A 72,089-nucleotide genomic window follows, 5' to 3' on the forward strand; every position below is an offset into this window, starting at 1 on the left:
ATAGGAGGAGCTTTGCTGTGTAGAGCTGTCACAGGAGTGTGGGCCATACAACTTGAGGCATCCCTCTGCCTGGTCTGTGGCTGGAGAGCAGCAGTTGATCTGGGGATGGGGCATGGTGGTGCTTCTCTCCCCGCTCCCCACAGGAGCTGTGGCTCCTCTTGAGCTTGTTCTGAAGGAGCAACGACAATTTTCTCTGCTTTTTACTGCAGAAACCTGACCCTGACAGACACTGAATCCAGGCGAGACTCTCCAGGGTCTTATTTCAACCCTCCTTCTCCACCCTCTGCCACCTCCATTATCTGACGCTATGCAAATGTTCCCAGGCTCCCATGAATCCTTTGCCTTTCTCAGTCCAATCTCTCATTCCATGGTGCATCAGAAAAGAAGAGGCCGCCTTTCCTGACTTCCCTGCTGTGCATTCATTTCGACCTGTGAAGGCGAAGTGCAAAATGTGTAGAGAACACAGGTAGATTAAAAATTTCCACAAGTTCAAGGGCAGATGGGATAGAAGAGAAGCCCACAGAGGGTTACAAACAACATAGGAATGATGCTTGGCCCAGGAAGTCTGTGATTAGAGGGGAACATCGTGTGCGCTTGCCCGGACTCTTTTCTTTTTTCCTGGCATCTACTCTGGGCTGTGTCAGAGAGGCACTGTGCTGCCCAGCCTGCCCTGTGTCCCACGGAAGGGAAATGCCAAAAATGTGTTGTGCTGGGAAGCAGAAGTGTGAGGACATGCATCATCTCCAAACCATGTCTGCTGAGAAACCACTGCTGCCCAGCTGCCAGCTAGTAGTGCCAGCACAATTGCAAGGAACAGTCACTAAAATACCTGGGTTTTTTGAATAACTATTTACCCCAGAAGCAAGAGAAGGTGATCAGTCCATCTGGAGATGGCCAAGGGCATGTGTTGTTGCCCACGCTGCACTCAAAGCACTGAAGCCCTGATAGGACATCCTGGTGCTGCCACTTCCCTCAACCAAATTTTGTTTGAACTAAACCGCATTTTTTTCTGGAGAAAAAAAGTTATGACGCCAGGAAATGGAAATGGCCACAGCCCTGGGGCGTGGTGCTGAATTGCCCTCTAGACCCCTATGTTTATTCTGAATTTGCCGATGTACTATTTCTGGCTTTGTATCTCTTTCTGCTTCCATTCCTAGACCAATAATCATTTTTATTCCTCAGCAAGCTCTTACAGGCTGAACAAGTTGCACTCTCACCTCCTTTTTTTTTTCAAGCTGATCATCCAAATTCAGCATTTGCCTGATTCAGCCACACACACTTTGTCAGACAAAGCTGTGCTGAGCAGCAAGAGGTTGGATGGGGGAGCTTGACAGCCCTGCAGATGCGGTGGGAGAGGGGCCGTGGCCATTTCGGCAGCAGTGCGGGCTGGATGCAGGCAGCACAGCTGGCTGAGGCAGCACAGCTGGCTGAGGTGCCAGACACGTGCAGGGCAGGCAGAGGCAGCTCTTCTGCAGGCATTCTGGCTGAATGAGTCCGGGGGTCCATGCAGTGCACACCAAAGGTAAGGGTCTTGCAGGGATGCAGTTTGACCCAGACCTGCATTTTGCCTTTACAAAGTGCAGAATTTGGCAGCAGCATGCATGGGCTCCATTCCCAGAGCATTTTGTAAGGGCAGATGGCTCAGAGGCAGGAGGCACAAGTGTCAGCGCACGCTCGATGGAGGGATGGCTGGGGGGAGGCAAAGCTGGAGGAGGTTTCAGGGCAGAGATGAGTTCCTGTTGCATCTGCCACTGGAATCCCCTCCTGCCCTCCTACACACCCTGCAGTGCTGACCTTTTCTTGCTCTTAGACTTGTCAACATGACCCGTTAAGTGAACTAGGAATGATTTCCCGCTGATACACGAAAGGTTCTGGGAATGTCAATATCTTTCTCTTGTTTGTTTTTTATTTTTCGACCAGCAATTAACTGAATTTCAGTAAGTTCTTCCATTTAGCGGGAGCTGTGTGCTGCTGCTTCACCTGCCAGTGCCAATTTGACCTGGATTATGTTTGAATACATGATCATATTCCTGTCAAATTTGCAACAGCAAACAACATGCTATTTATTCCAGCTTCACCCTGGCTACACACTGGCTGTAAAAGGGCAGGCAAGATGGGATATGGCAGGAAGTTTGCTGGGCAAAAGCAAATTCCACTGAATGCTTTGAACAGCTGAACCATCAGAGCCAGTTTGTACTGGATCAGGGCTCTGCAAGAGCAGTGCTCTTGGCCTACGGTCAGGCACTGACATCAGATGTGCCATCTTACAAAGCTGTCCTACGTCAACAGCAAAATCTGAACGGTGCAGCTTCCTAGATGCTGTTATACTGCAACATATGTACCACCAAAAGGTCTTCTCCATGCACCAGGTGCGATGAAATTACAGTTTGTTGGCTTTATTGTAGAGCCTAGGCATGAACAAAATTATCAAACAGATGTCAATTGGGAAAAAGTCCGTAGACTAAAAGCATCCAACCCTCCTTTCCCACAGAGAAGACTCCAAACTGACCTGCAAGGAGGATGTCCACCTTCCCAATAGCTCTGCTTTGGCAGAGCTGCAGGACAGCAAATGTTTCTTGGAGAATCTTCCCTCATTACCTGAGAGATCCTACATGACTTTCTAAAAGCTCTGGCTTTCTGCACACATCCCAGAATTGCATAAAGCTTTTGAAGCGCCCTGTGTGTATCTCACTTCCCCACACACCTTCACACATTGCACCACTCTACTTGGTTTGTCACCCCTGAAAGCAGATGCTGGGCCAGCTCTGGAGGGATAAGAATGGCCAAGTCCTCCCTCTCCACCCTCCCAACAGCTGCACACCTTGTGCTGCTCCAGCCCCCCAGTATCCTGCCTTTCCAACAGGATCCCCAGTGTGTGTCTCTCACCTTCCACTGCTTTGGGGAACGGGCAACCAGCCCTGATGGAAGGTGGTTGGAGCTGGATGGAGTTGCCCCTGAGAAGGGAGGAATGCTGTAACTCCACCAGCAGTTGCTGAGAGGTGGTAATTTAGGAGAGGGGGCTGTTAAGGGCCCACTGGTGCTTTGGAAAACCTGGCAGCCTGGGAAGTGTTGGGGCTGGGAGCCCAGACAAACACTTTTAGCAGAGGCCGAACCAAAGAAGCCAACCCCCTTGGGTGGAGAAGGACCAAGCTCACCCTCCAGCTGCAGGGATGGCACCAGGACTGTCAGGGTTTCCAGGGTTTACCAAATGGCAGTGCCAGGCCAAGGGTAGCAAGCCAGCAGGCGAGGGACCCAACATGCAGCCTAACTGCTGAGAAGAGCAGTTAGCAGATGCCTAGCTGGGCTGGAGACAGGGACAAGAGACCCAGGGGACACTGTGGAGGATTGCTGGAAACCACTGAAAGTTGCTAGACTGAGAACAAGCCTAGAAGAAAGCATGAAGCCCCTGGACAGTGGGCAGGGCAAGGCTTCTTTACGATCGCTTTTATTTTTATTCTCACTCCAGCAAAACAGAATTCTCACCATTTTTTATAGATCTCTTGTGTTCTGCTAAAAGCTGGCTTTTAAATGCTTCAGGCACTTCCCCCTCGCAGCAATGGCCAGCTTGGGGCCCTGCCTGCGCTGCCCACCGTGTGCAAGCACAGGGTGTCTGGGCAGACACCCCAGCCTAGGACATACCATGGCATGGGTCAGGCCCCAGGGATTTTGTTTCCAGACAGGTCTGTTAGCTGGCAATGATACATCATTCCGCCTTACTTTCTAATTCCCCCTCTGATGGATGCAGCCAGCCCTTCTCCAAACCTGACATTTATAGCACCAGTTTTCTCTGGGTATAAATATAACCTGAATGCGTTGGAGTAGCAGGAAAATCGTTTAAATGTTCCCTTTGACAGCAAGTTTGAAGATTGCTGACACTAAAACCACTTACTTATATTGTTCTGTATCATCCTGCACTCAGCCTTCAATCATCCTCATTACAGGTGTGTCAGGCACTTTGCACAGGGATGCATGCATGAGTTCACTCTCTCCTGTCCGCTGCCCAGCCCATGACACCTCCTGCAAGCCCAGAGACCCTCATATTCCCACTAAAATGAAGAGCAGAAGTAAGTCACGTGAATGGATGAGCAGGCATGCACATGCCTAAGTTACTGTACATGCCTGAGCCTGAGGGTGAGCAGGGACACATACGTGTAGGCCTAAGGTAGGTGTGAGATGTATGGGCAAGAGGAGCACACAGACACACGCTCCAGTGTGCGCACTTGGGCACCTTTGGCCTCTCTCAGTGCGAAGTGGGGAGGCCAGCAGCCCTGGCTGGTTTTGGTACCTAAAGTCCTCAGCTATGTCCAGCCTCCGTCATTTGGATATACGATAGAAAGGTTCAGATTTGGATTTAACGTCCTTAACATGCAGGTACAGGATTTACAAATCCTGATGTGGTTCAGCATCCCTTGCCCTGTCTCTAACATCTGACTGGATACCCACTTGGGATCTTGTAGGAGTGCAGGAAAGGTGGAAGACCCACCATACAAGCATGAGAATACTGGGGAATGGCCAAAAACCAGACACAGGCTCATTTCTCCCCCGTATTGGCGCTGCAGGTGATTACTGGCACATGATGAGAGGCATTGCTTGCGGCAGGGAGGGTGCTGCTCTTCTGAGGAGCTGGCCACCCTGCCTGCTCCTGACAAAGGAAAAGGCCATGTTCACATGGACACATGCTGATCCATCACAGGATGCAAGCACATCTCTGTCAACAAGATGCCAGAGACTGTCCCCTGCAAGACGCATTACCCTTCTCATGACAGAAATTAAAGTAGCTCACTCCACGGAGATACTTAAAAGAGCCCTCAGGTGACTGGTCTGTAGGAGGAGGTTCCTCCGCTACTCCTTCTCCCAGAGCTTGTCACTGCGTGAAGTGGGGGGACTGCAGACACTGAAGAAGGAACAGATAACTAACGGGCACCGTGGCAGGTAGTAACACATTATGCTGACGTGCCAGCTCCTGCAGACATGAGCCGGTGATGAGACAAGTACAGTGCTTTAAAAGCTGGCTAGAGATGAGCCCACAGGTACTGTGTATTCTTGCGACTGAGACAAAAGCCAGCCAGGGTACGCTGTGCAAAGGGAATCTGAAGATCTTGAAAAAGATGAGGATAAATGCATTTCCCTGCCCATCCACAATGGCTTTCTGGGCCAAATGAATGGGACCGTGGCTCTCCCAGGGCTCACAAGGGAGCAATGCTGAAAGATCTCAACCAGAGCTGTCCAGAGGCGTGAAATACAAGAGCAAAAACACTGCAGGAGAAGCAGTTCCAAAAGATACAGACATTAAAGAAAGAGATTGTGATGAAAAGGAGTGCCAAACGCGTGGTGACACAGCAAAGGAGATGAGCATTTCGTGGAAAGTTTGCAGCAAACTGCTCTGCAATTAAGTCTCCTTAGGACCAGATGAATCAGGCTGGGCTTTGCTTTCAGGTGTTTTCATGCTAGTGATGCCCTGATGAAATGTATTTCCACCTTCTGAGTCCCAGGATGACAGAATGGATGTAGTTCTGCCCTGACACAAGGCTCGGGTGAGCTCCCGACAGCAGATGCAGCTGCTGCATGGGCTCCACTGGCAGCAACCAGCGTGCAGGGCTGCTGCAGCAATGTCCTTGGGCTGCCGGAGCTGCAGCACCATCGGGCACTGGTTCCCAAGGAGGAGATCACTCAAAGCGTGCCCTTGTCTCTGGTGATGCCAGGTGATGTTCTCTCCTGTAAACATAAGGAGAGATGACATATGCTTTGCTTTCTGCTTGGCTGGTTCTAAAGCTCTCTGTGGTTAATCCTCTGCTGAGGTGACACACTGCACAGTATGGGCCAGAATCAGAGGTGACATGAATGGTGGTGTAAGTGACATGTTGGTGAGTCGGGGTAAGTGAGTGGAAGGTGGTGTAAAACTCAGTGTTGCTGAGATGCCAGCAGGCAGGGAGAGGCAGGGAGCAGGACACCTGACTGCCTGGAGAACTGGAGAAGAAAAGGCAGCGCATACAGAGCCTCTTGCTCAGCAAATGCCTGCCAAGACCCAGCATGGGTTCCCTGCTGGGGTGTGAAATAAGTGGGACACCAAGGTGCACTGCGGATCGCATTCCTGGGGAGGAAGGTTAGAGGAACCTCTTGACCCCCAACATTTAAAATGGCAAGCTGAGATCCCACGGAGAGCTCTCATGCTGCAGCCTCCACCAGGGAGGAGTGAGGAAGGCTGGTGCCATGATCCCCCAAGTGCCGGCACCCCTCTGCCCTGCCTCTCATGCACCAGGTGCTGCCACAGCACGTGTCTGTTCAGCCAGGTTGCGGCAGCCTGGGTCAGCCACCCACCGAGCGCTCTCGGTTATTGACCCTGGCTTCAGCGGTTTCTCCTTACACACAGTCTTTCAGACAAACCTGTCACATTGGTTTAAAAACAAGCAGACTTTGTGCTGTGGTTTTCTCGGTAGGTTTTTCTTGTAGGCTACATAGTCTTATGGAGGAGACTTCGCACAGCTCCTCGTTAGCATTCCTGGGCTATTCTGCATAGAAGTAGTATTCTCTCTAATAACATTTGTGTACTAATGTCTAGCCGTGCTGCTGCTGGGCATTACCTTTTAACAGTATTTTCCTTCCTTTATGGCAGCTCATGCTAAACAGTGCTGTAACCCGTGTTCTGGTCTCACCATGCCCCATCTACAACCAGAAAAATTTCCATCTTCTTTCACCACAAAGATGTTTTCTCCACTCAAACCTCATGCATGTTGTCACGGTACCCCTTTTGAGCCCTCCTCCACAGAGCAGTGGCACCACGCAGGGAAAATCCAGATATGATTTTGCTCTGCTTTCTTCCAACAGATTTGCAGGGCAGGTCCTGGCAAAACCACCTCATTTTGCCAGGCTTGAGGGGAGCTCTACCACCTCCAGGGAGGCAGCGCTGTCTTCTGGGTCTTCTGTGGGGCTGCTGCTGCTTCTGCATTCAGGCTGGACCAGCAGTGCTCAGAGAGGGGGACATCACAAGTGCATCTTTTTGGTAACTAGAGTAGGATGCAAGCATGCAAGGAGAACCTGGGAACAGCTTGGGTGACCTGGATGCTTCAAAGTATCTGTCTAGGCTTTCAGGGTAGTTTCTTCCCCATATAACTCTTAAAATGAGATCACACTCCTGCCAGAAAGAGGAGCCTCAGGACAGAGGGCTCCTCACAAAGCCCACCAGTGGTCCACCAAGACAGGAGCTGGGTAGGGATGTCAGAGAGATCAACTAAACACACATTTGCTAGCAGGGATGAAGCTCATCATCATGGGGCTCTGCAGCTGCTGGAGAAGAAGAGCTAATTATTCCCAGGGCATTTGGGAAGCTGCACAACACTGCCCTTGCGTTTCCCAAGGAGACCTGCTCCACTTAATCCTGGGATAACATTGGAAAGTCCCAGGCTGGGTGGGTCACTCTGTAGTCCTGCTGGCTACAGATGTCTCCCTGCGCTCTTCCTCTGTCTCAGCTTGTTCCCATTCAAATCACAATGTATAGGTCCCTCGCCTGCCACAGCAGAGCTCCAAGGGACATGCTGAAGGCAGGTGGAGGATCCGAGCTGGCTTTAAATGCACCCTGCCAAAGAATCATTGCTTTCTTAGAGGCAGTGAAGTTTCTTGACCCCATTCTGAGGTGCAGGACTGAGCACCAGATCCCCCAAGCTGATGTTACCGTCAGGCACTTTGTAGCACAAACTCCCATCCTCCAATGCCTTCGGGGTACCAGCTGCACCCAAGGCTCAGCTGCCATATGGTGGTGACTGCTGAGTGGCAGCATGCAGGAGCCTCCAGCACCAAGGCACAGCTGCATCCTGGGACGTTCTAGGACTGAGCTGTGCTTGGGCCTCTGCACGTTTTCCTGGGGTGCAAGAAGCCACCAGCTCAGGGACACGAGTGTATCCAGCTTCCCTTTGCCTCCCCCGGGGACCATCCCATCACCTCTGTTCCCTGTTTGCACTCAGGCTCCTTCGTGGTGTAGTAGGAGATAAAAGCCACATGAGACTCTGACTGGGGCTTTGAGGCATGGTGAAGGGGGGTGTAATTTTATTGCTAGATTAATAATTTAACAGGACAAAATGAAATTCACGGCACTGAGAATTTGCTTCATACAGAGCTGAGGTTGCCCACTTTTCGCCCAACAAGTGGCTGCTCCCATTGCACAGCAGCTGCCAGACATTTTTGTTCTTCCCACCTCATTCCTCCAAGACCCCCTATTTCCAATTTGCACCCGTCCTCTCGCAGGCAGACTCTCACACCGCAATGGGCATTTCCTGCAGCTGACCAAGCCACGTGCATTTCCCAGCCTCCAGCTTTGGGAGGAGCTGGATGATGCTGCTCCCAAGGTGTGATATCCTGGACAAGCAGATTTGGCACTGAGGAAGGGACAATTCACAGCCAAGATGACTTACCTGGACTGAATTAATCAAATCCAGCAGCAGTAACTTCCTCAGCTCGCTGACAGTGTGTGCACGTAAGGCTGTGCGCAGCTGTGGCTGAGTGCGTGTATGCGAACACAGGCCACACGCAGGAGATTGGCACAACTCTGATAATAAATTGTGCAGAGAACAGCAAGAAAGGGAAAAAATCCTGACTTTGATGTGCAGGCGTACACACTATCTTCCATCTCCAGCGCAGCACGCATCCCAGAGTGGCCCTTGCCAGCCTACTCCGTGCTCTGCACAGATGAGGATAGATATTGCAAATGCAGAGAAAATTGATTGCACTGGAAATGCGTGCATGGTGCATATTGGGTGGAAAACTGGGGGGACTTGCTCTCATTAGGAACTCTTTGGTTCATCGTCATGACTCCTGAGTGAAAGTCCAGGTGCCACTGCTGACATGGGCTGAGAATTTGGCTTAAGGAGAGGCAGATAATATAGCAAGGGGTCCCAACTTCTTATTATGGTAGAGCAAGGAAACTCATTTAGAATGAGAAATGGGAATACTGGTTGCTAGTTAATGGTTTACTCCTTAGTTAGCAGTGTTAGGGCATGGACCCTGATGCCACAGGAGCTACCTGGGGCAGTTCTGACTCAGAAAGGCAGGCCAGAGGGCTACCAAGGTTGCAAAACCCAGCTTCCAGGAGCATGTCAGCTCATTTCTTTCCTGGATGAATGATGGTTTATCATATGAGAAATTTGGTTTCTTAATCCCACTTCTCTTAGGAAGAGGCAGTTTGGGAGCTCAATGCTCCAGTGCTAGAAAGACGCAACCAATTTCCAGCTGGGATTTCACAGTCCCTTCACCCTGTTCGGTGCCATATCAATATTCTCCTTAAATGGCACTGGGGTTTATTTTCCTTCTGTTATAAACAGCAGTTGAATTCCTGCTTAGCCACTCTGAAATATTGCTGTGAAAATCAAGGATATGAGCTGACTTATCAGGAGAGAAAAATACCAGAAAGACTAATGCCTGGCTCAGGCGCTGCACAGCCACTGAATAACAGAATTTGTCCTGCAAGGCAGGGGTCTGAGGCAGCGGCAGACCCTGGGAGGCTGTGGGCATTACCAGGAAAGCACAGATTCCAGCCAAGCAAAAGAAACCACTCAAGCACCTTCCAAGAGCAACCTTCAGGTTTTTCCAGCTCCGGGCAAGCTGTCCAGTCTTATGAAGAGGCTCTGTAGACATGCTGGGTCCTCTGTGCTGCTGTGTTCTCCAGTGCACCCGAGCTGTACCCATCGGGTTTTGCTTTTGGGAACCTGTATACTCAGTTCCTTTGGACTGAGAACAATTCATACTGCCTCATCCAACACAGCCAAAGAAAGTTTGAGGAGTGATAATGGTAAAACCCCTTTTCAGGGTGCACACCCACCAGGATGCTCCTGACACATCGCTCCTCTCAGTGGCAGTTTGTTTCAGCTGGAGGAGGTCACAGCGGAAAGTTTTATAGTAGACTTGTGTGCTTGCATGTGCAGACACATAATGCAACGGAGATTTAAGTATACAGTATCACACAGAGCAGGAGCAGTATACATTATTCATCATCAAGGTACCACTAACAAGATGAGAACATTTTGTTGTTAATGTTGGAAAACAGAAAAAAGAAAAAAAGAAAAAAAGAAAAAAAAAAAGGCAATTCCCCTGTAAAGAACTTGGTAACCATACCCTGCAAAGCCCTTTTACACTCAGTGCAAGTTGCCACACAGTTGTGTGTCACTATTAAGACGAAGCCAAAGCAGAATTTGAGGAAGGCTGTTTGGTGGGGGTGGCCCCCCTGTGTCCCCACGGGAAGAAGCAGCTCACGCTCTCCTTGCAGGTTGCAGGAGGGGGGAATCCTCTGATCTGTGGTTATGGTGGGATATGCGCATCCTCAGAACCCAGCCCTGCCCAAGAGGAGCTCCTCCCAGCCCAGGGGATATCAGGGCTGTGACCCTCCCCAGGGACTGCTCTCACTCCAGCAGCTGGAACCCTGGCTATTCCTCTATCAGTTGCCCAAAGGCAGGTGAATCACAGTCCATGTGCCTAACACACCAACCCTTACCTCTGTGCCTTCTGCTTCCCCACTGCATGACTACAGACAAAGACCGAAGCATCTTGCATTTCCTAATTTGGCAAAATTGCAGCATGCCGCTGATTCAATTGCTGGAATCAAACCACTTTTGACCTAGCTGCCAGGTCAATGCTTTGCTTCTTCTGAACTTGGGGTTTCCAGCTCGGGGGTCTCCAGGGACCTCTGTGTTAGTGGGGCCAGACCAGCATGACAGGCACAACACTGCAGGGACATCTATCCCAGGACTGTCAAGGTCTATGGCAACACAACAGTCAACAAGATATATGCCCTCAGGCAGACCTCAAATATTAAATTCCCCAGTGCAGCGGAGTTCCCAGCTTTAATAATTATACTTATCCAGTTCAGAAAAGGCCCTTGAAATCTTCTGATGGAAAGTGCATAATTTAAGTGCAAGGTACTTGTATTGTTGTTAGTGGTTAGTGGTTAGATCTGTGCCAGGTCTGCTCTCCTTTAACATCTTCATTTGATCTGAAAGAGGGAGGGTAAAGAGCATGTTAATTAAATTTGCAGAGGATATGAAATGGGAAGGTGCTGCAAATCCTGGTGAGGACAAAGAGCTAAAAGATAATGCACTGGGAAAGAAGGGTCAGGCATAGGAAGGAAATAGCCAAATGAAATTCATTCTGAACAAATGCAAAGTAATCCAGCTGGGGAAATATAATTTAACACCATGGAGACTGGGAGAGAGACATTTGGAAAGCAGTAATACCGAGCGGCCTGAGGGACAGCAAATTACATTGGGATTTGCGATACATTATGGTGGGCTGCAGAACAGGAGGCTGTATACAGACAAGTTTTCAGGCTTTTCTGACTAGGTAGAAAGGTAGGCTTTCTGTTTCCGTGCTGGGGTGTCATTCCGTGTTACACTGCCTTTGTAGGCTGAGTGGCTAGGGGTCCAAAAGGACCCATCACTTCAGTAAAGCCAGGGATGATTGGATTCAAGGCAGCTCAGGGCCAGTTTGGGGCCACAGTGGAGCAGGGGATCTGCAAGAGCACCCTGAGTCCCCAGTGTCCCCTATCCCCACTGCACACCCACATCCACAGACCCACACTTGGATCAGGCTACGGAACTGTGGGAACACCAGAGACAAGCGTCAGCTCTGTGCTGGGGAAGTCTCTCAACACCCTGTATGAGTAGGTGGACCAAGCTCTAGGCTTGTATTGAAACCTCCTGAGCACAGTGCAGAAGGCAGCTCCCCAGCTGTGTAGCAGCGCCCTGGAAGTCCACACTGCCACTGTCTCTCAACCTGCAGCCACCACATCAACACCTCTGACATCACCTGCCAGGGAAGTCTGCCACAAACACCTCCACATTACCTGCCACCTCCCTCTCCATCATGTCCCACCCTGTCACTGTGGCTCCTAGGTCCTTGGCACTGCCTGCCCATCATCACAGCACCAACACCAAAATTCGTCATCTCAGAAACTCTGGGCATATCTTAACTTGGGGCCAGCTGCTCCTAGGCCATCACCTCTGATGGGATCATGGCACTGCACTGTCCCCGTGGCAGTGTGGCCACCCCAAGGGCTGTTCCCCTGTCCCTCTGGGACTTTGTCTGCATGAGCCATGCGCCACATCCTTCTGGAGGGTGTGACTGTCACACACCAAAAGCAGTCACTCCTGCTTCCCGGCATCTCATCAGCCCTGCAGGACCCCGCTTGCTCCCATCATGCCCAGGCAGCCGTGCAGAGCAGACAGCTCCATTTAAGACGCACAGCAAGTTTCCAAGAAATCATGCTGTCTTCAAAGCGAGGTTGGCATGAATATTTCAGTTCGGCTGCTTGGCCCCAGGTACCACACCACATCTCTGGAAACAGTCATTATGGGGGCATCTGTGCACAGGGTCGCCAGTCCCGTGGGCGATGCCAGCATCGCGGGACCACACACCATGCTCCATGCGCTACGCGAGCCAGGCTTTCCCTTCCCCAGCGCTGTACCCTACCCCAGCCCGTGATGGGGTCACACGAGGGTCCTTGCTCCTTCCCTCCCCTGCGCATGGCGGGACTCAGGACCTCCTGCTCCCACCTGGACCGAGCCCCAGGGAGATGGCCGGCTCCCACCTTCGCTCCCCTGCACCGGAGAGGGCCCAGGGCTGCGCACGACCTGTCACTCTTATTCTGTAGACATGTCCCCTTGCCCAAGTCGCAGCTTGGCAACTCGGCTGCAGCCCATCCCCATCCCCCTGCCCGCAGCTCCCAGCTCCCATTCATCACCCTTCGCTTCACGCGCTCGCCCCCCGCCCCCCCTCCGTGGCCTTGGGGGGCCGCTGCCAGTCCCCGCCGGGGGGGGGGGGGGGGGGGGCAGCTCCTGCGCGGGGGGCGGGGGCCGGGCAGCAGGACTGGGGGGAACCAATGCACCGTTCATTAGCCTCACTCCGCCTGTCCTAATTGCCTGTTCAGGCTGAAACAATTGTGTTAGAGGCTGCTCTGCCTAATTATTATTGTTCTTCTAAAAATAATGGGGGAGGGAGAGTAGGGGGAGAGAGATGAGGGACAGGGAAGAGGGAGGCGGAGGGAGGGATGGAGCAGGAGGGCAGGGGAAAGGGAAGGCAGGAGGAGGGGGGGGGGGAGAGGGGGAGGGGATACGGCAGCTCGCAGACTAAGTGACTTGTTTAATGACTGGGAGCTCCGAGATTGGTAGGGAATAAACAGGTCTGAAATTGGTTACCCCCCCCCTCCTGCCTCCCCCCCTCCCGCTCGCTCGCGCTGTGTTTATTTCCGAGTGATCAGAGGGAGAATAAAAGCCCATCTAGTGTAATAGAGGGAGAGGATTTAATCTGTGTGCCTGGGACTTCAGTAAACTGCAAACATCGATCCAAGCCGGTAGGGAAAGAAAAGAAATTTACAGACCAATAAAAGTATATTAAAAAACTTCCCCTGCCCTTTCGCCTGGGTGGGGGTGATGCCACGGGGCTGCTGGGGGCTGCAGCCGGGGAAAGGAGCCCACAGACGTGGCATGTACCGACCCGGGCGCTGCGGGGGTCCCGGGGGGACTGGCCGCAGGGCCAGGGGCAGCAAGCGGCCCCCGGAGCTCCCTGTTAGCCTGGGGGTGCTGCGGGACCATGGGACTGAGAAGCAGAGGGTCTGGCCGCCAGTCTGACACTTAAGGAATTAGCTCTGCATCATTTGGAGTTTTCTGCTCTACTAATTTTCAGCCGGCTCCTCATTTGCGTCTTTTTTCCCCATGTTTTAAAGGGGCAGCATCCCAGATTCCCAGGACCCCGGGAGCTGAGCGGCAGAGCTTGGCCCCGCCGCTTGCCGGCTCACATCCTCTGCGAGAGAAAAATCACGGATTTTGCCCTCTTCCCCAGCAATCTCTTCCCTTCTATGGGCTGTGCGTCCTGCTGCCTTCCCTTGCTGGCATTTACACAGCACCGGGACCCTCCTGTGGGGCAGCACCTCACCTGCTGCAGCATCCCTGTGCCCAAAATATCCCGGGGAGACTTCAGTCGTCAGCCTCTGCAAACAAATCCACCCAGCTCTGACTTTGCCCTTTGGTGTTTGCTTTTGACTAACATTTGAGGTCTCATCTGCGTTGGCCTGTTGGTTGATGAAAAAGAAATTTCAGTCATCTGTTGACTGACAGTGCACTTTAGACTTTCAGAGGGAGGAGGAGGGAGTATTTGTAAGAGGTTTGCATTCACCATGCACAGTGGGCAGTGCCAGGGAGGGGGTGGGTTAAAATACTGTCCTGGCCTGGGAGACAGGTGGGGGTGGGGGGGTTGGGGGGGGGTGGGGTGTATTTACACCTACTGTTCAGCCCGATGTGGATGGCCTTTACCATTGCCTGGAGCTGTCTGCCTGCTTGTGGGGGGATTCAGAGACAGGAGCATCCAAAATCCCTCCTGCCCATCCCCCCAGGATGTCTCTGCTCCCAGGACATGGCTGGTGGGGCGGCATCCAGTCATCTCTAGTACCAGCTACAGCTGCCACAAGCACATCAGTCCTGGCTTCAACCCCCTGTGCTGGCTCCAGCCCTTACTCTGATTTAATGCTCAGTGAAGCAAAGGGACCATTCCCAGCTCTGCTGAAGACAATGTCTCAGCCTGAAGGGACCATTCCCAGCTCCACTGAAGACAATGTCTCAGCCCATTGTGGGGACAGTGGCATGCTTGGGACAGTGCAGATGACAGAGCCCAGGGGGTGGCAGGAGCCTGCCTGGCAGCGGGAAGAGGCTCCACGCAAGGCACATGGACCCAGAGGCAGCCTGACCTTTACAGTTTTGCTTTTCCACCACGAACATGCTGAGGACACAATGTTCGAACAAGCCCTATCATTTTCCTTCTCTTACCCAACAGAGCCCAACACTGATCATCCCATTAACAGCTACCAGCCAAGCTAACAAAGGAAATCAATTAAATTGGAAAAAAAAAAAAAATCCAAGCTAAAACCCAGTCCTAGACACAGTTGTTACCCTGCATGAGGAGAAGTACCAGAAATTTGCCACAGTCAGCTTGAGGCTTTGCAACACACTATTGATTCTGCATGGATAGCCTCCAGCCACTGCTTCTATGGGCAGGCAGATAAATTATCCTGGCTCAGCCCATCTCCTGGATATCCCATGATTCTCAAAATTGCGGTTCAGGGCCCCTGACCATTGCCAAAAAATCCCACCACCAGCACTGAGCCCTTCTGCTGGGATACTCCTCTGGCTACAAGTGCAGGGTTGCACAGGAGCTATACCAATACGCCACCCCTCAGCTGTGCCCACAGGCCCCCTTTGCCCCAGCTCTGATGTCCCCTTTAAAGCCAGACCTTAATGCTGGGCATCCCCAGGCCTTAACCCTTGAAGTACCCCTCTTGTCTGAGTCCTGAGGGCAGCCCCCTGCTGAACCTCTCCTTCTTGCAGGAGTGCCTGTGGGCTTGTATGGGTGCCATGTACTCCTGTTCAGACTTGACCCCACCAGCCTATGTCCTGGGCATCACGCTCATGCCCACTCACACATCCCTTCACCCCCAAAGGTACCTTCCCCCCACAGGACTGCCAACCCCTCCTGCCCCATCACTGGTCCTCCTGTGCCTCTGACCCGCTTAGACCTTGCCAGGTCCCCAGACAAGCCCCTGCTCTGGCTGGGTTAAAGCCTCCCCTGCACCCAAGCAGGGGACATGAGCTGTTCCTCCTCCCACACGGGCAACATGAGCACTTCCCTCCCACCCACACACTTCTCTGCGTCCAAAAAACACCTCTCTCCTGCACAAGTGCCTCTGTCCCCCTGGCACACACAATACCACTTTTCCCTCAGCATCCCCTCCAGCCCTGCTCCTCCGCTGAGCCCCATGAAGTTGCTCTGCAAAACCCCATGGCCCAGGCAATACAAGAGGAGCCACTATGAATATTCTCAGCAAACTTTCCTCGGTGTGAAAGCTATGATTCTGCAGTCCTCTCCATGCACAGACCCATTCCCTTGCATGGGCTGGACTGCCCACAGGCTCCAGCGTTGTCCCTGCTGGGCCATCCCTCCACAAGGAATGTCACCAGAGCAAATGTCTGCCCTACAGGAGAGAGAAAGGAAATTCCTCCAAGGGGAGATACTGTGCTCCCTTCCAGTGGTGCAAATGCTCTTTTATTAACCACTTCGGGCACGTTTCCAAGCCACTGTCCTTTCTGTCTGAATGCACTGGTCACAGCCAGGGGGCTGCAGCAGCAGCTGGCTCCAGGCTGCCCCACTGCCCTCTGTGTGGGACTAACGGGACCCACAGCCCTCTGCATGGAAGTGCTGCTGGTCTTCCCCCCTTCCTGACACTTGTTCCCGCAGTGCCCTGCAGAGCTGGACCAGGAATCACCCTCCCTCTGCTGTGTTTAGAGATTCAGGGATGACCGGAGAGATGCCCTCCCCGTGCCTCCATGTCTGCCCGTGGGAGCTGGCAGTGGCTGGGTGAAGGGCTGCCAAACTCTCCCATCAGAAGTGGCTGTGAAGGCAATGCTGTTGCGTATGTCATTGCAGATGGTGCCTGGGGACACACCATGCCTTGCTCTGTCTTCATGTTCCTCCTGAGACATGGCTTCTGGATCAAGCTCTGTATCTCTGCCTGGGCACAGGTCCCTCCCAGCAGCCAGGAGCGATCACCCTGGGCCCTGCTCTGGTTCTGCTGACAGCAGAACCCAGGGGTTCCCCCCAGAGCAGGGCCCAGCTGGACCCAGGACACCTCTAGGGTGGCTGGGGTGGCCAGGCCTGGGGGAAAGGGGAGAAGCACTGTGGGCAGGTGCATGCCAAGGGTGCAGTGGCAGTGGGAACATCAGGGAACAAGGCGGGTATCATCCCCAGATGGAATAATGGATGTTTTCTTGTAAGGAGACTAAACAATAAGAGTTCTGGCCTTGAACAGAGATGACTAAAGAGGGATGTGATTAGAGTTTTGTGAAGCCATGACTAGCACAGAGAAAGTGATTACTGAGTGATTATTCACGACTTCTCATTATGTATGAACAAAATGAAATTATCCCGCAACTCATTTAAGACAAACAAAAGGAAGTACCTTCTCCCATGACACGTTATCACATTGAGGAACTCATTGCCATCAGGTGTGTTCAGAAACCCACAACGAGCAGCTCTGCCCACAGCTATCAAACACAGTTCTTGGGATAGCCTTCGGTGTGGGAAGCCTGGGACAGCTGGGCTAAGAGGGCCAGAGGAAGGATCAGCCCAAATTCTTACTTGATCACCCACTCCTGGCTGTTGCTTGACCAGAGAAGCTTCTGCTCTGAGTCTGTAGGGCCATCCCCGTGCTCACTGATGTGAATATCTCTGCATGTGCAGGTCATGAAGCATGCAACAGAAACCAGAGTGGGACATGTCTAGGAGCAGCTCTCAAGATCACAGAAGTGACAGTAATCAAGATGTTGAGTGACAAGCGCCTGACTGTGCAACTCGGCAGCTTGTGCGTAGAGGGTCAGCATGGGTGGGAGCAGCTGCTTGGCAGAGGGCAGGGGGCTGACGCTCACACCTACATTGGGAGCCAGAGCTGCAGGAGCTTCCAGCAGGTGAAAGGGAGAGGGTTGCTGAGAGGGGGATGCATGTGGAACAGAAAGTGCCCCTCTTCCAGGTGCATGCTCTGCTGACACTCAAAAAAACCTGGGGCTAGGTAGCTGGAGCAGGCTGTACAACCAGGCACCAAGGAGCAGCAGATTTAAAGGAGGAGCAGTAAGGGGTACCCAGCCACACAGCCTTAGAGGTCAAAATTAAGTGATGTAGGTGATGAACACGTGTTTAAAAAGAGGGGGTTGAGAAGACAGCTAGGAAGGAACAAGTAAGACTCCAAGGAGGCAGGAGAAGGTGGAAGCAGAGGTGCCATCATTAGCATCAGCTAAAGAGCTAAGAGTAAAATAGGAGCTGCAGACAAAGAGGGTCTCTTAACCCTGTGTCCCAACCGTATGTGCTAAGGAATATAAGCAGTCTAGTTTCCAGGAATATGAGCATCACCTCAGCTTTGCAGCAAGCTGTGGAAACTGTTCCGCAGGCTGAGGATAGAACCACAAGTACGTCTTTGCAGTGTGAAAAATGAGATCTGTGTTTTGCAGGAAAAAAGCAGAATCTTGATGTCCTTCTCCCACCCACGACACTTGTGTTGTGGCAGCATAAGTGAGAGATGGACTGACCCAAAAGGATGTGAAAATGGGTCAGAAGATTGCTTTTGGTTTGAAGCCAGCCTGGAGTATGTTGCAGAGCTTTGTGCCCTCCAGGGCAGAAGTGACAAGGGGATACCCACAATAGGTATTGATGGCTTTGACAGCAACCCCCCCACCCCACCCCCTTTCTGTTCTGAGGGTTTAGTTATGGGCTACAGACAACTGTAGTGCTCTGGCTCCAGAAACAGAAGAGATAGATCTTTGAATTTCTTTAGTTTAATATACAGGTTTAGCACATTTAATATTACTTTGCCTTCCCAAGTTTACAAAAAATAAATCCATATTTTTAGCATTATGAGTTGCACAGGAAATCTACTGCTGACCAGCTTCACAAGTTCCTTTAGCCCCGGTGGTTTTCCACAGATTCAATCCATCTTATTTCACTTAGGATTTGAGGAGACAGTTGGCCTTTTACTGTGTGTTTGCAACCTTTGTATTGATTGATTTGGGTAAATCTTTCAACAAGCTGGGTGCCTTAATTGATGCTCACCTGGCCAGGGTGCACAGTGTCCGTGGGAGCCGGCGAGTCCCTGACCTCCCGAAGGCCATTTGGGACAGCTCAGCCCATTGGGGCTCATGGACTGCACAAGGCTGTTGGCATTTCACTGGAGGAATCACACATGAGGGTCGTGGGTTCAACAGGCCACAGGGAATGACCAAAAAGAAGCATCAACCATCTCTAAGAAATGAGGTCATAAAAGAAGCCACACAGAATTTGTCCTCCAAGAGCTGACATCGCAGAGATTTAGTTCACTTCAGAAAGTGACACTTTAGCAAAGTGACATTACAGATATTTAGATGCTTTCACAAAGTGATATGCTTCCCAGCTCATTTAACTGCCCAGCTTCATGTCCTTAGCAGTATCAGAAAAACTGCTCTGGTGGGGTTACAAATTGAAAAATTTCTGTTGTGGACTGGTTTTCCTAAGTGAGGTTAGCTGATTAATTTGTAATGGGAAACCAGTGAGATGGTAGTGCAGGATAAAGGTAGCAGAGGGAGCTGCAGATGCCGTGATACTGATGGCAGTCTTATCTGACATTATATCGGGTACCTGGCCATCACACTGCAGTCCAGCAGGCGCTTCCTTAGATACGCCTGGCTTTGCACAGCTTCTGAGGTACCACAGGGGCTTTCAAGAGCTAAATCTCCAGCAATATTGAGATTGTGGAGTACACAAATGAGAAGGACACTTGATACAATAATAGGTAATAGGGAAAGGATATTGTAAAATAAATATGTAGCATCTTCAGGTAAGTGGAGCATATTCAGCTCAGCAGAAATCCATGCAATTAACCCACCATGGAGGTGGTGGCCGAGGTGGATCCATTAGCAATTACACAAGGAGACAGGCAGGACACAGGGTTTCAAGGACTCGCAAAGACAAACGCCAGTGCTTCACCTTGTCACAGACCCAGCGGCTGAACACACACACCAGCACATCTTAGTCCAGCTCCCAACAGCGCAGAAATCACTGAAACAATTAATAGACCTTGTGCTTGGCAGCACCCACTGGAGATGATAAACATCGCTCAACGGGAGGACTTCAGCAATCAATATCCAAACTAACCTCATTCGTTTCTTATTTGAAAATAAGCTTACTAGGTGACAGAAATAATCCAAATAATGAGTAATAACATAAGGTTTCTTTCATCTTGGAGGAGCCTTTAGTAGACTGGCACAGAGGCAGTGGGGCAGGGCATGTCAGCTCTTTCTGCAGAGGCCCTGCAACAGCCTGAGGGAGCAAAAGGGTGCTACAGCCAGCTAGCACCATAGGGGAATTTCAAGCAGCAGGAGGGAATCTGCCAGCCCGATCTCTGGCCACCACACTGTGGCTAATAACCCTGCTCCGGTAAGGCATACCCTTGTCTAAAAATAGCACCATCAAAGATGTAGCAACTCTGAGGCTGGATGTGTCCTCACTGCAGACCACTGCCTGCTCCAGGATCCACATCCTCCTGGGGATGTTCTCTTGTCATTCAAAACCTGTCCAAACCCTGCTGCTTAGCTTGCAAAATTTGACAACAGTAGTATGGATGCAAATAAATTTGGCAGGGTATATAGGTTTTAGTGTCCGTATGTGCTTGAAGGGAATTCGTGTTTGAACACAGCTCCTGCAGTTGTAGGACAGGGAGGGGCCAAGGAAAATTTATAACACATTTCCCTACCACATGTGCTCAGTAAACAAGAGGAGAAGGTGGCACAAACTGAGCTCTCCTGAAGCAAGAGCAGCATGGCTGCAGAAGCCCCAGCACTGGCCATGGCTCAGAAGGAGCATCCTCAGCAGCATGCAAGGGGTGACAGAAGAGTTTGCTAAGACAGCTGCTTAATAATCAGGCAAAGTAATACAGATTAAATCCTTGCTTCCCTCCATGATGGAGAATCACCTGTGGCATGCAGTGTACCAGCATTCCCACCTGCTCTGCCCTGGGCTCTCCAAAGAGCAGATGCAACACCCCACACACAGACTGGTTAGGCTCTGGAAGGCTTGCATCAGCCCTTTCCCTTACTGGCCACCTCCATCCTCATCAGACCCTTCAGCATCATGGAGTGGCCCCTGTGTTCCCGAGGGGAACAGCCAGCTCCTGCATGGAGTATCAAAGGCCCTGAATGTGCCTGAGGCTGTAGGACAGAGGCTGAGAGAGATTTGGAAGTCTGCTTCCCAGAAATCAGAGACATCCAGCAACTGTAAGGCCCAAAGGGCTAAAAGACTGCTAGGAAAAGCAGAGTGATTGGGATAGCCCAAAAGGCTTTTCCATTTTAGCTGTACGAAGGTCCATTTCCACCCTGGCATTCCCACATCTCCTAAAAAATCTCTTAGGAAGAGTCACATGTGTGGTTTGTAAGAGTTTTTTGGGGATGAGAACTGGGGATGTCTGCTCCTCCAAGTGGCCCTCAGTGAACCTCTCCAAGGAGCTGGGAGGCAACTGTTGCTCAGGAGCCCAGCTCCTACCTGGGAAGTGCTGGCAGTGCATACTTAGCTCAGGGATGCTCCACGGTTCAGTGCTTTTGGACACATCCCTAACAGTATTGCTGCAATTATCCTGTTGTTTAGGTGTCCCTGAGGAATGGAGAGACTCTCATTATCTGGCAGACTGAGAATCTGGATGTGCGAGGGATGTCAAAGAGGCTTTTGAATGCGAAACCCCATGACTAGAGAGCTACCCATCTATCCACCTCCCCACCCAGCTCCCCACTGCCCCCAGCAAAGGCAGCAGTAACAAACCAGCCCAGGCCAATGGAAAGGAGAGGCAAACATGCTAAGCTCTTGAGGGGTTAACCTGCTCTCAAGCATGGTTCAGTGAAATTGTCAAAAAATCCCTTCTGACAAATTGCCTGGGAAGAGAGAAAAAATATAAAGAGCCAAGCGCATGGTAATGATTTCTGAAAAGTTCCCCAGCACCAAAACGGCAAAAAAACCATTAGCAAAGCAAATTGTATTTTGTGCGCATAATTCACACCAGAACACAGAACCCAGGCAGCCCCGCTTTATATTATTAACGGGACAGCATGCCAAGTCATCTAGAAAGCTCTCCTCACGCTGCCAGTGACACAGAGCAGAGGATCGACTCTGCTCCAGGGAAGGGATGGTGGTCCCAGCCCCACACCCCTGTGCTGCTCCCCTCTGCTGCCCCTCGGAGCCCCGGGATGCACGAGGTGGGAAACGCAGTGGGATCCACCATGCACAGCTGGATCGTGAGTGCAAACCTCATCTCCGATCAAAAGCATCCTCCTTCCCCGAGTCTTGGTTCCTGCAGTGGTGACTGCTGCTGGGCTTCCCCACGCAGACTGGCTTTCATCACTCCTCTCCTAGGTCTGGGAGTGGCCCTTCAAAGCAGGGTGCTTGCAGGACTCCAGCTTTACAAATCTCATTTTCCTTCTCTTTTTGATCCCCCATGCTGCCTGGGAGCCTGTGGCTGGCTCTTTGCAAGTCCCAAGCCTCGCCGGTGCCTCCCCAGCCAGCCAAGCCCGATGGAGCCACACTCCACCCCAGCTCCCAAAGCTCCTTCCCAAGCGCGCTCCGGGTGACTCAGTGCCCTGCTGGGCAGCTACTAGACAGATTGACTCCAGATGCTTACGGACAAACATCACCCGTGCTGCTCGGAGGCCTGGCTCTGACACATTCCTGGCATGCTCAGCACCCCAGGAAAAACAATATTCAGATGATGCCAGTGCAAGCCGCTCACAGAGAGATGGCTTTTAGGACACCAATTAAAAATATTACCTGGGCTTGTGCAAGCTCTCTGGGGATGCTCGGAATGATGCTGCTGGGTGCATATGTGCTTTCACGTGCAGGGCATGGCAGAGCATCCACGCGGCAGCAGTGGCTGTTACAGGGAAACCAAGCAGCTCATGCCAGTCAACGCGCAGGGCTGCAATGCAGTCACCAGTGCTGCTCTGACCAGTTTCCCAAGCCATACGACGTGCAAATCCTGCTTTTGCGATGAAGCAAAAAGATACAACCGTGGCACCACAGCTCCTGGTGCTCACGGCAGGACTGTTGGCTTGAAGGAGGCACAGCCTGGTGACAGTCCCCAGGCTGCGGGTCGGGGCAAGCTCCCACTCCTCCCGGACCCCGTCTTTCAGCTGGTTCTGCTTCTGCTCTCCCAGGCCTCTCGCCCAGGACACGTTGGGGCAGCGAGCTGTGGCGCCTGGCGGGGAGGCATGGTGCCAGCCCTGCAGCCCGGGACGCCAGCCCAAAGGGCCAGGAGGAGCAAGGGCAGCAGGAGGAGCCAGGCTGGGCTTCAGTCAGGGAAAGGCTTCTGTAATTCATTACCTGTGCCCCAGGACAGGCAGGATTGTAATAAACAACTTCTTTGAGTCCTGTAGATAGATGTTACATGAAAATTACCTACTTTACAAGAGCATTAGCATTTCAAAGTCAAACATTAGGAGACAGTGGTCACAATGACTACGCACCAGCAGGATTGTGCTTTGCCTTCACAGACGTGATACTTTTCATCTCACTGTTTCGTGTTGTTCCAATGGGCCACAGGGCTGGGCACAGGACCTCCCAAACCACTCCCCAGGCTTCCACTGCTGGATCAAGAAGAAGAAATGACTAACAGCAGGTCGCTGTGCTCCTGACTATTTGGTGTCAAAAGAATAGTGGAGCAAGCTCCTTCAGCAGGTTAGGCAGCAGCAGAGGCTGAGCCAAGGTTGTATTCCTGGGTCTGGGTGACTAAAAAAGCATTCCTCTGCCCCAGTGTAAATTGGTGGAGCACTCACATCCTAAGCAGTCCCTGCAGTCTGGATGCTCTGATGTCCAAAGCCCTTGTCAGCAGCAGAAGTGGTGCAGAGAAGAAAGATGGCAGCTATCAGGAACGTGAACAAGCCTTTGCAGGGAAGAGGCTGAGCAAATGAGATGTGCCTAAAAATGAGGTGGAAGATGACTTAGGGATGGGTTTTACCTGTGAAGTACTGAAGAGAACTAGGGACATCAAATGAAATGATGGAGCAGTAAGACTAATGTATGCAAAAACTTTTTCTACAGCCCCCAGAATACCACTGGCGTGTGGCACTGGGGATTACAGGGCTTCACCATCCTGCACAGGTGAGCCCAGGAAGTGGTTACATAAATTAACAGCACACAGATCCATCAGGGAATTGAAAACAAAGAAACAGATGCAATCTCTGGCTTGGGAAGCCTTTAAACAGAAGCTTGCTTGTCACTGCTGGAGGGTATAATCAGGGAAGCCATAACTGTTGGCTTACCCTGTTGACAAACCCTCCTTCAGCACTTTCTGGTATCAGCCTGTGTCAAATCCAAGACACAGGATACACCCCTGTGCATATTCAGCACTCACATTCCCACGAGCAGGCTTCCTAATGAGAGATGGAGTGCAGATAGGATAGTACTCTAACCCTAACTTGTTTAGGGCGCGGTATATTACATAGCAGAAAACAATGCTAAAATATCTTTGATCAATACAGCTAGAAGCTCAGAAAAAAAACAGGACTCAAAGGGAATGTAGAGCCTTCTTGGCTTTAGTCCTGTTAATGGGGAAGAAGATGACCAGCAATCAGTGGTGGTGATAAGACCCAGTAATGCCAGCTAGACCAAGTTAAGGAAGCCAGTTTGTCTGCAGACTGTCAATAGAGGTATGTTTGCCTTCCTCAGTGTTAAATAGTTTGTGCAAATAATACCACCTTGCCTCATACAGGTTAAGTCAATCTTAGATTAGTAATTGAAGAGAAAACAGCACAACGGCATTCATAATGCACCAAACTTCCATTTGTGTGGAGATGCCATGTGCAGGTGACCCAAACTTCCTTTGCAACCGAGTGTCTAAACTGAGGCAAGGAAAGCGAGAGTTATCTCCTGACAGGCTAATTAGTTCTTGTTTTTCAAGATAATATTCTGAGTGTTTGAATACGGCTATTTTTCCTGCTCTTCTACTGCAGCTATGAAGATTGTGTTGCTGTCATATAGGAGTTCTTATCTCTTATCTGCATTCTGTTATCTTTGCCACTCATTTAAATGTGTTTAAGGTTCTGAGCAGAGTCTTGTCTCTGCTCCAGAGAACCTGGTTCCTCTGCACAACTCCTGTGAGCACTCTTGGCTCTGGGCCTATGGCAGGGTCTCAGCAGCCTCTCCAAGGTGCCCCATCTCTGGGACACACCTGGGGTGGGCTCTGAGACCATCAGCAACTTACTTCATGAAACAGGCAACAGTGTCAGTCCTTCTCTCCAGGATTCTTCCTCAGCCATTTGCTCTCTGGGCTCTGGCAAGTTGGGGTTTGCACCAAGGTGGGCACCTGGCGCTCCTGGACCTAGGCATGGAGTGTGGTGCTTGAGCGCTGGTGCTCCTGGTGCCTGGGAAATGAGTATTTTGAGGAGGAGGGGGGCTCAGCTCAAGGTATTTGCAGGGCCAAGGTGCCAGGGTAGTGTTCACAATAGCAGGCGAGCGAAGTTCAGTGCTGGGTGCAGGCGGACAGGGGTTGGTGGGGGGAAGGAGGGGGCCAAACCCGCCTGCAGCCCCTCAGGCAGGCTGCAGCTCAAAAGCTGGATCCAGCTCCTCTTCTTGCCCAGCCACACAACATCCATCTCCGGCCTCAGTCCGTATCCACGCGCATCAAAGCCTCTGGTTGTTAACAGCTCCTTTAGCCTTCACAATTTGTCTGCTCCTGCTCTCTTCTTCTGAGGACTGGGATCGGTGCTGCCCAGGGGTCCGAAGGGGAGGTACAAGCCAGCAGTGCTGTGGGGCTAAGCCCCCTGTCCCATCAGGGCACGCACAGCCCATGCACCATGACAGGCTGCCGCTGCCCCGAGGAGAGAGAGGGGACACGTCTCCCACCGCCCGGCTCTCTGGGGGGCTCCCCGCTGCGGCAGCCTGGCTTCCCGTGTCACGTCAGATTTCTCCGTGGGGAGCCAGCAGGCAGTTCTTGTTGCAGGGGATCATTACCCACACTGTAACACTAACACAGAAACCCTGCCTCGGCAGGCAGGTTTCCCAGTGCTCGCTGCTGCCTGCGCTCCAGCAGAGCTGGGGGCTAAAGATCGCACAGGGAAAAGATTTGAGGACACTTTGGGTTAAAAACAGGATGTTTTTTCCTTCTTCAAATTAAAAAAATATCCTGTGCATCCATCTAGTCAGCCAAGGGAGGCATTTTACAGCCGCCATAACAGATTTAGTGCTGGGAACCAGAAGATAAAATAATTTACTAATTGGAAGTGGCACCAAACATTTTGCCTCTTGCCCCTTCTGTGATCTTGGTGGCAAGTGTCTGGCATCTTGCCAGGAGACGGAGCAAAGGGACAGCCAAGACCAGAGAGGTGGCTGGGGTGCGACTCCAGGAGACCCACCCTATTGTTTTCCCGGCACCCTGTCAACCTTAATTAATACGAGAGATACCCATCAAAGGCAGAGCTGGGTGCAAGGCTGAGGAGGAGTGACAGCGCTGGTGCAGAGGAATTTCACACAACAGTCCAGGCATTTTCTAGCTCACTGAGTCGTTTTCCCTTTTTTTTTTTTTTTCAGATGGCTTTGCACTTGGCAGACCTCAGCAGCCTGGCGCATGGGGAGAGTGCGGCTTTCTCCACAGCCAGAAGAAGCCAAAAGTCTTCATTCACTCATTTACTCATTCATTCGCTCCACAACATACATTTATTTACTAGGGCCGGCACTCCGCAGCAGAGGATGCTAAGACACATGCTCAGCCAGAGAAAGCAGAGAAGGAGCAGCCATCCAGCACCAGCAGCTGCGGATCTCAACAGCTGATAGCAAAGCCACTGAGTGCCCTGCACCAAGGTGGCCTCTCCAAGCCAGCGTGGCAAGTACTGGGCACCTGGGAGCAAGATCTTTAGCTGGGACTAACTTTCTGCATCTGTACAACATCTGGGGACAGCACCATAGCACTGTCCGCAGGGCAATGCCTGCGCATCCCCACTCAGGTGGCTGCCCAGCATCTGTCACCCTCTCCTGCTGCTCAGCAGGTACACAGATCCCTCTGGCCTCTGGCTCTCCTGTGAGGACCTACACAAACCTCACCATTTTAGGCATTTAACCAGAGCTTGCTGCCTCGAGTCCGTTGCTCAAAAAGTCCAGGGTCTACCTAGAAAAACTGGCTGCACCCTTTTCCCAAAGACCATTCAGGGTATCTATCTATCCAAAGTTGGAGCCCCACAACTCACCCACGCACTCCCCTGTGGGATGCTCAGCAGCTCAGGGAAGGGCAGGCAACAGCAGGACAAGGATGAGCGGGAGATGAAGGAAATGGTGGGTAGAGCAAGGGGAGGTTTTGCCAGCAGAGATGAAGCTAGAAAGCCTGATGGGGCATGCTGTGGGACCCCGTCCTCTGCCCCCCATGTGGGACATCCTTGCTGCTGGTCCAAACATCTCTCATTGCCTGGAGGAGCCAAGGCTGGGGTGCCTGGGCATCTCTCAGAGATGCAGAGCAGGAGCGCAGCCCAGGTCTGTACCTCAGAAGCATTTCCCAGCCCCTGTTTAGACACAGCAAAGAAACTAATTGGGCTTGTGGCTCCATGACATTTCCAGTGAGGCAAAATGGGCAGAGACTTAACCTTCCCATTTGAGAGGGAAATGATGAGAAATCCCTGCAGAAGGCTCACCCACAGCATGGCCCAACCTGGCATTTGTCTGCTTTGCAACAATATCATATTGCGTTAATCAAAATTCAGCCCATCATCTGCTCCGACTCCCACGCCTTTCTGCCCAGATAGTGTTCCCTGAGACATGCCACTCTCAGATGGATAAATACTTGTCTTAAGTTGCCATCTAGGGGAGCAGAAAAAGTCAGTTGCTTCGAGGTAGGTTATGAAACGGAGTACACTGAGCGCCTGGAGGTGCCTTACATTTAGAGGAAAACTGCTACCACATAAACAGCAACAAAGAATGATTAAAGTGCCTAAAATACAACACAGCAACGTAATTACAAACACATGCCTTTGTTTTGAAAATCTGAGAAAGCACAGAGAAAAGCAAGCTTTAGGAACTCCTACAGAGCTTGTTTGAGGGCGAGAAGAGGATGCTCCATGCAGGGTTTTCCCCCAGGAGAGAACTGAATTTAGGGTCCAGCACTGGGAAATACTTGGGTGTAGGAATAGAAAACCCTCTGACTCTTTCCTGAGATCTCCTCCTTGCCTTCCAGACTGAGACTCGTGCTGCTGCCAGGGAGGCGGAGGGGCTCAGAGCAGGGAGGTGCAAGGAGAGCCAGTGCAGTAGGACACGCTTTCACTGCTGTATTTACCAGGACAGCTTTCCCCAGAATTGCCCACAGGGTGCTCAGCTCTGCCGTGATCAGATGGGGGGTGTTAGTACAGATTTTTATACCAAGTCATTTTGTTTTGTTAGAAGAAAAAGATAAAAAAAAGAGATTAGCTCAATGTGAGATCTCCAGTGAGGTTAAATCCAGGTTAAATCCAGATAGGCACAGGATGGAAACAAATTCTGGGGGCCTCACAAGAGCAGAGGGGAAAAAAAAACCACAGGGATGGAGAAGAAGTAGACAATAGCATGGAGAAAACTGGGTGAGGGTGGGTGGGTTGCACTGCTGGTTGGTGAAGCCCTCGTGCCACAGCTGCTTCCAGGAGCCAAGGTCCTTCCCCAGGTCCCAGCCTCCCCCAGCAGGCTGCAGCTCTTCAGTGGAAACTGCTCCGAGCTCCTCAGACAAAAGGTTCCCTCTATCTGCATTTATAAAGTGCTTATCACAGTGGTGTCTCACTGCTCCAAGCCCTTTCCTAGAGAAGGGCAGAGTGTTTCTATTGTTGTTATACAAATAGCTTCCCCTGCCAGTTCCTTTCCTTCCAGGCTACTGAGTGGAGCTTGGCTGGGCTCCCTCTGGACTAATTTGATGAGAGATAATTATCTTGTTAATATCATCTTATTTTCATAAGTCCCAGCCTCTCTTTTATTAATTCTGTCAGTTGCTGGTTGTGTTGCTCTTAGGTCCGTGTCTTTTCAAAACAGTATAACAGGCACTTATGGGAGAAAGTCACAAAAAGAACAACTTAACTTAGAGAATGTAAATATTGACATTTTTCACAATGGAGACTTTTAATCTGTTCCTCCTCACAGAACTGGCCCCCGTGGGAACTGCTTTGGACACTGTATATGGGTAGGATGCAGCTGCAGTGGGAGACGCTCAGGATCTTGTACTCCCTCATGAAGGGCAGCAGAGGACCAAGGGTGGGTGTGCTGGGTGCTCTATAGCAGTACCGGACAGGGAGATGCCTCAAGACACTCAAAACAAAGTGCACCCCGGCAAGGGTCCCTTCTGCGCCCCATCTTTGGGCTGAACCAGCTGAATGCAACAGGCAAGGGACAGAAAATGGGAAAGGAGCATGGATGTGGGTTGATTTAAATGAAAAGGCCCAGCTTCAGCTATCCAAACAGCTGTCTGTGAGCACGAGGATGCAGCTAATGTGCCTGTCTTGCCACACTGTAGCTGACCCCCAGGCAGGGGAAGCCTATGCAGGGAGACAGTACCAGCACTGAGCACCCGTCCCCAGGGTGCCCACAAAATACTTCAACCTCTTTCAGACCTCATTATCCTTTGCAAGAACAGTTATGGTTATTCTTAACGTTAACAGTGCAATTGTATTATCTCATATAATCATACGACATGACTCATTATGAAGCCATAGCCTGTAACTGCAGTGGATGCCCCAGAGCACTGTCCCTCTGCCCTTGTCCTGCACTCACCAGCAGGCACACCAAGGAGGAACCCATCTCCCCTGGCAGCACATCCCACTGTCCTCCAGATGCGACACCCACCTGCATCCCTCACCATCAAGGGAACATTTTGTGGGTCTGCTGATACCCTGGGCAGGCCCTGCAGAGGACCCAAAGGATGCCCTGCTGCCTGCATCCCCTCAGTGCTGGTCCAGGGCAGCGTCAGGGTGCTCAGCTCCACAGGGTTAAGGAGCTTTGGGCTTTGTTAGGGCAAAGAGAGACATTTTTGCATCAGCTGAAGTGGATAGAGGTACCCTCCTGGCTAGGGCAACGTGAACAGGATTTTGAGGAAGACCTTATTTTGTGTTAGACGTGCAAGCTTTCTCCCAGTACCACTTCAGGTACCTAAGACCTTTTATTTTTCTCTTTTTTTTTCTTGGATCTGGGCCTCAAACCCTGTAAAACAAAGCACTTGTGCAAATGCTCAACTCTAACAATAGGTTTAAAGTTAAGTATGTTCTCAAGCGATTTTCTGAATCAGGACATAAATGCAAACCTCTTCTCTCTGACTTGACTTTTCTTCAATAACATAGATATCAAACTCATTCAGTAGAGAGGGAGAGAAAATGAGTGGGTCGGGCAGACTTCCTCTCTGCTAGAAACCGAATTACATTAAGCCTGCTCATGACTGCTTGCAGGAAGAAGCTTTTTTGTTCTAGTTTGTACAAGTGCTCACACTGTGCTTGTCACTGTAGCATCCAAGAGCTTTCAGTATTGCATTAAACAATGTGACTAATATCTGCAGCATGCTCATAAGCTGTGGTTTTCAAGTCCAGAGCTTAGGCTCATTTATTCAAGGGACCAAACTCATTCACTGACAGAGTAAGGAAGTGTGTTTTCAGTAGCAGCAGATGTACTTAGAGCATTTAATCATACAGGCAAGAAGAATCCCATTCTTTAGCTGGTATGTCATACCCCAAGGTAGAGCGTCCTTTAACTGAGTCCTTTGCTGTTCCACATGGTCTGAGGTCACCCCACAGGCTCCACTGTGCAGAGGGAAACTGATTAATAAGCCATTAGAAATAAACTCATAAAAATGATTCAATACATCAAGTCATATTGTGAGAAGACTTGGGGAGTTGAAACATTCAGATAAACAGCCTTGAGTCAATAATTTGGCCATCTCCATAGCAAAAGAAGGCAAAGAGAAAAAGAAAGATGAAAGCAGATACAGTAAGATGATGGGCAGGGCAAAATAGCAGAGTAAAAAGAGTAAGAAACAAAATAAGATGGATGGTTTCTCCCATTTCCCTATGGATGCAGACATCGAGGGAACTGCAGCTTGGCTATTTCTTGCTCTCTAGGCAGGTCGGTGAGGCTTCGTGGGAAGGCTTGCTCCGTTTGCATGCTAACTGCTGCCCTCCCGGGGTGCAAGGGCTGCTGCTTAGCTCCAGCAGTTCGAGAGGCTTACAGTCAAAGAAAAACATATTGCACCTTGACATTGATCAGGCCTATTAAAAGATCTGAAAGGGTCTATCTATATATGAGATAGAAAGGATACATCTATATATTATTTTAGCATAACATACATTTCTTGTATATATCAAGGCATTTAAAATAGTCTATGAGACATTAGATAATAAAGTGGATTTTGGACTCCTGGCTAAACCCCTGTAGTTCACTGAAGCAGCGCAGTGCATGTACTTCGATCCTACACCCCTGGAGACAGCATTTATGTGACATGGGCACAGTACTGCAGCCATTGTCACCGTGCTTCAGCGGCAGCAGAGATGACATAACAGTCTCAGCTGCTCAATTTTTGTGCCAGGAGCTTACGCTTCTCCAGGCAGAGAAGCCCTGGCAGCACCTCATGCCTAGGAGGGGGAATCACTGGCTGGATTGCAACGGACCAGGTGAGATGCAGAAGACCTGCAATGCTCCGTATCAGCAAGCTGAAATCATTAGAGCTCAAATTTCTTTTTTCCCCGGCAACTTCCACCCAGAACTGGGAAGTGGTTTCATGAGTTTCAAACTGGCCCAACATTTCTTGAGAAGTCACAGCCCCTCTGTCCTCCTCTGAGACACCTCAAAACTCACCTTTTCTGCAAAGTGAACAGGAGCCTGAGAGCACCAAGGCAGGTGACGGTCCTCCAGACCAGCCAAGCATCCATCAGCTGATGATCCTCAGTTACCCTACCCACAAGATCCCAGCCTCTGCTCCCACTGATGCCTCACAGGGATATGAGGCTTGTCCCTGTGCCAGGGATGCAGCATAGGACCGACCAGGATCTGGCTGCTGGCCACCAAGGGAAATACACATGCTATGGAGCACAACTGACATGTAAACAGCAATAAGTTTACCAAACCAACAGCTCACAGTAACGCTGCCTGCGCATGAGTGGCAATTCCTGAGTGAGCACCTGCCTCATACTTTGTTTTCTCGTAATTTTTCAGTATGCAGCTTGCTACTTTATTTACTGCCCTCTGTCCTAGTCCTGCAACAAACACAGAAATATTAATGTCCTCATCTGCTTTCCTATGAAACTCATCATTCTGGTATCTGAGTGCTTCACAGACATTCAAGAATTCATTTGCACGAGATTCTGTACTGTGAAGGGGTTTATGAAGATTAAATAGATCCATTAGTTTTAGATACCCAGTCTGAAACACCTGGTCCCTGGTTGGTTTGGGGCTTTTTTCTTGTTGGTTTTTTTTTTTCTTTCCTTTTTTTTTCAGCAAAGTTATTACAAGGATGGCTTGTATGTTCAGAGCAAAGTTCCCACTGACTTCAGTTGTAGTGCAACCACTCAGCCTTAAACAATTCAAGTAGCAGGGTCTCTAGCCAGATGCCAGGAAATGAGAAACACATTAGAAATCGCCAGTAAAATATCTGGTGTACAGGACTTGCTAGCTATCAGGTGGGAGTGCTGTAGCAGAGACAGGAATAATATGTGGTTCTCCAGGGTGGCATCCACTCAAGTCTTTCCTTTCCCATAATGACTTGCCTTCTTTCCTAATGCTTTCCCAGTTTTGCAACGAGCAAAGGGTCCCAACACCCCTCAGGATAAGCCCTGACTCACCTCCCCACCACAGCAGCTGTGTTCTCAATGTGTTGGATCTAGAGAAGAATGAAACTTGTGACTGCACAACAAAAACTTTGTCACCGTGCCCATCCAGATGATACATGAATTCAAGTGGTGTGGATCACCTTCACTGCTGCATCGAAAATAAGGCACTGAAAGTGAAATCTTCATCTTTGTTACTGACAACTTCTGGGTCTTAAAAAATGAAACTAACAAAGGATAATTCAATCATACATCACCAGATCAGTTCCCCCCAGCTCATCTGGGGACTTCTAGATGTGCCACACAGTGCTGGCCACTTCTCTTCTCAGGCATCCCCTCTCTCTGGAAAGCAGTTGCCCCGCAGGGCTCTGCCACATGCTTGGTCATTTCAAAGCCAGCCAATGTGGATACCACACGTTTTCCAGAGTCTGCTTCTTGCAAACAGGGGGGTTGAATTAATTCCAGGCAATTTATCACACAGGCAGCACAGCAGGTGGCAAGTACAACACTGTAGGCCAGTGATCAAAGAGCACCCAGTGGGTCTACACATGCTGGTATCTGAAGAGCCCAGGCATCTCTCCTAATAACATACATTGAATGTTCCAGCTCCCTGTACAGGGCATCAATCATTTTCCTGTTGGTTATCATTTTCTATCATGTGTCTCTTGTGCATTTTTAATTGGTTAATTACTTTATTCATACACTAAGCACACCCTCAAGCTCCAATTATTATCAGCATTAAGTGCTCAGTTCATCCTATACATCTTTTAAATGCTATATTTGGCTGTTTCCTGGTCCACACTTCCTTCTTGTACAATACCATAGGGGTCCTGCAGATACCTTAGCTAGTCCTTTGACAGACTATAGCCATCCTGCTCATTAGTCTATTATCTAGCTGCTTATCAGCCCCACTCCCAAGCTCCTCATTACTGCAGTTGCAATTACAATAGCTAACATTCCTCCTTCCAGCCCCGCATAGTACCACTCCACTTATAACAGGCCACTGCTATTCAAGTTAACAGCTCCCCACAGCAATAGTGGGTTGACTTTGCTATATAAGCCAACACCTACACCGCATTAATGAACCACAGAGCTGTTCATTTTGTTTGTTCACACTCCACTATGGGTATTGTGCGTTACATCTTCAGTTAAAGGCTCTGGCTGGGCCACAGGGAGGAAACAGCTCTTTCCGCATCCTTGCCGCTGCTCTCTGCTTAGTCTGGAACAGAAATGAAACTGTTGCTTTCTCCAGAGCAACTGAGCACCTGCATCTGGAGGAAACATCTAGAGGTCAGGATGGCAGAAAGGAGCAAGGACAAGCAACAGGAACTGAAAAACATAAGGGCAAACTGGGAGGCCATCGGGACAGCAGAGGCTGCCTGCACAGACACTGTAGCCCAGGGTCAGTTTAGTTTTGGCTCTTTTATGCAACCTGCCCCCTCCACAACCTTTCCCTGCTGGAAGAGTTGCCTTGTTCCCGGGGAGGGTGGAGGAGTTGCACTGAACATCCACTGCCTTTTGACACTTTCAGTGCTGGCACACCAATACCTCGCTGTGTGTTTATTCCAGCCTAGCACCTTAGGGTCGAGCGAGATCTGACTGAAGATGCCTTTTTACTTCTACAGGGTTAGTTTCACTGAGTTCATGGCTGCACAGGTGGGATATCCAGTGCAAGTGCCATGGCATAAATGTGCAGTCAGAGGTAGGGGAAAAGGTGCAAGGATCTTTTTGGTGCTAGATCAGAAAACAGATTGTAAAATGTACCGTCTGAACAAGAGACCTGCTACAGGAGCACAGTTCAGTGCTGAGGTCAGCCCCAGTGCTCCTAATGCTAACAGTACTGGTCAAATTTCACAGGCAGTAGCACACCAAGTGTCAAGCCAGCCCACAGAAAGCATCCAAACCCTGTATCCAAGGTTGTCCAGGTGAGAGCCAAGGGCAGAAAAGGGGACTTTTACCTGTCAGAGGTGCCAGCACAGGAGGGAGGACCAGTCTGACAGTCAAGCAGCTCCCCTTGGACCAGTGGCCAGTACCCCTCTGCAGGTCCAGGAGGATCTGGGCACTCAGACCACATCTTGGCACAGGACCGCACTGCAGAGAGAACAAGTTGAGCCTGGAAGATGAACATGCTGCCAAGGGTGGCTTAAGTCACCTGGGCTCTGCCCGCACCAGGACGGTGGGCAGGCAGCCCTCTGCTGCTGGGAGCAGCACCAGCAGCGTGCTGACCTTGTGCACGACCTGCATGCAGACCCATACTCAGCTGGCTCCTCTCTCCTGCTGTGTCCGGCCTGGGAAAGACCCAGAGCAGAAGGAAGTGGGGTGCTTGTCCCCAGCTTTGCAAGACTGCCTCCCACACCGTGATGTGCTCCTTTAGTGCCTGGCCCAGCCACGCTGAGTCTGCAGACTCTAAAATGCTGCTGTGAGGTGCAGAAGTTGTGAACCTGCCCTTGCTCGCGGATTTTCTCTGCAAGAACGGAGCAGGACTCCCACATAGGCCCCTGGGGGAATGAACAGTTGTTGGAGGAGCTCTTCAGTATGTTCCCATCCTGCCACCCACCAGAGTTTCCCCCCTCTCCTAGAGATCTACTGTCAGCCTGCAGGCAAGGCAAAAACCCCATTGTCAGGCTTGCTACCATCATCTGTTATATGTCCCCTCACCTGCAGCCCCTGCTTTGCAGGACACATCCCAGAGAGCTTGTTTGCTTTGACTTCCCGCTCTTTTTCCTGCTGGATGGGAACTCAGGACCCATTGCACAGAGCAGCGCCATGCTCCTTTCCAACAGGCTTCATGGCTGTGTCCACAAAGCCAAACCTTGTGCTAGAAATTGGGTCAGCCAGGGCACTGGATATAGGTCCTCTGACTTTTCCCATGGTTCTGCTGATGCTGAAATGTAGCAGTCCCCACCCACCTGGGAAAGCAGACTCATGCAGAGGGGCTGTTTTATGTTTTTAAAGCACTGTCTTCTATGCCTGCACTATAATCCTGTGTGCAATATTAATTATCCAGCTAACACTGTTGCCATGACACTCCTTAAAGCCATCAAAGCCAACATAAGCATATCAGACCTCCACCCCACCCTTTCTATTTGCTCCTGGACTCCAGACAAAGTCCCAGTGCCAAGTGTTTGTGGCAGGGGAGGGACGGGCACGACCACCTCAAGGGTTACCTAGCCCTCTGCACAGCACAAGAAAAGTCCAGATTTGGACTTTTGGAAGTTGTATCTAATTCTGAAGCTGCATTCCAAGAACTGACTGAATCCAAACATGCCCATTTTTAGGTCGAGTTGCAAAATTACTTTTTCCTTATCACAACATTGTCCTATCTTTAGAAGCTAAAAGGGATGATTAGAGTTATAAGGAGAAAGGAAGAAAGAAATGAAGGGGGTGGGGTGCATAAACAGATCCAGAGCCCTGAAAAAGACACAAATATGAGATCAAAAGAGGATGAGCCAAATTCTGAATAACCTGATGTGTGCAGCATTTACATCCCTGAGTGGCTGACACTTAAGAAGCCCTACAGGCAGCAACAGAACAGATCTGGGTCCTTCCCCCTCCCACCCAGAGCACAGCCCAAATACGGAAGGCAACTCTCTTAATAGCTCCAAAAATCGGGAGGAGGTCAATCATACTTAACCTGAAATGAGGGCAAGTGCAAGATAAATGCTTATGGGTTAAGAGTTTGTGCTAAGAAACCTTTTTTTACCAGAAAGCCAGAATGATTTTCCCCTCCACGTGAAAGCACTGGTGAGAGTCCCTGCAGTGTGAGGACCTCTCACTTGGAGCATCTGTGATCAGCACAGGCAGGATCCCCACAAGCTTGGCCAGATGCACAGCAGATACCTGTGGGGCTGGTTTTAGCCACATCATGCTTCCAGGGTTCAGCCCCCCCATGCACACAGCTTGAGGTTACAGCTTTTGTCTGAGGGACAGGGCAAGCTTAGCCTGGAGGACCTAGGCTCTGATCTACAGATTACTTCTATGCAGCAAGGTGGTTTTTCCTACATTACATTGAACTCCCACTGACAGCTACAGCAATGCCTGCAGATACTGCTAGAAAGCTGCAGAGAGCCCTGAAACTGGATGATAAAGCAAGCCCAGGAGTTCCCCTCACCCACCATGGTCACCCAGTGCCACATTCCCAGCAATCACGCTATGGACTTACATTCAAAGCAAGAAAAACCCTATCAAACAAATGGAGGTCACAGGCAGGGGCAGGAAGGGTATATTCCAGGTGATGGGCTGCTTCTCTTGGGAAGTCATGGATGTTTATATGTGGGTAGTGTTTTCTCGGGGGGTTCAGCAGTCAGAGAAACCAGTGCACCCATAAGCTATAGATATCCTTGCAGGGTTTCTTTGTTTGATTGATTTTTTTTTTTTTCATAAGACACACACATTAGTCCTGCATGCTAGCAGATATTCCACGTGGCTAAACCAGCAACTAAAAGCAAGAAGGTTGGGTAGAATACTTGTCCTGGAGGCACAGTTGTGCTTGCTTCCTCTGCCTCATTGCCCCTTCAGGGTATCCTCTGGCTTCTTCCTGAAGGAGCTGGAAGACACTCAGCAGTGCTCTGCTCAGGCTCACCATGTGACACAGGAGCTTCCCTGATGACATTGGAGAGGGCAGCAAGAACAGTGCTGCTCCTGAGCCAGCGCAGAGCAGCATCCAGGGAATGGCACATCCCACAGTAACTGGATGGGACTAGGCTAGTGACAAAGACAGGTCCATCAGCAGTCCTAGAGAAGATAACAAGACAAGTCAGGTCCAGCGTTCAGCCAGGAAGACTACTCAGAGCTAGAAACAGAAACCTCCACAACATAGCTGAGACCAAGATGAAAGACTGAGGCCTGGGTTTAAATGGAGTTCCTGATGCACTGTGAGTGGGGAGCCCAAGTGGGGTCAACTGGGAAATTAAAACCTATTAGTGCCCCCAGAGCCCTGACATAGCCTCTGGGTCTGGGAAAGGAGCACTGCCTGCAGGTAGGTGGAAGGGTACTGCTGATGGGTTGCACCAAATCCCTCAGCAGCCCATCTGGGTGCTGGCTCCAGCTTTTGGCTCCGTCCCCAGCTGTGGGCAGTGCCCCTCAAATGTGCCCAGCCAGGCTGGAGCTGTGCCCTCCTTTCTCTGGGTTACGGCACTGTCAGCCCCGTGGGCCACAGCTGGGGGCTGTCCCGTAGGGCTGTCCTGTCCCTTAGGGCTGTCCCGTGCCATAGGGCTGTCCCATCCCGTAGGGCTGTCCTGTCCCGTAGGGCTGTCCTGTCCCGTAGGGCTGTCCCGTGCCGTAGGGCTGTCCCGTGCTGTAGGGCTGTCCTGTGCTGGTTGGGCATGGCTGCACTGGGCCAGCCCATGGAACATGTTCTGCAAAACACCTGGCTGGAGGTAAGACCAGGCACCCGCTGTCTGGGGTGGTGGGGGGCACTGATGGTCTTCCTACATTTGCTGTAAGCCTTTCCTTGCATAGATTCCTTCCAGCCATGCTAGGCAGGGAGGATAACGTGTCTGAGAGAGCAGTAATACCATACTTTGCCCCCATACTTTATTTTAAGGGTGTTTTTAGGTTCTTTCCCTGACTTAGTCCCCAGTGCCTTATATTCTTTATTGTGCCAAGATGAGACACACATTGTCCCGCTGCAGGAGGATAACAGGTCAATACAAAAGCAAAATGCTTGCTCTCCGAGAACTAGTAAGAGACATTGTCCCTGAGGGGTAAGCCTTTCCTTTGTCTCCCTGAAGGTTTGCCTTGCCTTCGCTGTCCGCACCTGGGTACGCGCTCCTAGATAGGGAAGGGGAGCAAGGAGCTGTGAAGCAAGGAGCTGCTTCATTTACTGTAGAAGGAGATATGACTGGATCTTTTACTTCTGCTTATGAAATCCCATTTATGACAATATTCACACCTACAAGCAGCTGGCACCCTTCTTCGTATGCCAGAGGCTCTACTGGTGATGAGTTTCTGGCTAGGAGCATTACCACTCACAACTGATATGTTAATGCAATTAGAGACAGTGCCAAGTGCAAAGCCGTATTTGTCCTGATATTATTGGTGATAAAGGAGCCTCCTGTGTGAGAAGCAAGTCCATTTCCAATCCATCTGTATCTATATCTAAAAAAGCTTTCATTTTCCCAAGCACTGCAGCAGATTCTTGTGATAAATTGCTGCCATATCTTAGCTCCCAACTACATTACATCCTATTCAAATCCCCTTCATTATAACAAGAAGCAATATGACACCAAAAGCTTGTCTCAGGAATTTATGACACAGTGGAGACTCTTAGATCCACTAAACCCCATTAAAACCGTCTCCCTTATAAAACATACACCTTATTATGCACTTCAGTAGCGGGCAGCAGGTTGCCTTCTGCCAGGGCTCTTATTACCTGTGCAAGGGAGGTACGAGGAGCGCGTGCAAACAATCGAGCCCCTGCTGAAAGCGTGGGGCTGGCGCAGCATCTGCGCCTCCTGCCTGGCACATGTCAGGAGCTTCAGTTGCGGGGAGGGCTTTGTGCAGTCATCTTTTATTTTAAGTTTGCTTACTAAGCCAAGACAAAAGGAAATGCAGCCCATTGGCTAAAGCCAGGCGCTCTTTTTCAGGTCTCTTTCTGACACAAAACCTTGAAAAATGGATTTGGGGTCGAACGAAATGTTACATTAAATCCGAAATGAAAGATTGTGTTTTGTTTTGTTTAAAGCCATTTAATTAAAATAAATTTACTCTCAAAATCTCTTTAAAAAATGTAACCTGGGATTTCAACAATGGAGCAGCAACGTGCACTGATTTCCTGATCTCTTCTTTCAAACATGCTCTCCGCTTGCAAGCGTACATTGTTTCAGTCTTCATTTCAGAGTGTAATTACTGTCCCCAGCACTGTCACCTGGATGTGCTTGTAGCATCTCCTTGAGCTGGGGAAGCAGGAGAAGAGGGGAGAGATGTGGAGGTGCTGGTGAAGTACCAGCCCAGGCTGCTTTGCAGGTTCAAGCCCCTCTGGCCACCTCCATCCCCATCCACCCACCCTCCCTGCAGCCCACACCATCAGGGCTCAGCTTCTGCTGCAGACGTGAATGCCACCAGGCAGCATCAAGGAGCAGTGAAGCAGCTCTTCTGCAAGTGCACAGCGGTCGGGTATTCCTCGTTCCACAGCGACCTGACGTGTGAGCAGCCCAGGAGACATGACTTGAACAGATGATACTTCTGAGCCAGGAAGATATGGCATGCCTTGTCCCTGAGGAAGTGATTTTTCTTTTCTCCCACATCACATTGGTTTTCTTCCCTCACTTTTCACCTCCCAGCTTTCACACCAGGCTGTGCCCTTCAGAAGTCCAGGTGGCAGCTCATGTCTGATCAGTGTGCTGCTCATTAGACTAGGTAAATATGTTTGTGTTTTCCTCTTTTTACCCCTCGTTTAGTCTCATCTGAATGTATTGTTTACTGTACTGGATTATGCAAATCAAAATATAACCAATATTGAAACCAGGAAGGTAAGCAAACCTTGTACCCAGTCTTCTGGACCATGCCAAGGACAGGGGTGCAGGCTCCCACTGTGTCAGGACTGCGTCACCTCTGTGCAGATGCTGGACCTGGTGCAAGGGTGGGTTTGTGCCACTCCTGTCCTGGGAGCGATCCAGCCTCCTACCAGCACTGGCTCTGCACCCACATCACCCAAAGCAGGGTGCATAGTCCCCATCACAAGCATCTTGCTGCCGGGCCAGCACACTCCTCCCTGTCCTGCTGCTGCCTCCCAAAGGTCTGATGTCACTTGGTGGTCCCTCTGGGAGCGTGCAGAGCATGTCCTGTGCTCAGCACAGTGATGACTTAGGAGACCTGCCTCACGTTGTGCTAAGTCTCCTTGAAAAAAGGGGGCTCTGGCTGGGGCACTGCATTAACTCTGCTTTGAAGTGGCTGATTTTGTGCCAGAGGTGCCAGAGAGGCAAGCAGGAAGGTGGAATCCTGGAGAAGAGTTGAACAGTGAGAAGCAGATCTGTCCAGGCATGGCATTGGAGAAGAACTTGATGCCAAGCTATTGTATGCAGTGGAGTAATCTGTAAATACCTCAAGGTAAGGCAAGTGCAACTGGCCATGTTCATGTGGCTTTTAAAGTCGTGTAGATCAAGATGAGCAAATGTCGCTGTGACAGGATGTCATGGATTATTGATGCTTAGGCCAAAACGGCTACTCCGTCCTCCTTCATCACCAAGGCCAGATAGTTTTACCAAGTGATTCCTGTGTCAAACCTATAATTTCTGGCTGAGTTAGGGCAGCTCTTTCAGAAAGACAACCAATTTCAAGTAAAAAAATTCCAGGTGAGGAAGAATCAACCACCTCCTCTGTATGTTGTTTAATGGCTAATTCCCTTCACTGTTGGAATGTGTCTTCTTTTCAGGTCGAATTTGTTTAATTTCAGCTTCCAGCCACCAGAACTTGTTACACATTTGATCGCCAGATTAAAGAGCTTTCTAGTCTCAAATATATTCTCTTCTGCTGGGTACTTCCAGACTTGTGTCGAGTAACTATTCAAAGTGCTTTACATTAAACCTTTCATTATAAAACAATGTTGGTTTGGTTATGTTTTGGTTGGTTTTTTTCTCCCAGAGTTTCACTAACTTTTATACCTCTTTCTTGTATTCTTTCCGTGTTTTCATTATGTGTGACCCTGGAACTGGACATTGAGCACACCAGTACTCTTCTTAAGGCAATGCACGGCCCCATATGAATGTGAAGCTAGTGTGTGCTTCTGTTTGTCGCTCTCCCCTTCAGGGGCTTCACGCTGAGCAGGCTTCCACTTGATCCCACCATGCTTTTCTAATCCATTCTCTGTACAGCAGTCCCAGCTTGTGTATATATCTTTGTTCCTAGGTGTGTGGATCTCCATTTCAGTGTACCAAAATTCAGACTTCTGGAACAAATTCAGGCTACCAAGTGATTCATGCTGCCTTGGCGACATTTGTCTTCCTGCTGGGTTTTATATCCTCTTTAATTCTTATCTTTAAAGGCTGTACACTCTCTTCCAGGTCATTGATAAATACCGGGCTGTTGGCTCTCTTCAGGAAGACCTATCACTGATGTGGTGATTTGCCCTGGAACCCACTGAGGGTGGTCTCCGTGGTCCTGGAGGGACAGGGCATTCCCTACCATCCAGGCAGGACCTTCGGACTTGTGGTTCACCCATCATCAATACTTTCACCTGCCAGAACGTCACACAGCTTCTGCGTGGACAAAGAACGGAGCTGGTTGCTTGAATGGAAACCAGTGTTTGGACAGATGGGGGTGGCTGCATGTGCATGTCCAGCACTAGAAGGAATCTGAAATGTGGCTGTGCTTTGCCTTGGGCCTAGAAATTGCTCCCAGGGTCTGTACAGGGACAGATGCACGTTTTTAATTACGATTCAGGAAAGCAAAAGGTAGAGGCTCTAAAGAAGGACAAGGGAGGCATACAAATAAGGTCTGACAAGTTTGTCTGGAAAAGAAACAGCTCAATCTGAGTTAGCTGTTCCTAAGTTAAATATAAATGCAAATGTGGGGAAGGTGAGTGTGCAGTGAGTGTACGTGTTGTGCTGGCAGTGGGAAGAGGACTGTGAGGAGTGCCAGCCCCACGCAGCACGAGGGGGTAAAGGCTGTGTCTGCAGCCAGAAGCGGGGCAGGTTCCTCCAGGGGCAGGTCCAGAGGTGGGGCTGCAGTGGGAAATCCCAGCAGCGAAGAATTACACCTGCAGAGATAATCTCTCTCTCTTAAGGCAACCAGGAAACCTGTGTGGTTTCTGGAGGGGCTAATCCTCCCATCTGTTTGGTGCTACATTTTGGGATTCCTCCAGCATGGTAAAAGAAGATGGATGATTTATCTGGAAAGTTCCTCTTTACTTCTGCTTTTCCACAGCTAAGGCAGCAACCCCAATAGGTCTTGTTGCCACTTGGAAAGCAGTAGCAGGAACAAGATGCAGTCTTACAGCGTCACTGAAACCTTGAGGCATTACGGAGAAGATGGAGTAAGATTTTTGGAGGTGCAGAGCAACATTCAAGTGGCAACAGGTACAAACTGGAAGGGAAATCCCGGCCGAACACAGGGAAAAGGTTCTTCCCTACGAGACAGGTCAGGCCCTAGGCCAACGGCCCAAAGAAGTGGAGGGGGTTTCATCCTTGCAGATCTTCAAAATTCAACAGGGTGACGCCCTGAGCAACCTGATTTCATTTTGAAGTTAGTTCTGCTGTGAGCAGAAAGTTGGACTGGAGACCTCCTGAGGACTCTTTGAAACTAAGTAATTTTGTGGTTCTACAGTGGTTTCAGGAGCAGCTTTTTCAGCAGTCTGTTATAGCAGTGGCACTATGCAGGCCAACAGTGTAGTGAAGTGCAGACCGGGTTACTCATACATTACTCCAGATATTAATTACATATTCTGTTAGGCATATTACGATCCTGTGCTGCCAGGAAAAATAGACTTAATCATGGACTCCAAAGCATCCTGGTATCACTTGATTCTCCAGTCCTGCAGCTGCTAATCCAAACTGGGCACTCTGCAGCACAGTCAGCTTGCACAATGAAGAACTCAGCTGCATTAAAAAATGCTAACACCCACTGAACTCGATGCAGAAATTTTGTATTTCCAGATGCAAAATTCTAACATCTACATTTTTTATTTTCTATTAGATCAATCTCATTGCCACTCCAAAACTCTCAGTTAAAGGTTGCCGGATAACTTCGACATTGCCAAAATGGCTGGAGCAATTCAGCTCCCCTGAGGAAGTACAGGAAACGGTTTGCAACAAGAAAATAAAAAAACCTCCAGAAGCTGATGATTTTCCTGAAATGGCTGCTAGCGGTGAAAGTTAATCTGTCATTGTTATACTTCAGAATCTACACCGCTTTAGGTGAATATGAGGATTTCAAGGCAACCCCCCAGACAAACCTAGTTCCCAATTCTAAAATGTTCTTGCTATGTAAAGATTAAAACAATAACATTTTAAGCCTGCAAGCTTAAAATCTGAAGCAGTGGTGAGGGAAGACTCTGCAGCAGTGCCGGAAGCCCCGCTAATGATGTCAGTAAATTGTATCAGAAGGATTCTCTCATTTTGGGAAGAGAGATGTAATAGTGCGGGCTAGTCTCACTGGCACTAAACTCATTAGTTTGTTTACAGTGTGCCTTCCTGCACCGCGCTCTGGTATGCTGAAAATCTTATTTTGCCTTTGATATTTGGAGTTGGGAAGAACAGGGAGAAGTCAAAGATTCCCAGCAACACTTGATCCCTTCCCTGGTTTTGTGGGTTTGGGGTTTACTTTTTGTACAAGGTGCTTGTTAAGGCTTGACTCCTGGTCAAGGCAGTGCTGGGGAAATGCCTGGTTTCAGGGAAGGGTGCGTGTGACAGCTAATGCTGAGTGACAGGGTGCTGGGGACAGTGGCGTGGGGCCTGTGAGTAGTGCTGATGGACAGAAGAAGAGGGAGGGCATGTTTCAGCTGTGTGATGGTCTTAGGGAATGCCAAGGGCTGGGTGAGATCTATGCGCTGCATGAGGTGGTGGCTGGGTCACGGCTATGCTGGAGAGTGGACCCCCCTGAGGGCACCCGATGGCCAAAAGTGAGGCTTCAGATGGCCTCAGATGAGGGGCTCCAGGCTGGAGAGAGGCAGGACAGGGAGAACTTTGGCTCCGCGGGGACAGACTGTGCCGAGCCCCATCTGGGGGGCAAAAGCGGGCTGTGCCACATCCCAGACTTCTGCTTTCTGCACCAGCCATGACACCTGCGAGGCAGGCAGGCAGCCTGGGAAGCCTTATCTGCCTCTCTCAGCCTCCGGCTTGGTGCTCTCCCAGCACATCACCGCCTTCCCCATTTCTCATTCTGCTTTGAAGCTCGAGGTGGGAGCTGCCTGCCTGTGCCAGTCACAACTGCAGCAGCAGACAGGAGCTCCTCTCCAGCTGCAGGGGCAGCGGGACTCACTGTCCCAGGAGCTGGCTCTGTGAGACAACGCTTCTCCCACCCTTTTATTCAAGTGTAGATGCCTGGGCAGGAAATTGGTGGTTTTCCAGCATTTAGAAATAGTTCCTCTGGCCCCTGCAGGAGCATGGACCTGAGGACACTTCAGGGAATGAGCATCACCCAGCAGCAGTTACCCACCCCTGAAGGAGCTCTGGTTGGTCTCATACAACTTGCACAAAAAAAGCTCTGGGGTGGACCAAGATGCCAAGTCCTTGCCCTGGGAAGCTGAGCCCTTCACACAGGGACAGGAGTGGAGCAAGTGATTGAAGCAACTCTGACTATCCATCAGCATGAAGATGACTTCTCTTCCCCTTGCCCAGGAGCTCTGGTCCCTCTCTACAGCAGGCAAGAAAAACCCTACTATCATCATCAAGTCAGTCTCTGGGCTCTGGTGAACCTGACCCCTGCTCTGGGGCAGCCAGGGCTGCAGTTTTCACAGGGGTGTGCAGTCACTGCACAGCAGCTCTGCAAAGCTCTCTTCCTGCTGGGGCCTCCCAGTGCTCCCAGCTCCAGACACCCAGTCTTGCTGGCTGCTCTGTGGTTCCTTGGTGCATGAAGAGCCCTTCTGCAATAGCTCTGGGATACCAGTCTGCTACCAGGCAAGACAAGAGTGTTCAGTGGAGTCTCTGGCACCAGTAAGAGAAGACACACCTACCTCTTCTTCCAGTAATAAAACACTGCCTGTCAGAGTGGGGACTCAGCTGCAGCTGTCTCAAGGAGGGCGTGAGATTAAGCAACACTGCAAGAAGGTGAATAGGATATACTGAGTGACCTGTGTGAGATGGAGAGAAAAGGCTCTGCCTCCATTCCGCTGGCACCTCCTGGCCCTTGTGAAGTGCTTGTTGGACAACATGTGTCTGCAGCAGCTTCATGTGACCCCACACACTGATGAATTTCATGTTCCCTTGGTCTAGGACCACTTTTCTCTTAGGCTGCCCTGACAAGCTCTCCTTAGGGTCCTGCTCAGGAGGGAAGACTTGCTCCCAGCCTCCATCATGGTTATATGTGGCCATATAACAAAATCAGCTTGCAAGGTTACTTACTCATCTCATTACACAGGCATAAACCCTAGGCAGACAAATATAAAGCAAAATAAGGTTTATGCCTCACAGAGAAAGCTTATTGCATCTCCTAAATTGGAATGAAATATCTGGAGGTGAAATACGTCACTACTACTAAAACAGTGCTCACAGTGGTATGGGAAGAGCTCCCACTGTAATGGTACCAGTAGGGTCAAGGACCAGCCAGCCCAGTGCTAGTATCAGAAAAGTCAGAGGCTATAACCCTGCACCAGGGAGGCAGGGACGGTGTGACCCACGGTGGCAGTGGGACGTGGTCATGGCAGATGGGTGATGTCTGCTTCTGTTGCCTCAGCTGCACGGTTGCATCTGCCTCAGTTTCCCAACAGCTGGTTTTGAACAACAACTGTTGCTCCCATGCCAGCAGTTAATGAGATCATGTTTGTCCACGGCTTTGAACACAAATGTCTCTGCAACTTGTAAGTGCTAAGTACTATTAGCAACTAACAGCAGTTCTCCTTTGGTACAGGGCTCTGCTGACTTTGCCTGAGGCCATTCCAACCCAGTGAAGCATCACCCTCAGCAGCACTACCTGTGCTGCAGCAGACCTTCACGTCAGCCAGCACACCCCACAATGCTCTGGAAACCAGCTGGAGATGGAGCTGTGAGTCTAGAATCAAGTGCCTGGCTTTATCCGGGCTGAGGGGTGTTGGTGTACGAGCTCAGGCTGACTGGGAGATGGGAGGGACACCATCATCAGGCAGAAAGTGAAGTAAGGCATCCCACCAGCAAGGTGGGACCCGGCACATGCGGATCCCATGCTACCTGGCTGCTCTGGGGAGAACAATGGTCAATGCACTCTTGTCTGCTGTTTCTGGGCTGGGATGCAGCATAGCCTGCAGACATCTGTGCAGCAAGGCTGGAGTCAGAGCCATCCCCAAAGCCGTGCCAAATCAACAGTCGATGCCCCTAGCTGGTCTGCGCTTTCCCTGCAGCAGCAAGGCACACTGCCTGCTTAGCACCCGTTTCTGTCTCAGCAGCCTCCTCCATGCTCACCCTTATTATCATGCTCTTCTCCATCCTTCCTCCTCGTGCTACCTGATCATCTTTGAGCTGTATCCTGCCTGGAGACAGATGATGTGCTGGGCAAGAATGGCAAAGTTTATTAAGTTGGGGTGGAAAGCTCTGGCAGGCTGGGTTCACAATTAGGCTCCCAAAGGCAAGATCATAAAGCATTCAGACACTTGGGATACAGGGCTGATTACCAGCATCTTTCATCATTAAATATTAACACCGAGGCTGCTTAAAGGCCAGTGAAAGAATTATAGAATTTAATACCTATCACGGTCTATCAATAGGCCGGGAGAAATATGGTCCTTTCGCCTATGGTTTTTTTTTAATGCTTCAATGTAAACTAGAAGACTAGCAAAATTAAACAGCACAATTCTTGGTTAGGAGCCACTGGGAATTGCAAACAGGGAGCACCAGGGATCAGACTCGTTTGATATGCTAGGGGAGCAAGCTCATTAAAACATAGGCATTGGTACCAGAAGGAGAGGAAATTAAAGCATAATTTAAGAAAAGAAATCCATCTACAGAGAGTGGCTCCAGCCCCTAGTGCTCCCCTGTGTGGGTGGCTGCTCCCTGGGACCCCAGCCAGCTCCAGCCTGGTGGCCTGGGCAAAAGGAGCATTTGCACCCACCTCTGCAAAACTACCCTGTCTGTACTGAGAGACAGCACACGGCATGAAATCCCCCTCCGTGTCCACATACCCCTTTGCCATTGTATGCATGTGGAGTGTGATGGCAAGGACCCACGTCTGGGGCTCCCCTGCATTGCTCACAGCTCCTTTACCCAGAGCAGAAAGCTGGGAAAAATCCTGGCAGCCCCAAAAAAGATTGTGCTCTGCTTGTGATGAGGTGTTATTTTTTGCTTCCTTGTTTTGCATTATTGCACTAAGTTGTACTAGGAAAAGGGTGCCTGGGTGAGACGGCCCTTTTGGGGTGAGTGGAGACAGAGCCTGAAGCATTGGAGGGGCAGCAGGTCTCAGCCAGAGCTTGCTGCCACCAGGGCCACCCTGCAGCACAGCTGCCAGCTGCAAATCTACCATCCCCAGAGCTGCAGAGGTCCCATGGCAGAACCACCCAATGGCTGCAGGCTCCCCAGCCACCCGTGGAGGGAAACTTGTCCACCATGTGGGGAGAGCTCAGCACAGCCCAAATTGCTCAGAAAACCTCACCGGGTGCTAAACAGCTGTGGGCTTAAAATCGCCCGTGCCTTGCTCACAGTCATATCATCCATCATCATATTACAAACTGTTCCTGATGTAGTAGTGCTCTGGGAAGAGATTTAAAGGATGTGTTGGTACAAACGCATGTTTTGCATGAAAACCCAGGGACTCGTGGGGGCCCCGTGAGCAAGCTGGCCCACAGCTGTCTGTCAGTGGTCCCCCATGCTGCTGCTTTCCCCAGCCTCACCCTCCCACCCCTCCTGCAACCCTGCTTCCCGCTGTACACAGTAATGAATTGTTGCTGGTCCCTGCCTCGTTGCGGGCACGGTGGCAGAGCCAATCAATACAGTAATCAAGTGGCCTGAGCGAAGCCAGCCGGGTGCCTTCCTACCTCTCCGTTAGCAAACACGGAGCACACGTGGCTTCTCCCGTGGCCGGTGCAGGCACAGCCAGGTCTCCAGCCAGGCTGAGACCTCCCTGGGCTGTCCTGCCCTCTGGTTTTTCCTTCACCAGCCCTGCCAATGGCAGCGCAAACAACATTCCACATGGCCAAAGCCACAGCTAAAATTGCAGCTGGGTCGCTTAATATGTGTGAGCCAGCACCTCCCTAAGGCTGTGCTGGTGTCAGAGTCTGGCTTTTCCCTGTGGAAAGACAATGCTGGCTCTGTATTTTCTTGGATGGGGACAGTGCCACGCTGCTGAGACCACGATGGCTGCAGTCAGACACGTGGCATCTGTACGGTGGGATGCTCCATCCAGCTTAAAGATGGGATGCTACTGCCCCACTAAAGACTCATTCCTGGCTCATGCCTCCCTTGCCGTATGGATAAAGAAAGGCCAGAATATTTTACTACACAAAATCAATGCATTTTCTCCAATTGTATTTTCTATAGAAGCACCAGGACTGGTTTGACTTGCAGAAACCTTGTAAACTCCTGGCCAGCAAGATGCCCAGCCTGAAGCTGGAGGAATAAAAGCATTAGCAGAGCTGCCACGCTACCAAGCATTGTCCAGGCCTTGGTCCCTTATAGCCACACTTCAATAGTAACTCAGACACTGGGGCTATTGGATCAAAACAGTCATGTTCACATGATGGTAAGCATCACCTCAGTATAAACTCAAAATGCTGGCTCATTCCAACCAGAAAATATTGATGTGCAAACTTTGTACCACCAGGCTTTGTGCCAGATCACATATCACCTGTCCTCCCACAGGCAGCATAAACCTGGCGTAAACCCATACCTGTGTTAGATGTTCCATATCACACACAACAGAAATGTGATTCTGTGCCTGCATGTCTTCAGGAGTTGATTTTACAGTATACAGGCATGTCCTACACAGATAAGTGGCTGACATAGGACTCAAAAAATGCTCAATTGCTTCAGCTGCAAAGGAAAATCAGTGGCATTGTTGGAGCTGTAACTGTCCAGCACTTTCTGACTCGGGATCTCATTACCCCAGGCTGTCTTCCCTCCAGGGAGCGGGGAGAAAGACTCCTGGGCTGTTTGGTTCTGATGGTCTGCAAATGCCAAGCCTGACCCTCTGACACAAACCAGAGCATCTCAGTGCCTTGTGTAACTCATGACAGCCAGCTCAGCGAATACCTGAGCACAGTCAAGTTGTGATTTTTCCATGCCTTCTGCATGCACGTAGGTGGCAATAAGAGCAGGTGAGCTGCGCAAGGCCAGAGGTGACCGAGACAGGAACACAGGCACCTGCACGGGTCAAAGAGGCTGGAAAAGGGGTGCACACAGGGTGTTAATCTGGGAAAGCTGTAGGTATCTGCAGCTAGGTATCCTTTATTCCTTCAAAACCCTCTCCCCTGCTCTCCTTTCACACCGCTGCTGTACTCTCCGTTACTGCTCATTCCTCTTTCCCCTGGAGGCTCCACAGCTCTGCTGCCCTCACAGGCTGCCCCACACCCTCCGTACGGGTGCTGCCGCAGCTCCCCAGGGCTCCCCCGCCACCCACCGAGCTGGCCCAACTGACCCAAAACCAGGCAAGAAAGTGGTTTTAGAGTCAGAAAGACAAATCCAGACATGACTGACTCCAGGGAGCCTGATTGAAATAACTAATTACGATCTCCGAGCCGCTCACTTTGCAAGAATAAGACCAGCTCCCACTCCGTATTTCCTAATGAATCCCGCTCAATGTTTTCTAATGATTTGTTTAACCGAGTTTTCAGTGTCTCCAGGCTGCAGAGCCAGCGTGCCCCTATGCAGCCTACCCCAGATGCTGGGGGAAGCTTTTGATACTCTCTTAAATTTACCTTTCCCTGCTGGCATGCAGGGGTTTTTTAATGTTTCCCATCACAGTAGTGCAAATTCCATCTCCTGGTGCCATAGAAAACAATCCTCCCCCTTCCCCTGTTTACACTATTTAGACTCACACAGATGGTTATAATTTTTTTCTTCTCTTTTGAGCATCTCTCAGGGAATCTAAATAGGTGAGCTCTTCTTTCCCCGAACTGTGCAGCCCACCGTGGCCCCACAAACCGATGCTGGTGCTCCAGACTCACGTTTCATATCCCAGAAGCTGTGAGTTCCCATTACCCGCAAGTACTCTGAGCCCACAAACATTTATAGATACAAACATCTTCCCAGCTGCAGAAAGTTATACAGAACTCAGGAGGACTGCTTGTAAATAACATTCCTGTGTAGAAGTATTAGGCATATTTTGATCAAATCATCTCTTTTAATTGTTATTTTCAAAGGCAGTCACTCTGCAGTGATTTTTCTTTTTAAATTATATTGTTTATTGCTTCTTGCTCCATTATCTATTAGCTGTGTGGAGACAGAGGGGTTTTTTTTATCTGTGCCATTATTTCACTAGTGGCTAAGGTCACACTAACTTATGAGAGTTGCCAAAATCATGTTTCTTTCTCTATATACATTTTAATACCCACACTTGACTTTTTCCAGTGTTTTATTCTTCTCCCTTGCATGTATCTTTCCCCGGGGAATTGCCAGTGTGGCAATAAATCACTGCTAATTCTCCTCCCTGTTACTCACACCCCTTCTTTATCCAAATTTAATTTTTCACACATTCATTTGTATACTGCTTATGAAAAATGCTTTTTTTAAAGAACTTAGTCTTTTCCTTCTCACCCAGGTTTTTTCCTTCTCTTTGCTTTCCCTCTTCCCTTCCCTTTCCTTCCCTTCTAATGAAGTACCCCAATGACTTTGAGCTGACATTGATTTCACACCCCTCCCTGTTATACTGCAATAGTTTTCTTTCCTTTGAGATACTTTTGTAGAAGGTCTCTTTTTTTGTTCTGCACACCCGTGACTGTACCATTAGCTTACACAGCTTCTTTGCCCATTATTTTTTTGTACAAGTCTTAAGAAATTCCAAGTCGCCTCCTGCTATTCGATTTTGCGCAGAAGTTTTGTAAACCGTGGCTCCTTGAGTGTCCGTACTGAAGTCATACTGTCTGTGCCTTTTCTTCTTGCATCTCTCATTTGTAGCAGGTCTGTAGTCTGTTGTGGCTTAATTATAGCACCTTTTAAGATTCCTCTGGGAGCTGTGGCACTAGTGGATTTTAATATCCCACCCATGACAACATTGTCATTAGTATTATTACTTCCACTACCGTGATTAGGATACTACAGGTGGCATGCGTGGCTCCATACAGGTCAGGCACATCCCTAATTCAAGCAGTTTAAGAAATCAAATGCAGGCAATAACTGAAGACATAGATACTACGCCTTCATGCTGGAATGGCAAGCTATTTGTCATTAATAAATTGCAACAGGGTTTGAAGCAGCGCTCCTGCTGACTCCGCTGCTGGGGAGGAGCAGGTCTGCGAGGGAAATGAGGAGCTGGGGCTGCTTCAGGAGGATGGTCCAGCGGGGCACAGGGCAGCAGAGGCATCACACCCAGCTGCTGCTGGGGAGTGCCGAGTGCCTTAGCGATGAGTTTTGAAGAGAGTATTTCAACCGGCATGACTTTCCCTGTGTCAAACAGGGTGTTGCCCTGTGCCCGTAGCTGGGTCAGCAGAAGCACCTTGCAGCAAGGCTCGCCGTTGGGAGCTTCGGTCACACACATTACACAATCTGGGTGCTGCTCTTCTTAACTCAGTTTAGAGAGCAGAGGTGGCCAAATAGCTTTCAGGCTATAAAAACGTTCATGATGTTGCCAGGCCACTTCTTTGGTCTTGCTCCAGAACTGCACCTCCACTAGTCCCAGTAAAAGCAAGCTGCTGCTCTGGGTAGCATTTGGGCACCTTAAAATATCCAGAATCACCCATCTTTTTGGTCTATGAGTGCTGCAAAAAAAAAAAAAAAGGAAAAAAAATATATATTAAACCCCACTTCTGCAGGCTGCATGTTAACCTCCACCCGGGGGGATCCAGGCTGGAGGCAGAGGGATGCGCGTGTGCCCTGCACTGGTGCAATGTGCCGTGGCAGCCGCCGAGGGAGCCCACTGCAGCTTGCTGTGCACAGAGGGGCCAAAAGGCACCAGCTCCACAGGAACATATCTTGGGTTTCCAGACCTGTCCTCCCTCCAAGCTGTGGAACATCCAAAACCGCTGGTAAAATAGCCAATTTTTTTTTTTTTTACTGGACACTAGTTCTGTGGAGGTGAAGGTGTCCAAGGAAATCCTCGTATGGGATAATGTGAGAGCAGTGAAGCAAGGCAGACTTGCATGGCTGAGGCTGCCACCCTGTAACAGAAATTGCTGCTGCACAAGGGGGATTTTTGGCTGCAGAAACTGGTGAAAATCCTGTTCTGAAAAATACGGACAGTGCTATCATATCTCCCAGCAACAGTCACCAAAAATTAGGGATCAAGGTGAAGAGATGCTAAAGAATAAGAAATTCCATAAAAAGCCCTTCCATTTCTACAAATGAAAAAAATGTATGCAGTCAAAGATTAAATGCCAGTTTGAAGAGGCGTTCATATGTACTTCAAGGAATAGCTCCAATATAGAAAACAAGAAAAGAACATTTCTGAGAACTTCAATTAAGTACAAGGTAACTTGGAATCATTCCCATCCGTTCCTTAAATTTTCCAGACTATCTTTTCCCTTTTATTTTATGTATGGCTCTCAGAAAGGCTTTGCTACATCAAAGATACTTTTTGTCTCCTTTGTTCAAATGTATAAATTTGCCTACAAAAATTAGAAATATCATCAACAGTGAAAAATAATGTATTTGTAAAAGGAACTAACTTTTGTTTGAACTAGAGCTGGGAATAGAGATAATGTCTATGAATATGTGGAATGAATAGATGGAAGTATCTGAATTTATGGAAATACATGAATTCTCCTTTGCTGATAGAAAATTACAGTCAGAGCCCATTGCAAGCCAAATTAATATTCAACATAATCTCATTCCCACACAGGAACCCAAAGAGACAATTGATCTTGTTTCCACTAAAATCAATGGGAAAAACTCACCAAGTAGGTCTTTCAACAGAAGCGTGCAGGCAGTGTGACACCTGAGCTAACGCAGATTCACACGTTCTGCCTGCGTCCAAGAAGCTTTGTTACTTCTCGGATTAGATTTGAATTTATGAGCCCATGCCAGGTCCTTATTTTTCTGCTTTAAGTCACATACATAAAGCTCCATGGGAGCATCAGTAATTATGCTTATCGCCCAGAGGTCACCTTTTTAGTTGTATTTTCTAGATCTTCAATCTCCCTCTAAAGTAAGATGTTTTTCTTAATCAAGGTTGCCATGAGAAGCTCAGCACTTGCAGTCTCGCATGGAGGAATATTAGTGCTACCAGACATTATTTTTTATTTCGCTTTCAAATGCATTGATTTTTTTATCTGTTTTATTCCAAGAAGGAGCTGTGGCACCTATTTTACATTCAGAGTCTGCCTCAGGAATTGTAATAACTTGAAGCACTGGATGCTCAAGCCAGTGTATAGCTGGAGCGGAGTTAGATCCATGGTTGGTCCTGCCAGCTCAATGTCTTCAGCATCTGCTGAGAAAAGGGAAAACGTGGCATCTTGCAGCCTCCTGGGACAGCTGGGTGGTTAGGCCCAGAAGTCACTGTCTCTGGGCACATATTGGGAACAATCAGCATTCCTCCCCAACAGGGCTGCTATTGCTGATTTATTAATGTAGCAGTTAAAATCAAACCAGCACGGGAGAGCATCTAAGTCAGCTACAGCCAAGATAGGCATGCTAACGGCAGGCAACTTTTTCCCTTGATATATGAGCAATCTCCACATCTCAAAACAGATCCCAAAGTGTGTAACCCAGAGGAAAAAGAAGCTTGACAAAGATTACACAATTCGACTTTTCCGTGGTGGAGAGTTACACTTGCCTAAGAGGCACAGAGGAGAATGGGGTTTTTCTGAATTGGGCAATGATGCTTGCACAGGGACAAATCAATTTAGAAACTACTTGCAGTGACCCAGGATTACAAAACAAACAATGACAGTCGCTTGCAAATTCACAGCAGCCTCTCATCCCAGCTTCTCCCCTGCCTCTCATCCCAGCTGCAAAACATGCTGTGCTTTGTCACGGGAAGAGCCTGCTGCTGGCAAATCTTTATTCTCATGTCTGAGGTGCTCTGTGTGGGGGCAGCAGCTGGGCAGAAATCTCAATACAGATATAATAAAATAAAACAGTGCCAGGAAAAATAGTACTTAAAGCACCAGCCTCATTGTTTAGGGAAAATGAGGCTGGGATAATACACCAAAATAACAGCTTCCCCTTTTCCCAGTCTTTCCTACAAGGCATGGTTTGGCCACGGCTCTCTGAGTAAGTGGTACCTGTCCAGTTTCAGGACCCTCTTGGAGCAGGAGGATGTTTCAGCACGCCAAGGGGATGTGCCTCCTGCCTGGCTATCCAGCAGTGCCTGAGTGCTGGGTGGGTGCCCATAGGAAGCTGCAGATGGGCCCTGCAGCCACCACAGTAAAGAGGGAGTAACTCCAGGGAAGGTATCAAAGCCCAAAAAACCCAAAGAGACAGGGGAAAACGTGGGTCCCCCTAGAGCCTGAGAAAAAAGAAAAGGGCACGAGCTTGAAATGGGCTGCAGAGGGAAAACAGACCTGGAGGGAGAGTGGGGTGCTGGGACCCAAAGCGAGTGCTGATGTACACTTTAACTCAGCATTACTTAGAGACTGGTGGTTTTGGAAAAGAAACCACAAGTAATTAACCTTGATCTGCTAATGGGTCAGCTCAGCTGAGAGCACTGGTTTTGTTGATAAGGATTATATAAGGAGTATGATAACCAGTATAGACAGAAGTGACTGAAAAAGCAGAAAAATGTTATAAGGGTGATCTGAAAGTAAGTTTATGATGGGTAAATAGTGATGGAGAAGTTTGTTATGGCTGGAGCCAGGGAGCTGGCACTGTGGCTGTCAAACCTGATGGGGATGTGGCAGGGCTTTGTGAAGGGGGTCCATGCAGGGGGTGCCTCCCCTCTGCCAAGATCACGCCAGTGCTGCCTTCACCAGTGCAGGTCCTAAGGCCAGAAAGTCCCAGTCTTCTCACTTCAAAGAAGGAGTGATCGAGGTCATCTGTGGATGGCATGTCCACTCCAGAACTTCAGGACCAGAACTTCAGGACAAATGCAGAGGCAGGTTGCAAAGAACAGGTCAGATTTCATTCACCTTGTACCAAAACCTTCAAAGTCTTACTCAAATGAGTGTTTCAAGTCGAGCAGGGGGTGTATGAGAAGCCACCCCAGGATGGGCGCAGTGCGCCTCAGGAACTCTCTTCTGCAGTGTGCCTGGGTGCACTGAGCAGCCTCAGGGCTAATGAGCACCTACACAACCCTCCCGTTAGCTAGGCCAGAAGCCCAGAGCAATATGTCTTAGACTAAAGATTTATGACATTGAGCAGGAGCTGCTGAGGGAGAGGATGTTCTCCTGACACAGGGAGATTACCTGAGTTACGACAGCTACTAAAGACAGGACTTCAGAATAGAAGGACCAGTGGTCTGGACCACCCTATGATCATCCTTATGCTACGGCATTGGGGATGTGGGGAGGACACGTTGGGATGCAGATAATAAAAACCACAGTGGCATGATCTGGGTAAAAGAAGAAACCTTTAAGGACTTCCTGCAACATCCTGGGTAGTTCTTCATAAATCCTGTTTGGTAGGTTGTGAGACTGTCCACATGACCACACACCTGGCATCTCAGCTATGGACTTGTCTTGACCAAGGCAAAGGGTCAAGTTTGAGACAGGCAGTGCCAATGCACGTGTCAATGCACTTCTCCTACATCTGCTCCCCAGCACAGATGTGGACTGGTCCCTTTAAGTTGATCAGTGAATCCGGCCCTTGCCCTTGCTGCGTCTTGACCTCCTCAGATGAATGTAAAGGTGTAAATCTGTGTCTATGCAGGTGCTAACTTGGGGTTTGGCAAATTGCACTGATTCACTTGCATAACCTGATTGAGGGGCTGCTGAGGTAGCTCTCATTTCTCACGAGGCCACAAGATAAAATATCACTCCATATCCCAGCTTTCCTCCACTCTTCTCTGACATGGCACTAAGTAGTGTGGGAGGCAGAATATATGACATAATTTTTCTTTAAAAAGGGCATAAGGAACTAGAGACAAGTAAGTGTGCTTCCTGTGACAGGCAAATCGGAAGGAACTGTAATATACAACAGAATTAACAGGAGCCTAGGTAGATCTGAATGTATTGGGGAAGAGTCAACACGGCTTCTCCAGGGGAAGTCATATCTCATAAATCTATTAGATTTCTTTGTAGGTGTCAACACAGGTCCAGGCAAGGATTAGCTGGCTGCTGTAGTTAAATTGCATTTTCCAAAAGTTACGTTCAAGGTCTCTCACAAAAGGCTCTTGGAGACACTATCACGTTAAGCAGTACAAGGGGAAGCTCCTCTGCAGATGTGTAAGTGGTTAAAACGTGTAGCCAAGGGGAAGGTTAAATGATCAGCGTTCGCGTTGGCCAAAGACCAATCATCAGGTCCCTTGGAGGCCTGTCCTGAGATCTGTACTATGTGACACTCATCAATGATCCAGAAAAAGTGGTGAATAATGAAGTGACAGTGTTTGCCTATGCGACAAAATTATTCAGGATCATGAAATCTAACACTGACAGTGAAAAGCTCTGGAGAATCTTCTGAGACTGAGTTACTGACAATAAAACAGAAGATGAAATTCAGTGTAAATACATGTAAGGTAATGTCAGTGAAGGTGAGAAAAAATCCGGAATGGCAACTAAGTTTAAACAGACAACGATTAACTCTGAATTAGCTACCACTGCTCATCAAAGAATTTGTAGAGCACCATGGAAGGCACCCAGGGAAAGCTGCTCAGACTTGCGCTTGGTCAAAAAGCAAGGGGGACATTAGGCATCACTCAAGAGAGGGGTGAGAGTACAAGGGTTGCCATCATAATCAGTATGGAGATCCATGGTCCATCTTTATTTTGAATACTGAGTGTATGACTGAACCTGCATCTCATAAAGGACACAGCAGAAAAAAAAATAAATTAAAAGGCTGTCCCAGTGATGTTTCTGATGCTGAGACTGAACGGACGAAGGCTATTCAGCTTGGGCAGACCATGGAAGTATATCCCATGTCTTCTGGAGGAAGAAAATTGGAGCTGGTGACTCTTTTCTGGCATTATAAGAAGAAATGAAAGTATTGGGAAGCAGATTTAAAATGATGAGTTGGAACCACTTTTTCCACACAGGGATTAGTGCACGTCGAAATACATGTGGTGTGTTCAAGGTGGACAGGCCTGTCAGTGGCATCGACTGGTTCTCACACACTTTGCAGTAGCGTGTGTTGCTGGCCGCTGTTTCAGGCAGAACATGAGGCTTTGCAGGTATTTTGTCTGTCCCAGTACGGTTGTTTCACTTTCCTCATGGTGACAAACCCGGGACCCTTTGAAGGGTGTCCAAGGCTCAGCCTCAGTAGAACCCACTTTCTGGTCATTTTGTCTAAAACAAGGGGTCTTTGGGCACCGAGGGTGCAGCTCAAATGCTCGTCTGCATTCGTCACCCAAAGCAGAGCGGTAGCCCATCTGGCCTCAGCAGAAATGTTGTAGCAATCTGCTTCAAGTTCAAAACTCATACAATGTGGGAGAATGCAGCTGAAAAACACAGCAAAGGAAATCTTTACTTTTCTCCTGCGCACAAAGCAAAGAGAAAAAAAATATTTTATTTTTTTTATAAAGACCAGAATTATTCAAATAGAAATGCGCTACAGGAGCTAGGTCTATAGGAAAAAACTCAGAGGAGCAGATGAAAGTGTGTGCTGTAGAGCACTGAAAGGATGCACAATGAGAAGCCACCTTTGCTGCCCCATCTCTGGAGGCCAGGCAGGAGGGACTGCTGCCAGTCCTGCTCGCCTCTGAATTCCAAAGTGCTCCTCTTTCTTTGGGATGCTGAGGTAGCACTCAGCTCCCCTATGTTTAGCTCTCCTGTACGCTGTGTTTAATTCCTTCCTTTCTTCTTTTTTCCAGAGAGACACAATTAGAAATAACCCGTCAGAGTAAAATAACTAAAATTCACATTCTGTCTAGAAGTCTATTCCGAGAAGAAAGAAGATTGCGTGTGAAGAAAACGCTCACCAGTGAGGTTCGACATCAAAAGAATGTTTTGCATGGACTAAATAGAAGTATTCATTTTTCATACATGCACAGATTCACACTGACACCAGTTAGACTTTCATACGACCACGCTTTGTTTACTTAAAAGCTTGAAGGAAGGGAAAATGTCACAAATGCTCATGTAAGCCTGCATGTGCACCAATCGGACACATCCAGCATGGCTGTTTGTACAAGCAAAGATCTCCCAATAGGCCAAGAAGCATTCACATAAATCATCTGCCCAATCATTTAAGGGAATGAATAATTCATAAAAAGGCAAATATGTTCACAAGCAATTCATATGAAGAGCTAGGAGCTACATTCAAGGCATGGATTTGCTGTTTGCTGTCTCTGTGAACCTGAACATGCTTTTCCTTGGCTGCTGACTTTCATGAACCTGGAGCAATTCTGTATCTTCATCCCCAAAATGTCACTGGTTGTCACCCACCCCAGGCTGCTTATCCACTCCCTGTGCCCGTCCCAACAGATCAAAACCGCAATGCCTCCCACAAGCAGTGGTGCTGGTTAGCATGGCACGTCTACGTTACTTAATGGCAGTGGTGGGGCAGTGCCGGGACAGCCAGGCAGGCAGGTGTGCTCCCTGCAGTGCCTCCTCTGCCTTCTCCTGCCCCAAGCCCTTACCCCCAGCACCACCAGCAGAGATAGGGGGCTCTATCAGTGTCCCTTCACCCAGGGAAACAGCCTTTCGGAGGGAGGAGACAGGGGACACCAGCCAGCTAGGAACCCTTGTGCACTCAGGCACCCTTGATACCTTTTGTCACATCTTTCTGGGGAAAACTGGGGGGTTTTTTAGTGTCAGGCACAGCAGAACTGGCCAAATTCACTTTAGTCATGCATGAGATGTGAAATACAGATGGGAGTAGAAGGTTTCCTACAGATATATCTATGTCCTCAAAAAAATTTGCTGTGCAGACTCAAGTAATATGACATGCTCAGCTATCAACTCTGCTTTCCAGGACCCCCTAACAAGATAATTCCTAAATCTTTTGAGAAAGTATTGCCAAGAGAAGCCTGCTCATCCTGCAGCTGCCCAGCTCCCTAGGCAACAACCATCTCTAAAAATCAAACCTGACTTTCTGCTAAGGAAATTCTCTCATGGAGAGATGTGGCTTCTCTAGAACATTTCAGACCCAGTCCTATCCTTGGACTAAAGAAGAAAAATACCCCCCTTGCCCTGACCCAGGGCGATGATCATCACTGATCTGAAAGCTGCACTTGTCCTGCTGTTCATCTGCACGGCCGGCTGCCGACGCACCGTGTGTATACTGCTCCCTGTGAGACTAGTCCCCGGTGTTCAGAAACACTAATTACACTGAGAGCTGATGAAATATGATTACATTTTTCTCTTCATTAAACATGATATAGAATCATAATTCACACATATAAAATTGTTTTATTCCTTTTTCCTGTTTGCTTTGGAATTATTTCATGGTCTCAACAATGTAGGTTTAGCAGTGCTGTCTCTTCTGCAGAGCCAGTCAGCCGCCAGTAGCCTGCAATTTTAATGATCTAATCCGACAGCTAGCATGCTTTAATTTAAAGTTTTATTAACGACCACTTTCTACCCTCAAAGACTATATTAAAATTTGTTAATGGAATTGGAGATTATAAATGCCCCACTGCAAGGCCCACTTGTACTGTTCTGCACCACCCCCCTTAGAATTCAGAGCAATCCTATTAACTCTTCTTTATGTTTTGTATAGGTCATTTTGATTGCAGTTTTTTGTGTACTTCCCTTATAAGATAGCGTTCCCCGAATCTAAGCATTTGAAAGAATATAATTTTACAAAAGATCACATATTTCAGATTCATTATCCTTCAATAGTAAGCTTAAAATTTAATTTCTTTGACTTATTGCAAATTTTTGGAGCCTACTGGGGGAATGGAAATTAATTCCATGGGCAGCATCAGGTTGTGTGACAGAAATGACAGAAACCACCCCAACTGCTGTTGAAAAAGGAGAGGAAGAAAAAGAGGGAGGAGGATGCAAGGACATGTGACATTCATAGGCGTAAAGCTGCAGGATCAGGAAAACCAGTCATCCTCTACACCCTCGGAAGTGTGAAGCTCTTCGCACAAAACACATCGCTTTTTCCTGCGCCCTGTTACCACGTGACGGCTGCCTCTGCTCGCCGAGCCTTTTCAAGGGGAATCTGGAGACTCTTCACTAGGTCTGACAGACCGCACTGGTGCACTGGGGCCCCATGTCCCATGTGCCATGAAAGGGATCCCCCACACCCATTATTTATTTTATTTTAAGAGTCAGTAAAAATATCACCCGTCTCCAAACCTCCCCAGATCCCAGCACCAACAGTTATTGTTTGCAGCCTGCCTCAGGAAATGCACTATTAATCATTTGCTGTATAGACTTAATTTCTCACAATTCTCCCCTCTTTATTTTCTGTTGCTATTGTTCTTTTCTCCTGCTTAAACATTTCAGGCACCCAGTGAAAAGGCAGAAACAACATCAGGTTCTCAAGAAACCAAACAATCAATCAGTTCACCAGCTTCACAATGGGACTCAACGGGAGCAGCAGGGCAGCTGCCTGTTGTTTGAATATCACTCACCCGAAAGTCTTGGCCAGTGTACAGAAAAAGCAGTTATTCACAGGAAAAAGAGGTAGGTGAAGGACACAGAGGGGGATTTCTAAGTGGAAATTCTTACATTAGGGAAGTTTGCACTTGAGCTACTTATCTGGTCTCCTTTTACAGCTGATGAAAAGACATTGAAACATGGGGTGCAACTCATCTGACGTGTTTGAAATATCAACCCTAGGACAGAACGCACCAGCCACTCTGTGAAGTGCCCATTTCTCTCCCACCTTCCCTAAAAATAGCCTGAACAGCTGAGCAGGGCACAGTGCAGGCCTCTGAAGGGAGTGCCATGATCAGATCCCCGAGGAAAGGGTTTTCCCAGCTGGCAGGTGAATCCCACCACCCCATCCCTGGATATCCCAGGCTTTGGATGCCAACTGAGTATAATCTGGCAAGGAACTAGGTGGAGCCTCTGAGTGCCATACAGCCCCTTTTACAGCAGATTTGTAAGATTTGTTGTTTGCCTGCCTCCTGCTTGGCTGTGACAGCCCACGGTGCCAAACGGGTCAGAGCTGCTGGTGGGTGGTCAGCTCCTCTCCATCTTCCCTCCCCCAGCTTCATATTCATTATCCTTCATACTGTTGTTCTTCACTTAAAGCCTTTGTGCTGCTGCTGAGTTCTCCAACCACTCTGCGATTCACACACAGTCTTTGGGTGACTTTCCTCTGTCCCCACCTCCCTACCACCGAGGCTTTTGTAACACACAGTGGTAGACTTTGGGCCCTGGTCATTTCTCCCATTTTTTTCTGAAATCCTCCCAAACTGTCAACACATGTGCAGTGTGAGGCCTCCAAACCCACCTGTGATGAGGATGACGTTCCCATTACCGAGGGTACACTCATATTGCTTAGTGGATAGGCTTTCTCCACCCACCCCTAGGTCCCGATCTAGGTCCTCAACCAAGTTGGCTATACCTTCCTCTGGTTGACAGTGCTGAGCCCACTGTTGGTTTCACGCAGGTGACTTGCCATGGGGATGCGCAGCCATGAATTGCCATGGGGATGTGCAGCTGGCGTACACCATGGATGTGCAAAGAAAAATGACCTGGGCCTCCCTATCTTGATGTGATATGATCTGCAATCAATGATAACAAAATGCTCAGTGGTGGGACATACAGTGAGCTGGGTATTACTCGCTCCCAATGACCGAATAATCCCCCGTGTTGTTTCTCGCTGCCAGCTCCTCCCCAGCCCTTGCAGCCCCATCCGTGCATTTCATCCCTGTTGGCTCCAGCCCATTTCTGCCCTGCGACCTTGCCCCTTTGGGCTGCAGCCTGTTACAGGGTTGGGAAGGACAGAGCAGCTCACCCCACCAGGAGCATGGCTCCCCGGCCTCAGCCTCCCAGCTTGCACATGCCAGAACTCGTGCTGTGATTTAATGCTCTAACCCACACCGAGCAGGCTACGTTAAATTGGTATATTTGTTTCGTTTGCTGGCTCCTTATACACCACGCGACCAGGGCATGGAAACAATGGCACATGCCTGCAGAAATCCAGTCAAGCCTGTGTGAATTGTAAGCACGCAGTTTAGAATTTATCTTTTGTGAATATTTGTGTGTTAAAGTTACAGATTTGCTTTTTCACCATATTTGCAATAGCGTTGCTCAAATATTTGTGGAGACTGAACACAGCCTAATTGAAATTCAGTTGAATTCCAAATTAATATTCATGATTTTTTTTTTCCCCTTCCACTCTTCATTCGGCTCTAAATGGAAGCAGCTTCCTGCTGTGGAGGGGGCAGCTGTAAGCTGGTAGACTCCTGTAAGGGTGAGAAGTTTGGCAATCCAATTTGAATTTCTCGAAGCAGCCACACACTGGATGTCACTGCTATCTGCATCGTTTGCATGTATTGACAGGCAGGTCTTGAGCTCAATCAGTTTATGCCTGTGTCAGGTGGGTGCTGATTGCCAGAGATTTGCAGCACCTCACTCTGCATCACTGCTCGCACCACCTGCTCCTTCCTCCTTGGCACCCAGCTGCCGTCGCAGCCACTGTGCCCTCTGTGCCGTTGATCACTCCAGCTCACAGCTCCATGCCTTCGCAGGCTGCCCTCCAAGCAGCAGCCAACCTCCTGCTAATTTAGTCCCTGTGAAAGGCACGAGTGTGCCATTGGCACAGAGTGGTTGGGATTTCTCCAGGAGAAAAGGGCAGAGATTTGTGGCTCTCTGGAAGTGGAGAGGGATTTGGGGACGTTGTTTATTTGTAGCTGTGCAGGAGCAGGGCTGAGCTCACTGAGACCCTAAGCCCATCAATTGCTTTCATGATCATAGATCATGTGATTTCTATTGAAGGTGAGCGGAATGTGATGAAAACCCATACCTCTAAAAAGCATCATTTCCAGACCTTATCCACTTTTCCACGTCTAGTCAGGCTGCTGCTCTCTGTCTGCCACTAAGGAAATCTTGCACGAGGAGATTAGAGATGCCTGGCACAGTAAAACCTTCCTCCAGTCACCCAGGAAACATAAGATATTTTTCTTCTTCTTTGGAAAAACGTGGAAATTAAATTGGAAGCACTACATGGACGCAGCTCTACCCAGATAAACTCACAGGCTGTCAGGATGCAGATGTTCCTGTGGACTATTACTGCTCATATGCTTTTCAGAGCATCCCAGGTAGTCTGAAAGTGGTTTTCATCAGGTATTTATGGTACCCAGTGAAGCACTAAGAGAGAAATATTATAAACTACACATTTAACAAGAAAAATACAGGAATGGCAAAAAATACCTAGAGGCAGTGCAATCCTTTGGAAGATCTTGGAATCACCTCGGATGATTTTTTCCAAAGACAGGCTTTTACTATCACTGACCCCGTATGTAGTCACAAATACTGTTTGTTTTCCTCTTGATTTTCAATCGTTTATATGCCTCATGGCTGTAACACCTAAAGGAAATGAAGGCAGGTGCAGCAGCAAGCCAGCTTTTCTCCTCAGGTACAGGATAGGCAGGAGTCTTTGCCGCAAAGAGACTTTATGACTCCCAAGTGCCCTGCCCCTTCCCTGCCTTGGCAAGGAGAAAAGCATAAGACAAATTTATCATGCCTCTAAATACCAATGTAGCCGAACATGGATTTTAAAAAGTCACAGTAGTGCTCCAGCCCGTCATGCCTCTATGGCATATCAGTCCCACAAATCATGGTTAGGGTTTCCCAAGCACCATGTTTGCATTTCCATACCTTAGCACATTGCTGGAGATAACTGTAATGCCCTCAGGCTGTAAAACTCAACATTAAATGCCACAGCAGTGCAAAAGGCACTTATGGGGAAGGCATGCCCAGGATTTATAAAATATCCTTTTTTCAGTGCTGTGATTTTACAACAAGGTTTCATGTTTGGGTGGAGAGTTTCCACTCCGGTTGTGTCTCATGGAAGTTATTGTCTAAACTGGAGCGCAGGCACTGCTGGGCTGCATCGGCTGGGGGGTCCCTCTAAGCCAGAAAATTCTTTCTGGCATCAAGTGCTTCAGGGAAATGTGCAGGACCTCTAATGTAATTTTTTTTAGAGGTAGCATATCACCAAATAAACTTTTTTCTAACTCCTTCAACATCTGTACCCCTAGATTCAGGGTCAGGAAGGTGGCAGCACTGCCGTGGTGAACTCTCAGGGGCTAGAAATAGCTAATGGTCCCAGGGAAAGCATCACCTGGAATATATTTGTAATCATCTCACTAACTGGCTGTGTGTCTGGACGTCTGGGTTTCCTCTACAGCCAGAAACCTTTGAGGGAAGACTCCTTTGGTCATGGGGTAATTCAGGCTAGCAGGGACCTCCAGGCATCACCTAGCCTAACCCCATCCCGCCTTTCTCGGATGCCTGTCTTAGGGTGGAAGGAAATGTTATTTGAAGTCACAGCAAGCTATCTTTTAGGAAGCAAACTTGAGGGGAATTGAATCATACCAGGTACTGTGCCATAATATACATGCACAAAGGGTTGAGCAGGCAGCCTTAAATCTGAATAATTTTTCTGCCTCAAGACATTTTCTATATTTCCACTTTAGCTAGTCTTCCTTCTCCTCTGGGGAAATTTCTAAAGGATTACCAGGCAGAAGGTGCAAGACCGAGACATCTCCTAATGCTGCCACTTGATCTCCAGGATCCTGAAGACCTTCAAATGGAAAAAGAGTGAGACAGGATAAAAGGAGCTAACGAAGAGCAGTCCAAGGTGAGATGGATGCCCCCACACCCAGGTACCCCCAGTGTCATGAGGACAGATTGCAGCCAGCGGGACCTTTTCCACCCTACATGCAGTGACCACTTCACCCACGTCTCTGGCACTGACACAAGGCTCACCAGGCAGCAGTTTCTGGATTTTTCAGTGTTTCTTTACAAAATACAGGCACAGCAATTGCTGCTGCCCTCCAGACCTCTGATCCAGCACTTGCTTTGGCAGCCAGATGAATACTGTTGCAGCTCACCCAGCAGCTCAGCCGCTGTATTATTAGGTTTCTTCAAAACCCCTGAATGTCCCATCTAGACCCAGTGACTTAATATTTTTTAAATTACCTATTTGCACCAGCGCCTCTTCATTTGATACCTTAATCCTTAATAGCAACTCACCTTTATTACCAGAAAAGAGCAAGTCAAGAGCAGATTTCTCTCAACATCCCCTGAGGTGAGAACTTATGAAATGAAATCATTTCACTTCTCAGCTGTGTCCTCATCTTCCTTAATTGTTCCCTTTAACTCCTGGGGAGCCAGCAGACCTGTCTCGTTCCTTTGCAGGCTTTCCTGTTCCTGGCAGACTTGAATTATCTATTGTTTGTTTTCATTCCTACCAAGTCTTGCTATTTCTTGCCGGCTTCCTGTTTCCCCTCTTTCATGCTGTATTTTCTGCCCTTGTTTATTGACATCATGAAGGTTGGATTTCCATTTTTTGAAGGACCATTGTGTGGCCTAAACACCTTCCTGAACCCTGCCATTTACCTGCCTTCACTCCTGCCTTGCTCCCGCACTGGCTGATCAGACCCGTGCAGGCAGCCCGAGCCCCTTTGGTATTGTCAGGTCCTGGTACAGCTAAGCATATGCTGAAATCTCATTAATGGCAATTAAAGTTGAGCATGTGGTTAAGTACCTTGCAGAAGGTAGCTGTTTTGCTATGTCACTCCTTAAAGAGCATCCATGCCAAGTTTTAGAATTTTAATCTCTCTACTTTTGACTCCTGATGCTGTCGGCTGGCTTCCTCATTTTGTTGAAATCTCTCCATCTAAAGGTTAGCATCACTGTGATAGGATTTGATCCTCCTCTTTCCCAAGGATAATGAACATAATTACATTCTTAACAAGTGAATTAAATTACAGCATGATTTCTTGAACAATGAACACTCTCCCCGCAATGTGCTGCAAGTGTCGCTGAGCTGATCGTGCGCAGGAGCCTGGCCCATGCTTCAGAATGAGTGAGTTTTCTAAATTCTATTCCATGTGTTATTGGGACTTTAAAAATTATGTCTTATTCATCTATTGATGACAGTGGCCTCTTGGGTGTAAATTGAAGCAATTACTAAGGATCATGCAAATTAATCAATTATTTTCAGATTATTACATTCAAGCAGTAGTCTTGCTCTTCGATTTAGTTAAACTCTGCCTCTGAGTCAATTTTCAAACCTCCAAATTAAGCTATTTATTAGCTAAGAAGATCTGAAAAAAAAAAGTTACACTCATGAACTGAATAGCAGAAAGGGTCATTTTAAAAAGGGTTTAACACATAAACTATTATATTTAAGGACATACAGAAGTGCCAGTCCTGACCCCAGCATGGGTGGGAAGTTCGGGTTCATGTGAAACAGCAACGTAATCCCGGCTCCACGCACAAACCTCAGCACAGCCGCAACATTGAACTTACAGTGCTTTAATGGAGCATCCTGATGCTGCTGGGACATTAGGGACAGAGGGGACACCAGGGGCTAAGGGGACATGCGGCACTGGGGTTGTGGTAGGACAGATGCCCTCTGCTCCTCCTTGCCTTGGGTGGATGCTTTGGGAACCAGCCCCATCATCAGCTCTGGGGTTTCCTTTGCTGAAAGCTGGTCGAGATGGTGGCACCAACTCTGCAGCCCCAGGGAGCCCCAGGATGAGGGCGGGACCCCTACAAAGTGCCACGGACGCTCCTGTCCCAGCTCCTAACTTCCCCTCTGTGGCTTTAATTGTCCATCCATAATGCATTATCATGGATCTCCCAGACTAGCCCAATTAATGCAAATACCGATGATAGCTAACAGGAAATAAAATGAGAATTAGGAATTGAGCTGAGCGGCTCCTCACCTGTAATCTCACCCCCGTGGACGTGGTGCGGGCAGGGGCAGGCAGCGCCACATCCCATTGGCACCAGTCAGGGAAGCTGCCCGGGAGGCTTTGCCCATGGCAGGGCACAGCCCCCTGCTTGCGCACGCTCTGATCCTCAGCCCACCATTCAGGCAGAGGGGTTACAGGGTGGCTGAAGGGTTTTGAGTTTTAATTTAAGTGATTCTAAACCAGCTTTGGGTTTATAGCTAATAAGACATTAGTATGCTAATTAAATTATCCATGGAATGGTATAAAGAGGCCTTCCTGAAGTTTAATGGCTGTGTAAAAGGTAACTCTACTTGCTATGTAATTAATTCATGGAACAATAAATGTAAAATTAGATTCTTATTAATATCGGAGAGGCTTTTCCTGCATTAGGAATGAGGTGGGGGGACTGGTCATCTTTGTTTTTGATGTGGGAGAAAGGAGATGGCAGCTCCGGACTGCAAAGCACCTCCAACCTTGGCAGCATCCCTGCGTCCGCATCTTCTACATCCTACTCACCAGAGTCAGGCAAAGATTTGCTCCCTACAAAAAGCTCCCACAGCCCACAGACTTTCCCCTAGCATCACACAGGGATAAAGGAAGCACCCACGCAATGAGCTTTCCCATACATGCTCTCCTGGGACTGCTCAGATGAGGGACAATTCATATTTCAAGAGTGGTGGAACAGGAGAGCTTCCTCAGAAAAACCAACCCTGCTCTGAACTCAAGTAACCAGGAAAAAAAGCAGTGGCCCCTCTTGAAGAAGCAGGTGCTCCAGCTAATCCTGGTTGTCTGCAGGGGTGTGAAGTCTTCCAAGTTCAGAGAGGGATGGAAACTGTGTTTCTTTGCTGGGAAGTGAGAGGTATGACCTCACAGCTCCATGAAACCTCAGAGGAGCTGCTGTGTCTGTCAGCAGAGCAGCTCCCCCAGCAACCGTGCTGCGATCTGTTCTGTAATGTCCTGGATGGGTCACTCTGCCAGCTGCTCCACTGCCCCGCCGGCCCCATTCTGGTGTGTGCAGAAAACTGCCATACTTGAGGGATTTCTAAACTCAGAAGCTGAGTTTCAATTGCATATCAAGGGGGAAGCATCAGTTTTTAAGCAGAGCACCCCAGAAATTTTGGGGGCTGGCAGCAGGGAAACAAAAAATGCCTTCATTCTGCCTTCACCCATCATGTCCTTCTGTCCTGGTCTGCTCATGGCCAATGCGAAGGGTTTCCTGGGTTCTGGGTTCCCACCCAGCCCTCCCTGCAAGCCCTGGGATCTGCAGGCATTGGGGACCTCCCCAGGCACCACCCCCCCCGAAGCTGGACCACCATGTAGAGGTGGGGCAGCACCAGAGGAAACAGCCACCCACCTCGCAGGGGCTTCTTCATGCCCAGAGGGGCACAGCAAACCCTCAGAGAGCAAACAGATTAAACCTACACGCTGGCTCAGCCCTAGCTGCAAGGAGAAGGGTTTTCGTGTGGGAAGACACCATTTCTGGGCAGCGTCCTGCCAGGCTGAGCTGTTTCTGCCCCGCTCAGCATCTCTCCTGGCTGCAGGTACCACCTCTCTGTCCAGGGAGATTTTCTCCACCTGCACACAGAAATGTCTCCTTGTCCGATGTCTGCCAATGGTCCAAGTGATGCCAAGACAACAGTTCTCACCATGTGCAGAGCAGACTGGCCAAAGCCCACAGCACCAGCCATCCTGCCCCCAGGAGAAAAGACGTGTGGATGTAGATTGCCTCTGCCAGAGAGATTTTTGCACAGAGCCAGAGTAAAGGTAAGCCCCAAAGCTCCTCACCTCTGAAGCTGAACCCCAGGGTTTCTATGATAAGCGTGACTTGCATCAGTTCTGGTCTGTCTGGAAAGGTGCTTGAGGGTCAACAAGTTCCAGCTGAGCAGAAAGTTCTTCAAAACCAGCCAGAGTTTACTGGGGATCTCACAAGAGGAGAGGCAGAAAGCCCAGGGCAAATGCCACAACTGAAAACTAATTCCGGTTTTTATAAGGGAAATGAAACTGCTGAGGCTGCCCCTGGGGAAGAGGAATGGCACCCGCGGGTGGTGGGAAGCTCCTGGGACAACAGGCATCACGGGAGCATCTGGGAGTTTGCTGTGATCTGGCCGCTGCAGGAGTGAGTCAGCGTCTCTGGAAACACTGCTGCTAGCCAGGAGATGAGTAACAGCATCTCATCAAACACAGCTGGTGAGTTTATCCAACAAGGATGCAGGCAGGAAACAGTGCGGTGCCTTTCTCATGCTACCAGACCACGCTGCCTCTTGCTGCCTCTTGCAGCTCCCACTCCTGATGGTCCTTCCCCAAAACCTCTCTGCTGACCTGACGGTGACCTGACATGGCAGCGATGCAGAAGAGGGCTGAGCATCTTCCCAGACAGTCTCATGCTATCAGGGGCTGTTTTGTCGGTGCTGGGGCCCCAAGCCCTCGCTGCTCGCTGTAGCAATACCTCGGGGAAGTGGCGGGGGGGCAGGGGGGTGCTCCAGCAAGACCAGCAACCTGCAGAGCCTTCACTCAGCTTCCTGCCCACAACCCCACTGTTGGGCAGTCAAGGCTGCTCGCTAGCAATTAATTGCCTTTGTGGCTTGTTCATTACAGCCGTTTACCAGACCCGTGACACAAAAGCTGAAAGTTACCCCACTGCAGGCGGCTGAGCCAGCCTCACAGCTCGCTGCTCTAGAAAGGGCTCTTGTGCTCCTTCCAGCCTCACTCCTCCCTTGTGCCTCCTGGCATGCTCAGGAGAGCCAGGCAGACAACGTTTGCATGGATAACGGGCAAAGCAAGGTTTGCCTTTTCACCAGGTCAGCAGTGACAGCACCTTTTGGTAGGGCCAGAGCAGCATCTGAGGCAGCTCAGGGGCAGGAGGACAGCAGGACATCTTCCTGTGGCTGCAGCTCAGTGGAGCTCATGCAGGCATCCTTTGAGTTGTAACCTGCAACCTGTCCTCAGCTAATAAAAAGGCAAAACAGGACACAGGTGCCAGCCATCAAACATGCCCACTTTGAGGACATCCATCACACCAGACTTTGCAGAGTCCTGCCAGTGACGGGGAGGCAACAGACTGAGTTTTCTCCCCAGCTCTCCTCCCCGCTCCACACCTCCTGCTTCAGCAGCTTCCCCCCATAACTCCTCTGATCCCTGCTCCAGGCAGGTGTCATTTCTGGAAGATATAACCCCCTGGGGCTGTGTGCCAGCATGCTGGTGGGGGTAGTCTTTGGGGTAGCATTTGCCCCAGGAGTCAGGCTGCTGCCTGCAGCCACTCATGGCTCCCAGCCCTAGGTGGGAAGAAGTAAGCCAGGGAAACAGAGGCACACAAGGTCCTCAGTCATCATCAAAGCTAGAGAAGTTAAGGGGGTTGCACCCTGTCTTTTTCTGAACCTGAACTCTGAAGCTCACTCAAACTGCAAGAAAATCAACTGTATTGCAGCACAGAGTGTGACAACGGGAAGCAAATTTGGTTCCCAAGACCCACAGTGCCATCAGCATCCTGGCAAAAGCCCAGGACTTATCTGGGAAGGTTTCAAGCAGGTGGGCTTGCATAAATGTTTCCAGAGCACATAACAGAAGCAGGCTCTCATTCAGGAGGCTATCTGCGCAGGGATCAGTTCCCGAGTTTCCTCAACACTGCTCCAGGACTTGCTCTGCAGAGACAAGGGATACTGGTGTGGGATAAATTGCTGCCCCAATAGCTATGTGGCCCCACAATGGCAAGAGCAGTTCCTAGCTGCCAGAGAATCTTGTTTTTTTCTTTTCCCTTTTTGTTAATTTTTCTGTCCGTACTAATAAATTATCCTATTAGGACATAACCATATTTTCTGCTTTCAGAGTCTCTTTTCTCTCCACAGAAAGCCTATTCAGGCAGATTTTTTAAAAAAAACTATTACAAATCCCTGGCAAATCATTTCCTCATCTCAGACTTGAGAGGAGAAGCAGCATTCATTTCCTTTCCATTTCTGCACACATAAAACACTTCACAGCTCTGGTCCAGCCCCAGCTGACTCAGTGAGCTGGAGAAATGTGCATTCAGACGCAAGTATGAGCAAAGAGTGCCTGGGGCTGAGGCAGCCTGGGGATGGCACTGGGGGGAAACAGCTCATGAGCAGGGATGGGGCTCGTGCATGATGTTCCCTGCCTCGCTGCAGGGAGGTGGGAGCAGGTGCTGCTCTCCTCTCCGGGCAGTTTCTTTGCCCCTTGAAAGTGGCTTTCATGGCATTTCTTGGCTGGTCTCTAAGGGCTTCCTTGAAGAAAAAGGATGGAGCAGGAGCTGGTTTGCTGCCTGCTGCTGTGTATCCCCTTCACCCCACCAGCACCCACTCGTGGGGAGGCAGGAGGAGCAGGAGAAACACCCGCAGGGGCTCTGGCCCCAGAGAGACGCTCCTGCTGCTAACCGGAGCTGGCAGGGGGCAGGAGCTCGGCTGGGGGAAAGTGCCTTTCCCTTGTCTGCATCCCCCACCCCATCAGCTGGGGCTCTAACACACCGAGGGATGAGGGCTGGCACCTCTGTGCTGCCCATGGCTGCCTTTCCCAGAGCTGCCCACAGCAGCAATAGATCTGTTCTTCTAATTTTTGGCTTCTTTTTACTGCCCAGAACCTGCACTCACGGTCGAACCACGAGGCAGGGAAGCCGGGATCGGTAAGTGCCCAGCACACCATCCTGGGCTCTTTTTCGCCTGACTGAGCTCATCTCTGGAGGCACAAGAGAGCTTTCATACAGCTCAGTCATGTCAAGGGCTGTGCTGAAATTCAGGTAGACTAAATGTGTTGCATTTTCCTTCCGTTAAAAAAAAAAAAAAAAAAAAAAAAAAGCCAGTTATCTTCCCAAAAAAGAGACAGCAGGTTTATCTCACTTGATCTTCTTCTGGTAAAGTCACATTATATTTTATTCCATTTCGTATTTATTTTCATGCACCTTCCTTACCTTCCTGTTACTGTTTGCTCTGTCCTAAACCCTACACATTATTTCATGCCAGCACAAAAGCTAGCAGGACTTTGGGGTTAAATTTTTCTTCTTCCTTAGCAGCAAGGCATTTGTTCTTCAGTCAGATGCCACTAATTAGATTATATCAGATTTATTAAAAATACTTTCCTCCTCGTCCATGCACCTGTGACCCCATTCTCCCCATTGCTGCTCCTGTGCAGCACTTCTGT

The sequence above is a fragment of the Falco cherrug genome, chromosome 8, assembly GCF_023634085.1.
Source record: "Falco cherrug isolate bFalChe1 chromosome 8, bFalChe1.pri, whole genome shotgun sequence".
In the NCBI taxonomy this organism is placed as follows: domain Eukaryota; kingdom Metazoa; phylum Chordata; class Aves; order Falconiformes; family Falconidae; genus Falco; species Falco cherrug.